Raw genomic sequence first — 72,089 nt, 5'->3', positions numbered from 1 at the left:
GCATGTCAGAGACGGATAATCGAAGAGGCCCACTGGCTAATAACCTCATAGACGCGTGCCCTCCTCATTACAACGACAGAAGAGAAGTAAAATTCTACGCTGGGGAATGATGAGCGGCAACGCAGCCAGCTGTGGAAGACGACGACGAACGCGGGAGCAGTGGCACGAGCGCATGCCGAGCGCGAGCACGAGCCGCTTGCTTACCGTGACTACGACGACGACGACGATGACAGGAGACGCCGACAGCGCGAGCGCATAAGGTGCTTGGCACCTAAAAATAGAGGAGGCGCTGGATTGGCCGAAGGTCTATATGATTTGCTCACGATTGGCAACTGTTCTATAGGACAACACTGCGCTGAAACAACCTAAACGATGCCAGTGGTAGAAAGCGAAATGCAGGGTAGGAAATAAAAGAAAAAAAAAAACTATGTCTTTCCATCCCCTTCACCATCGGAGATGCCATGTACATGAAGCAGTAGGTTGACATCTGTGACCATATGACGTGCTCGAACAACGACTTGGCGCCAACCGCTGTAAAATACTCGTACACACTTATGGCTTTTTACTTGCTTGAAATGTTGAAGTGCCAGAGCACCCTTAAATTCTGTGTATGTTTAGCAGAAAACACCTTTTCAGCACTCTAAAATTTATGAAAGGGTGTGGTAATGCTCTTCTAACAAAACACCCATTTCAGAATTCTTCAGAGATTGTAAAAGTGCAAAAGGGTGTTGCGACATCCAATTCACCTGCAAGGGTGTTATTTTCCTTTGAGTGTTGATTACCTGCTACAAAAGGGAAGCAAGAAAAGAGTTACAATCACTAGACGCACGCAGGACATCATTATACTGAGTGGTTGGCGGCTATAATAGGGCGCTTTTTATCGCGGCGTTGTTAGCTTGACAGAAGGTAGCGGCGATTGTTTGAGTAAATAATGAAAACAATGTAATAATTCAGTTTGCCCCTTTGAATAATGGGAACTCTTTCCTAATCCCTCTCACGCCCGCGTAATCATGCGAGGACATCTTTGTGCCTAAATACTACGTTATTATTGTTACACGATAAATAAAAACGCGTGTGATGCCAGATGGCGACCTTGCCAACGTGCTGTCGATCATAGTGGCGTATACCTTGCATGCTTAACTGAACTTAGCAACTATTTGCTAAGTTCCGTGAAGGTAAAGTGGCAAATTAGCCACTTTACCTTCATTGTGCAGCAGTATAGGCATTCCTACAGCTAGTGCAAGAACAGCTGAAACTTTAGTTGTGCAACAGCTGTGCTAACAGAGTAGACAGAACGAATGTCAAACAAGCATAGCAAGCACCAAGGAAGTAGCAAAACAGGAGTTCGCGCATTTTTTTTAAAGGTGGGGGGTTTCCTTCACGTATAACAGAAATAGTCTGCGCGTTTTGTGCCCAATTGTGGCATACGAGCGCAGTATGCTATCAGTTCAGTGCAGTCAGCGCGTTTCAATACGAAACAGTCGGCGCAAATCGTTTACAGCAAAGCGTCGCCGTGTATGCAATACATAGATCCAAATAAGGATTCTAATGGGCGCCGCCGACCACTTATCCACACACTAACCAGGCGACGGTGCTTGCACCTATAGCTCAAACTCGCGATTTAATAGAAAATCAACCCTAGCTTTATCGCCACATAAACGAAAACGAAGTTTGAAAAACACTTGACGATTGTAAACTGATTTAGCGTTGTTCTCTAGCGTCCTCTAGTGTCTAGAGGCCGACTTGAGCGACAGCCTAAGTAATCGACGAGACTTGACCGACGGCGTCGTCGTCGCCGTGAGGTTCCGTGTAAAGTCCAAGGGCGATAAAGTCGTCTCCGCGCGCCGTATTCTGTACGTGCGAGTGAAAGCTTGCGAGGGTGAGCCGGCGATCGCGGCTCAATTTCGCGCACGCAAGGGCGGGAAGCGGGAAGGAAGCGTACGTATTCCAGTCGAGCGCAAGGTTGGGATAGAAAGGGGGGGGGGGGGTACGTTTTACTCCGCGCACCTGCCGGGCCGCAAGGATTTGGGAGGAGGGTAGAGAGAGGGAGGCCGCGTACTACGCCGCGCGCTTCGCGGGCAGCCGTATCTCGAAAGACATCTGGGGCGGGGCAGAGTCCTCCTACCCTGCGCGCTGTTTTCGCGGCTTAGTTCGCCCTGATGCGATCCGCGGGGCGAAGGTCAATTCGCTCTCTGCTGCTGCCGCGCTTACTCACAACAGCGTTTTGACAGCGAGTTTCCGCAGCCATCGTGTGAGGTGCGTTCATGTTTGCTTGTGCGCGCGCGCGCGATACCATGCTTGTTAATTTAGTTAGTATACCCATGTTTACAAGTTTGTACGGCTGATAAAACTACTATCTGTCCATTAGTTTACTATCGCAATCGATGCTTCGCCTTTCGGGCGAAACTTCGAACTTTTTTTATTTATTTTGTGACCCTCACCGCTAACCTTTGCCCCTGCTTAGGCCATGGAACCACCCTCATGAATGCATACGTTCAGTCTTCTTCCTCAAACGTCACAAAGAGATCGGCTCGTGGTGAAGTCGCGAGACGCAGCCGCGAATCGTTCACGACAAACATCACCTTCTTCTTTATCATTATCATCGTCATCGAGGATGGCACTCGTATCAAGCAGCAAGCTGTGATCACCACCCGAGGGTTCTTAATCGATGGAATGACGCAACGCCCGTCGTTCATCTGACAATGGTACAAGCAATTTCGTGATTTCGATACTCTGCCAGATCAATTGATGCTTACTGTATAGCCTAAACAGTTTAATGCAGCCATCCGTCTTGGGTGTTTCGGTCCTTTAACTGTACCGGTATGCGCCATAGAAGCAGCCGATCGACGTCTTTCATCTAAGCTTTCAGAAAGACTATTAATTGCACTCCGACTCACTCTCTCTCAGATTCAAGAAGCGGTATAGCTTCGTAAGTTGAGCAGTGTGCTTGGTATCAACTATATTGTGTTGTCTCTTAATCATGTACGTTCGTTTTACTGCAAGTATGTTAGCACTGGTCTGATGCACTGCGGTATATAGCCACATATCGAATTTCCACAGGACAGTACATGCAGCCATTGTGGTTACGCAAATATGTTTGATCTAGCTCTTCTTGCAAAACAGTTGGTGAGTCTGTTGCTGTTATCGCAGTATATATAGAGCTGTCTGCATAACCACGTTCAGTGCAGTTGTAGTGACGTGATTGTTTCTAAGCAGCTTCCAACGTAAAAAAAAAAGGACACAGTACGACCTCGCCACTTCAAACAGACGGCTGTTATATACGTAAGTGAACGACTTACGCTCGATTTTTGGTGCCTAGTTATATCGACAAGGTGATCGATGATTAATCAATAACAAACTACTGTTTCATCGCAGTAATGGTAAGTACGGCATTAATCAAAAGCTGAATGCCCATTAATCCGTAATCAATTAATATTTCAGACGCGAACCTTGGTGAGTAGCTTAATTCAGGCAACAAATTCGGTGCATGAGTCATTTTCCTGCAATGCTCCTAAGAAATGTAAGATAAGTGCACACTGACCATATACTGTCTTGTGATGTGCGGAATAGTCCGTTGTTCAAGTTGAAAGGTGGCTCGAACAAAACATTTTGTTTCGTTTTAGTCGAAGTGACACGTGTACAACTCGCGGTGATTCACGCATAGTGTTTGTGCACCCTTCCCACCAATATTTGCTTTCATCGTTCCGTACACACGTGACATGCGCGTTTATAACCCCAACAAGGAAAAAAAAATGACACTCAATCCTTCGTATTTCACGAGCCAAGGTCCAAACCACTTCGGGACAGAAACCCAAGCGGCGCCGTTGCATTCCTGTGACACTCGCGCGCGCTCTCGCCCGTTGGTATTTTGCTAGCTTTTGCGCACATCTCTGCCGCCCGTTTTCGTCGATGTTTTCCACGAAACAACGACTCTTCTTTTTCGGATTCTGCGTTGGACCTATACAATGGTGCGGTAAGTTTACAAGATTTGCATTCTTTTCTTTTAATTTTTCGTCTTCTCCATTCGTGTTCGGTCGACGCGTATTTATATGTAGCTTTCAAAATGAGTACAACATATACGTGTATTCGAAGTTGTAGAAATTAACTCTACCGTAACCCGGCCAGGTTGCTTATAGTGGCTTTGGCGTTTCGCTCCAAAGCACGAGGTCGCGGGATCAAATCGCGGCGGCTGCATTTCGATGCGGGCGAAATACAAAAACAACGTCCGTGTACCGTGCATTGGGCGCACGTTAAAGAAAAAGCTGAGATAGTCAAAATTAATCTAGAGTCCCCCCACTACGGCATGACTCATAATCAGAACTTTGTTAGGCGATCACGCTTAGATACATCGTGAAGGGTGAGAAGCGAAGCTTTCTTAGCGAACCCTCCCTGGACTTTCCTGACCGTGGCTCCCGCTGCTATGTCGCTGAACAAGCAAGTGCCTCACCACGTGTAGCATGTGCACACGTGACCACGTTCGCTCGAGAGCATGTGCGCATGCTCGAGCGTTAGGTCACAGATGCAATAACGAAACGCGCGCAAATCTCGGAGGCCATGCCTCGACAATCATCACCTTCGCCCTCGTGACGCCCCCATGCGTCGCCGTCTCGCAGTATGCAGCAGCATGAACTGCTGCTTGCATTGCGGCTGAGGTTGTAAACAACGTATAGCTCATAAACATTGCATCACGTCAATGTTGCGACCGGTATGGTGCACAATCTAAACCTTGCATGTACAGGTTCCATGTCATCATCACCAACCTGTATTTATGTCCACTGCAGCCTTCTCTCCCTGTGATTGCGCTAGCGGATTCCAACTTGCGCCTGCAAATTTCCTAACTGCAGCAACCCACCTCGTTTTCTGCCGTCCTCGACTGCGCTTCCCTTCTCTTGGTATCCATTCTGTAACCCTAGTGGTCCACCGGTTATCCATCCTACGCATTACATGGCCTGCCCAGCTCCATTTCTCCCTCTTAATGTCAACTAGAATATCAGCTATCCCCGTTTATTCTCTCAACCACACCGCTCTTAACGTTAGGCCTAACATTTTACGTTCCATCGCTCTTTTGTGCGGTCCTTAACATGTTCTCGAGCTTCTCGAGTTTCTGCCCCATATGTTAGCACCGGTAGAATGCAATGGTTGTACACTTTTCTTTTCAACGACAGTAGTAAGCTCCCAGTCAGGATTTGATAATGCCTGCCGTATGCACTACAACTCAATTTTATTTTTCTGTAAATTTCTTTCTCATGATCAGGGTTCCCTGTGAGTAATTGACCTAGATAAACGTACTCCTTTACAGACTCTAGAGGCTGACTGGCGATCCTGAATTGTTGTTCCCTTGTCAGGCTATTGAACATTGTTTGTCTTCTGCATATTATTCTTCAACCCAACTTTTACACTTTCTCGGTTAATGTCCACAATCATTTGCTGTGTTAATGTCCTCAATCATTTGCTGTAATTCGTCTGCATTGTGGCTGAATAGGACAATGTCATCTGCAAACCGAAGGTTGCTGAGATATTCGCCGTTAATCCTCACTCCTAAGCCTTCCCAGTCTAAGAGATTGAATATACTTCTTATAAGCATGCAGTGACTAGCATTGGAGAGATTGTGTCTCCTTGCTGGACCCATTTCTTGATAGGTAACTTTCTGCTTATCTTTTGGAGAGCCAAGGTTGCTATGCAATCCTTGTATATATTTGCCAAAATATTCACGCATGCCTCCTGTACTCCTTGATTACGCAATGCCTCTATGACTGCTGGTATCTCCACTGAATCAAATGTTTTTTTTTATAATCTATGAAAGCCATATAGAGATGTTGATTGTACTCTGCAGATTTCTCTGTCACCTGATTGATGACATGGATATGATCCATCGTAGAATATCCCTTAAGGAAGCCAGCCTGTTCTCTTCGTTGGCTGAAGTGAAGTGTTGCCCTGATTCTATTAGAAATTATCTTGGTGAATATTTTATACAATACTGAAAGTAAGCTAGTGTGTCTATAATTCTTCAGTTCTTTAACGTCTCCCTTCTTATGGATGAGTATAATGTTGGCGTTCTTCCAGCTTTCTGGTACACTTGAAGTCTTCAGGCATTGCGTATAAAGGGCCGCATCTACGTTCCCTGTAGATGATGATAAAGACAATATTGTGTACACATCGCAAACCGTTTTGCGAAAGTTTTGTTTCACATATTAATTGCAACACGTGCGTTTGACCTACATAATTTTGTAACTTGATACCGAAGTCTTGTCTCTGATATGGTGGACCATGACGTCATAGACATCGTCGTAACGTCATGACGCAGAGATAAAGATTCGCTGATAAATAAATAAACGTGCTGCACGAGTTTCTTGTTTTCTTTTTTTTTTCTTTCTGGCCTTGCTAGCGTGTGGCAGCGCTAGCGAGCACAGGAACTAAGCCAGCTAATACATCATGACGTCATGACTTTTCACATCCTGGGTTTGGAAACCGAAATTGTTTCGTAAAGTATTAAAACTATTATCATGGTAAATTATCTAGGATGCTCTGACGCTATAGCTTGCCAGTGTTTCTTGTAAGGTTCGCTGTAAAATAATTTACGCGCTTAAAAGTGAAGGGTGTAAATCGCTCTACAACTCCATCACTTAACACATATTCTGGGACCATGGCCTACGCATTCCTGCATGCGAAAGGCCACAAAAGCTCTTCTTCAGTTCTTGAAGGAGACTGGACTATATGAGCGCTTGTGACAGTGGACCTTCCTCTGCGACTGACTGTGTGAATAACTGCCTCTTTATGTGGTTTTTTTTTTCGTATTCTCGCTCCTTATCTATTCTTCCCCTTTCCCTCTCCCCAAGCGTAGGGTAGCCAACCGGGCACGTCCTTGGTTAACCTCCCTACCTTTCCCTTCTCGTTTCTCTCTCTCTCTCCCATCACTTAACACAATTAGGGTCTCAGGGTGTTTAAGAGAGATTTACCCGGCTATTATTCTTATTTTTTTTTTGGAAGTATGCATGTTATTGTGCGGTGACGTGTGGACCTTCAATTAATGCCACAGATGAGGGACGCGTGGAAAATATATATATGTCTATACTGCTTTATGATATACCGATATAGCGATATAATACAGCTCACGAGGCGGTTACAAAGCATACAGCGTGGTCACGAAACACAGCCCACTTTTCTCCCTCTTCGCAGGACCCTACAAAGGCTGGGATTCAGCGTCTTCGAGCGTCGCCACTTCAGTACCTCCAGCAGCTGTGCAAGTGCCTCGGGTTCAACCACTTTCCAAGACTCGCGCCTCTTGCTTTAAATATTATATCACCATCATTACCGTCGTGATGATGAAACAATACACATTCAACTAAAAAAAAAAGAAGTCAGCGACTGACTGAGCTAGCTACGGTGAAACTAAAAGGAAAACATTAGGCGCGGGATATAGATCGAGAAACTATGTAGTTGAAACGCATGCAGGAAGACGCGGAAGCGAACAGCAGCGCCTGTGTCACAACACGTTGCGATGCTGCGTTTAGTCAAATCAGCAACTGAACACTTATTGCAATGATCGAATGTGCCCCACTGAGCTGACAAGTTCGTCGCGAAAGAACTTTTTTTTTTGACCCTCCTCAGCTATTCTTCAAGCGAGACTTGAGAAATCGTCCTTCTTTTTAAAATTTTTCCTTATTCCCATGGTGTAGACGATTTCCCGCATAAAACGAATCACTGACGCTGGTCTGTTATTCTTTTTTTCTTCTTATTCACAGTCCTTGCAGAAGAGGGAAAGGAGACCCGTTTACCCGGTAAGGTATACAAGTCCGTTTCTATCATACGGTGATCGCCGGTATATGCTTGTCCTTCAACTCAAGTGCTTTCTTTTTTTTCGACGTAGTCTGCTGGCCACATTAGAAAGCTAATATTTCCCTGTAAACACAACGATTTACGGAATACCAGAGAGTAACGAAAGCCTCTGGGCATGCATGCCAATTCGAGCAACTCATGTGAAAGAATACGAATCTCCCACAAGGGAGTTATCACATGCTTCAGAAGTCCTAGGTGAACTGCATGGTTGCCAGCTGCCCGAAATCTGACCAAGACTTTGAAAACACTGCACTATAACCGGTGCGATTGCTGCGCTGTGTATTGCCGCGCCTTTTCAGACGAATTCACAGTATGCGAGTTAAGCAATTCTATATATAGCATCTCTTATATCTTACACACGTTCCTGTATCCTGCACCGGCTCTATTCGCAGATGAAATAACGGAGACGGGGATACCCGGTAACGTATACAAGTCCATTTTTATCATACGGTGATCGCCGGCATGCTTGTCCTTAAATTCCAGAGCTTTCTTTTTTTCGAAGAAGTCTGCTGGTCACATTAGAAAGCTTTAATCTTTCCCTGTAAGCACAACGATTTACGGAATACTACGGAGTAACGAAAGCCTCGGGGCATGCATGCCAATTCGAGCAACTCATGTAAAAGAATACGAATCTCCCACGAGGGAGTTATCACATGCTTCAGAAGTCCTAGGTGAACGGCATGGTTGCCAGCTGCCCGAAATCTAACCAAGACTGCAGACACTTCACTACAACCGGCGCGATTGCTTCACAGTATGTGAGTTAAGCACTTCTATATTCGGCATCTCATATCTGACACACGTTCCTGTCTCCTGCGCCGGCTCTATTCGCAGATGAAATAACGGAGATGGGGATACCCGGTAACGTATACAAGTCCATTTCTATCATACGGTGATCGCCGGCATGCTTGTTGCTTGCTACCGAAACGAAGCGATGGAGTTCGCATTGCCATAGTCATTAGTGAAACTTGTGCTGGAATAATAGCAACGCCGGAAGGCGTCGTGCATATTTGTGCCTGCGTTCTTGCGCTTACCGCCGCGCATAGCACGCGTTGGCCACGTGCCTTCATGGCTACGTAGTCGCCCTCCACGATCGCATCGATAGCGACCGTGGTTTCGTCCGCAGTTGCAGCAAACGGTAGTTTTGTTCTGACTCGGTGCATGTCCTGTTTTTACTTCCTACTGGCTTCGTCTCAGTAGCGCTGCTGCCATACCATGGTATTAGAAGTCCGTGAAATTTCATAGGAATTTTATTCTCATATGACTTTGGGGCGACGTGACGAGTGCTATACACACACGTGTGTTGCATGTGCAGAGATGTGCGATCGTCCGCCACTGGCCCTCTGCCGAGAGACTGGAAGCGATCACGAGATGATGGTGGTGTACGACCCAACCGACGACTCGTGCAACTACTATCAGCCCGGTCGTAGCTGCCTCGCCGGTGATAACCGCTTCCGTGACATGGCGTCCTGCGAGGCAGCCTGCAGTAAGAAGCCGTTTCTTTAGTTCTGGGAACCAATCAGTCAACCACAAAAGTTTACGGACCACGGGATCTCGGAAAGATGTAGAATTTCAGAGCAGCCTGCTACAGTACACACCCAGTAAAGATGTACATCGCAATGTTGTTCGCGTGTATTAGGAGAGGCGGGAAATGCGACTGCGTTTTGAAGACGTGGATATATTCAGCTTTTGTGGTAGACTGTATGCGCCGAGTTGCACGATACCTTCCGAAGTCATCACATGGATGCTAATTGAGTTTAATTTCTTGCGCTATTCGAAGGTCCCAAACATCAAAACCATAGAAACAAATACTCGCAATCCTTCAGTGCGCCCTCAATAATTTACTCATCATAATACCAAAGATACAACTTAGCAAGTATCGAGGAGCGTTTGCGCGCGAAAACGGTCGAAATATGGGAAATTATCTGAAAGTCGTGACGTAACCCCTACCGGCGCTCAGGTTTCGGTGCGAAAGTTAAAAGGAAATTTGGACGATGTTTCCCGATACTAAAGAACGCTTTCCCACTAATAGAGTAAAAATAGAGTGTTGAATATAGTTTGTCAGTTTAAGCATGACTAGTGTTGCCCTATATTATCGAATCATCAGCCTACTTTATCTTGCTCGGGGTTTGCAGTAGCTTTTGTTGAAGAAGTACATTTAAGCCGTACAGCTTGAAAACAATCAAAACGTAGCCTTAAGCAACGAGTAAACATTCGTATATCGCACAAGCATTGCAAAAACAAAATGTGCTAGCTAAGCCTTTTTCGCATAAATCATCACCTATGGAGTTTTCTATAAAAATTACTAGAGGGTACTAGTGTATAAGGGAGTTCCAGTATAGCCTGTTCCAACATAGCCTGCATGTGGATCCAAGCATGGCGCTTAAGTCTGCATGGGAATCGCGGCTAGTAGATGGATTTGCCTAGACTTCGTCCTTCTGGCTTCAAACGGCTTTGTGATTGCGCTTCCAGCAAAATATTGCGCTACAAGGCCGCAATTGTTAGTGATTGTGCTTGTACGCTGTCTCTTTTACCATCTTTTGATTTAGAAAACGTAGAAATTCTTAAAACTTTGTGGAAATGAAGTTAGATGCATCGTACTTAACGAAGCAAAAAATGCGAACATCAGACAGATCCATGAGCCAACCATCATTCCCACGGTGGCTGAACGGTCGAAGCGCCACATTTCCCTCTAGTAATTTTTGTAGGGAACTATGGCATCACCAGCCATCACTAAGATGGCTCCGTACCACAAAGATCAAGCACCCGTAGATGATGTTAATCACTAGAGACCAGATGTTCAGGGCTTCAGGCACTAAACAAATGTTGTTATAGGCGCCTATAGCAGGCACTTAACTTGCGATTACACATAGGTGCCAAATACTGTCCTTTAGGTCCCATGTATACGCTCAATAAGAACTTCATATGTGCATCTATGAATGAATTATGGTTTTCTAGGGAACACAGCCTGCTTCAACCCTTGTTTTGTTAAGTTCATTTTGTCGATAAAACGGAATGAGGCAAGTTGCATAGGATACAAGATTTATGTGAAATTTAGTGAGGCTAGACACCATGAGAAAATTTGGGAGAGCTGCGACAAACAAGCACCATCGCAATATTTCGATATTTCACGTTGCTTATTTTTTCACCCAATATTGGTTTGTATGCAAAAAAAAAAAGGAAATGCTCAACATCCGCAGAAGTTAGGGGCACGTATCTGTACATCAGAACATTCGATGATCCAACGCCGTCTGGCATTACAGAATTTTCACTGGTCGAACCTTTCACAGTTCTTTCTGTACTAGTACCCGGGATTTTCGTTCGAGACCAGATTAAAATACCGAAACCAACTCTATTAGCAATATGCTCATTAGGGATGGTGGCAAAGCTTACCTGAAAGTCCAAAATGAAACCCTGATTCTGGGTCAGAGTTGTGTCCGAGCAATCAAGTTTATCGATGATGTCCACATTGAAGAAAATTCAGTGCCATTCCACTCTGTGAACGTGGATGACCGGCGCAGCTCTGCATGTCATGATTGACCGTTGCTCCGGTGAAACGTTCCAAGTGAGTGGGATCGGGGCCACATGGACAGTTCGCATTTCTTCCCGCCTCGCGGTCCTGGCAGGCAGCAAGTTTACGTCCGCGGCCCGCTCATCGTCGGTGGTCTGCTTGCGCCGCCGCCGCGCCCATTCCCTTTTCTCCGCGACACCCCGGAAATTTCAGTGAGCTCCACGAGGTGGCGCTACGCTTTGGAGCGATGTATTTTTGGAGCGATTTAGCACAAGTATCTGTATCTGAAAAGGTGGACACAGAATGGAGGAAGAGCTAAAAAAAGTTGGCAACCAAGTACAGGATAATTCAAACTGTAAATAGAAAAATAGGAGTTATCAGAAAGAAAGTGAGAGGAATTGAGACAGGTGAATTGGATGCAAAGAATGGAAACAAAAAGGACAATTGATATTTACAAGAATGAGAAGAAAGAAATTACAAGGGAAAACCTGTGCTATAATACAAAAGGCAGTGCCTTGCTATTTGAGGCTTGAGCCAGTTGCCTAAGGACTTGTGCATGCTGCAGCAAAGATCCAGAGACCACTCAGCGCATCCTAATGGAATGTGAAGGGATTTGCCCAATGAGAACAGTAGATAACGGACACCTTCCAGAAGCGCTTGGGTTTAAAGTGGGCGGAAGCATCAACCGGTCACCAGTCGAGATAAGCAAGAGACGTTTATAGAATTGGTGGAAAAAAAGCAGGGAAGAGATTGATACGACCTGATTTGATCTCTTAGTCATAGGTAGGAGTATCAGGTAGATATTGGGAAAAAAAGATCTGTGAAAGGTATAAAAAATGCTAGATAAAAAAAGCATGTATAGCATACCTGATTAAATCACGCAGGTAAGGTGACCATTTGTGACAGCCCTGGTTCAAAGGGAAGGCCTATAAATCATAATAATCATCATGTATGTTTCGCTTTGGCGCGATGCAACGTTCAGTCGGCGCCGCAAAGGGGTGTGACGCTCCGGAGATATGTGCGCTAACGCACAAAGAACCTACACACGATATAGGAGAGTCTGACCTTTTTTTAAAAACGGATACGCCAGTTGCAGTGCGCGTACTAGCGCTGACGCGCTAACGTGGCCGCCAGGGTGAGCTGTCTCATAATCAAGAAGCAAACATAAGTTCCTGCGAAAAGCGCGGTGTGATGCACAAGTTTTTTTTTACGATGGCCAAGTTCAAAAACGCCGCCATCCCCACGTTTTCATATGAGGCTAGAAGGTGGCGCAACGCGTCTGAAATTGCTTTACGATCCCGAAGTTTAAAAACGCCGCCATCCCGTCATTTTCATACGACACCACGAGGTGGCGCGACAGCGTTTGCAGTGTTAAAATCCCTATATAAGAAAAGTACCGCCATCTACTCTTTCCTCCTCTCCTAAAGCGCTTGTTTTTTTCCTTTACTTTTTGCTTGCGAAAGCAAGTCGACGGTGGCGCACCTAGAAAGTCCGCGTTGAAGCTTTCAGGCCGGGCGCGCGCCGCCTCCGCCGCCGACGACTGCGGCTGCGCAGAGGACTTTCAACGAGGCGGAAAAAAACAAAATACAAAGAAGTGAAAGCGCGCGCTATCATCGTCCAATCGGAAATACAGGAGAGAGAGAAGCGGCGTTGATCAGAGGATGGCGGTACTTTTCTTATATGGGGACTTAATGCAGTGTAATTCTTTTACGATCGCGAAGTTTAAAAACGCCGCCCTCCCGACGTTTTTATACGACGCCACAAGGTGGCGTGACGTTGCCTACTTCCGTTGCCGGACGCGATCTCCTGGAACCTATCCTACAAGAGCTTCGCTGCAATATATCATCGTGTAGTGGCATTTCTCACAGCGATTTCTCATCTGGTGCAAAGCTGCTAAGCACTTTGTCTTTACACCGGCGAAGCGTTTGTGGTAATAATCGGCTACTTTCAGTCAAGTTGCTCAACGGGTGATAACATTATAAACAAAAGAAGGCTAGGACAAAACATGGTGAAAGGCATTTATAGGCTCTGAAAATTCAATATAGGAACCAACGTCTAAACAGGCATTTAGGAGCACAAAACGAAGCTCATGCTTAATGTTAAATGGGCACGATGAGGACTTTTTTTGTAAATATGTTTGGTTGCTTGGAAGCAACTTTATTGTTGTAAATATATATGTTGAAAATTTTGTTTTTATGTTGTTCGCCGACAGCAGACGTCCTGCTGCCGTATGAGGGCCTTCAGGCACATTCAAGCTGAATGTTGCAGTTTTTTGCTTGGACGGCCTCCAACAAACTTGTTGGAAAATAAAAATATTCTGTATTCTGTATAAGGCAAAAATAGGGATTTGCATAAAGGTCCGGTTTCTGCTAATCACATTGGATCGCCTCGAATTTCCTCTTGCACAAACGTTGTGGTCAAGTACAGTGATAAGTTTCATTATAAGCTTAGTTGAAAGCAAGCTTTAAGCATCTATTAAGGCCTCCGCGAAATTTAAGGACTTTCAAGGTCTTGAAAATGGCAGTTTCACGCTGAAGGGATTCAAGGACTGCTTCGAAACCCATGTTTGCTATAGGACGAGGACGTCTCCCCGTGATAAGCCTCTTTAAAGTAGCACGTACCTGCAACAGCTGTGTTTACTGTAAGAAAGAAAAACGGGTAACTGTCCGCAGGTGGTCCACAACGCATGCCTGCTTGCTCGGCACCCGTGCACATGCATAACTGCGTTCCAGGCGTCGACACCAACACCTCGGAGTACTACCACTTCGGAGATTGGTGCCTCCCCGTGGACAGGGGTTCGTGCCTCGTCGGTCAGGGCTTCCGCTCCCGAGCAAGAGTGCAAAGAGACGTGCAAAGGTAAATACTCCGCGGATCACAATATTTTCTGCTCCGCCATGTGAACTTTCTCGGTGAGCTGGAGGACACTCTGTTCTTTGCAGTGACAGCTATGAAGAGCTACATGAGCTCGCGAAATGTCCGTATACATCCATCTATTCGTAAGGCGCGCCATAAAACTACATAGTACTTGTCTTTTTATTGCGATAGCAATTATATGGACACTTCAAGCGCATTTCTGCTGTCGGCGTCGGCGTCACCGTCGCCGTGAGGTTCCGTATAAAGTCCAAGGGCGGTAAAATCGTCGCCGCGCGCCGTATGTGCGAGTGAAGTTAAACATATCTCGGATGTAACGGAGAAATAACATAGATGTACTAAGCTCAGACATAGCAAAGCATGCGAAAAGGCTTGTGTATAGCGAAGAATTGCGGAATTGCACAAGATAGTCTCGACAGATTCTGGGCAGTGGCAACATAAGCCCCTAGGACATCCTAAGGATGCGGGAACTCAATTATACAGCTTCGCTGTCCTTGAAATATGAGCTGCTCAGATTGGCATACATTCGGGAAAGTGTTTTGCTTAATCACATAGAAGATATTACACCGCCTCGTCAAGTGGATTACCTAAAGGCAGACATTACTTGCACGACACTTGGTAAGCGCTACACATGGAAACCACAATCCCCCTCTCATACCCAGTGGCGAAGCAGTACGTGCCATACACACAGAAACCACAACCCTTCAGGCCTGCTACAGCTTCACGTACACAGGAGATGTCGCCTGCAACACGTGCACCACCTCTGCATATAAAGTCATCATTGCTATACAACACAAAGCTGTGTAGGCCTTGTGTGTCTGCCCGTGTGTACTACTCGCGACTGCAATAATCACGTCAGCTACGTGTGCAGAGGAGGACACTGGCCCGGCCGAGTGCGACAACATCGACTTGGGCGTGTGCAACCTGTCGGCACACCTTTACCAGGTGGCGTTCTTCCGGGGACACTGCGAGCAGCGGGCCAACATCTGCCCGAAATCAGTAGAGCTCACCAGCCTCGACCACTGCTCCCGCATGTGCCAAAGGTCAGGCACACTTCGTATATATCAGGCCCCGCATCCTTATATACGGTGTAAACAAAACTTCGTTATAACGAACCCATCAGGACAGAAAATGTACCTCGTTATAAGTGGCATTTCGCTGTAGCCGAGAGGCTTTAAAGAGTCGTGGTAAGGTGGGATGCGCACTCCAGCAGACCTCGTCCTCCATGCTTGTGCAGTAAAGAGAACCCCATTATACCGAACTCCTCGGGACAGGAAATTTACTTCATAGTAAGCGGCATTTCGCTGAAGCTGAGAAGCTCTACAGAGCCATGTGATGAAGGCGGGGACGCACCCCTACAGTGCCGGAGCTCATAAAACATATGCTGAAACATGTTTGCCCTCTACGGTGGGGCCATCACAGTGTAGAAATTCTGCTGATGGCCATGAGTAACTGCTCCAGTCTTCTACTGGTTATTCGTCACGTGATGCAGTTTGGCTCAAGGTGCTGCCGTCACATGGTGACCGTCACAGTGCTACTTGGCTGTTCCGGTTGATTCGAAGAATTGCCACAGGTCACTGCTTGTGCCGTAGCATGCAGTACCCTGCGGGTTTCTCGCTTCGAACTTGTTGTAAAGCGGAGTCCGAGTCGTATTCCTGTGCATGCCTCATTTCATTAGTGCATCTTTCTCATCTGTACACCTGCTCATCTCAGACTGCATCATGGCCTCATCTATGTGTTTAAAACTCTCCATATGCGCATGTGTAGCAACACTCAGTGTTGTGCAACTTCTCCTCGCATTTATCTCTAGCATATGTTCCTGTGTGTTAAACTTATGCTCTGGATTTTTCAGCCCTATAACATTGCTTCTTCATATCTCAGGAGAGATTATAATGTTGCTGAAAGATTATACGTATAGACTCATGTAAGGGCCGCGCTATTTTTTTCACAATTTTGACGAAGTTTCGCCCTTACCAGGGACAGAAGTGCCGGCGACGCTTGTGACTTGTGCACTGCCTGGCTCTCGCCATCTAGTAAGTGGCACGCGGAAGTACGCAGCGCGCGAAAATTGGCCGGTATGTGCGCGCGCGGTATCAGGACACCGAACGCAATTGTTTCTCTGTTGGAAATAAATTTTTCCAAACCTTGGGCAACCAAGTTGGGGGTGCGGCCCTTGAACGAGTCTACATGGTAATGTTAGGTTTGATAGGTGTACCATGAAAAACGCTTTTTTTTCTTATGTTTGCAGCTTTGCGAGTAACCCGCACGTGATTCCTTTGTAGCTCATTTCTAATTACTGTATGAATTACAATTTTCTGTTCAACTCAGAAGTTCTTCCACAAATGCGACCAAAAATTATTCAACCTCATGGCATTACATGTACTATAACTACTTTCAATTGCAGTGCATTCATCACGCTCCCAGTGCCCTACCCGCTAAGGCAGTGAAATGCTGCCTCGGTTGCACGAACACGTGCTCGTGCGTTGGTGTGACGCCAAGCGAAGACTGCCAATACAGCATGAATGTCGTCCTTCATAAATACCTTTTTTTTTAAAGCAGAACGCATCGGTGTTTCTACAGAAATCAGTCGCAGTGGAATACCACTTAACGTAGGAATTGTGCACAATCCAAGGAAACAGTCCTTGGAAATCCCTAAAGTACCGCATTTTCCAGAACCTGCGCAATCCGCTATTTTTGTAGCCATAGTGCAAAGGACAGGCTGGGTGAGGACACTTAAAATTTCTGAAAAGTACTTCAAATTCAAGGTCCTTGTGCTTCTAACAATTTTCTGAAAAAGCACCTGCAAATATGCGATATGTTATGGCCGGTCACATACTGAAGGCAAAAAAAAATCTAACAGCAGCATTATAACGTGCCATTTGCATAGCTTTACTTACAAAGCTTACTTTACAAAGCTTTACTTTGATCCTGGCAGCACCTTCATCATTCATAAACAGATAGTATGTAGCACACAAATTCTGTGCTCAACCGATTTCTGCAAAGTCAGTTGCACATGTAAAAAAGAAGAAAAAAAAATTAGATTGAGTGCGAAGCACTGCTAGCTTTCTTTTCAGATCACCTCTCAAATAAAAAAGATTATCCCAATTACAAGCTTGCAGTCTTGCTCCAAGTCTAATAACTCGGTAAAGTGTGTCTGTTGAATCATTTGAGCTGCCAAAATTAGTACCACAGATTTGGCTCTAAAAAACATGCCAGTTTTTCAAAAGCATTATATTTAAACGACTTGCCAATAAGCCTAATGACCTTAAGCGCAATTTAAGAATACTATGTCGCTTATGTCGACTTAAAATCATCCATCAGATGAAGTTTACATAATGTAATTTCAGAGTCTGCTTTCATTGAGGAACATTAAGCTGTCACATGCATGTTTATTCTTTGGATATTCATAAATCTATTTATCATGTTCCCATTCTTGAATTTATTCTGGCTCCTGCAGACTCCTAATTCTTTGTATTGTTACGGGGAGATTCCATATACAATGGATATATTTACAAGGCAAGGCGCACAACGCGATAGCAATGGCAAGGCGAGCGCGTGCACACCAGGTAGCCACACCGTCGTCGTCGTCATCGTCCAAGCACCGACCACAGGATCGCCGCTCGTGACATTACCAGCCGGCGGCAGAAGCACCGTCCCGGTGTAGTTAGGCCCCGGGCCGAGAGTGGTACGGTTTAAGGCGCGAGACATGGACTATATCACTCGCGATTGTTGCAGAGGCTGACTTTGGATTTAGCGGGGCGATCTCATAGGTCACATTAGTGACTTTGCGTATATATGACGCGGTAAGGGCCAGCGTAACGGAAGAGGAGTTTTTCGCATAGGCCAACGCGACGTGACTGGAACCACAACAAGACGAGTGATCCCGGAGGGGAGTTCACCTCCCGGTGTCGGTGGTCATACAGACATATTTGATGGACCTCTGAAGCCGATAAACGATCGCGGACAACGTGGCGGGCGATGTCAGCACGGGTAAGAGCATCACGAGCATAGGCAGAGGATGTGTCTGCGTGGGCATGGAGAATGGTGTCCATGGGCATTGGTGGGTCGTAGCCAAACAGTGGATAAAAAGGTGAGTAGCCAGCTGTGTTGTGACGGGAAGAGTTGTAGGCGAAGGTCACAAAAGGCAAGTTGATGTCCCGGTCTCGGTGGTCCTCCGACACGTACATAGCAAGCATATCTGTGAGAGTACGGTTGAGGCGTTCGGTAAGGCCGTTTGTGTGTGGATAGTACGCAGTGGTGAACTTATGATTGTTCGAGCAGGAACGAAGAATGCCGTCGACTACTTGAGACAGGAAGCAGCTGCTGCGGTCCGTGATTAACTGACGAGCTAGGAGCACCGTTGCAGCATGACATCGTGAAGAATGAAATCGGCTGCATCAGTAGCACAGCTGGTGGGAAGTGCTCGTGTAAAAGCGTACCGCGTTGCGTAGTCAGTGGCGACTGCAACCCATCTATTACCAGTGGTTGACATGGGGAAATGCCCTAGAAGATCGAGCCCCACCCGGAAAAATGGTTGATCAGGGATATCAAGGTGCTGAAGGCTGCCAGCAGGCGGGCAGGGCAGGAGTCTTGCGTCTCTGGCAGAGGTCACAAGCCCCAACGTACTGTCGCACAGAACGGTAGAGACCAGGCCAAAAGAAGCGCCTACGGGTGCGATCATGTGTGCGTGACACGTCTAGGGGAGACCGGGTTGGTAGCAGCATTACCGTTACCGAAGGCGGGTAAAATTCCCATATTTGCGACCTCTTGGGGAACCACGGCCTGAATTAGCGAAATAGTGGCCAGGTTGTTGCCTTGCATACCGTCACGAGGGGTAACTGGCGCCATGGCCTCGAGTTCTCCTCGGATGATCCTGGTGACGTTTTCTGTAGCTTGCGCTTGTCGGAGCGTGGCAAAACCTTCGCATGAGGACGTGGCAGCCGTATTGGGAAGTTGGTCGAAGCGGTGAGTAATGCGCTGACTTTTGGCCTGCTCAATACGGCGACATCCAGCGATGACCGACTCCACTGTGGAGCAGTTCTTACACAGTAGCAGATTAAATGCGTCATCGGCTATGCCTTTCAATACGTGTCCCACTTTGTCCGCTTCAGGCACTGTCCTTATGGCACTGAGACAACACGTCCTGAATATAGGAGATGTACGGCTCTGTGGACGTCTGAGCACGAATTGCGAGTTCTTTCTTGGTCGCTGTTCGGCGACCAAGAACGCCGACGTATCCGGCGTTCGTCGGCGTGCCCCGGCTGCAGCCGGCGTCGAGATGCGACATGCTGCATTTCGCGCCGGCCTCGTCACCCAGAATGGACCGCATCCGCTTCTGTGAAAGAGAACGTCTGTTTGTGAAATTAGTTCGCCGACTGTCTGCTTTTTTGCCGAAGTGAGAAAAGCTATTACGAGAAGTATTCAAAAATGGAGGTATTTAGCTTTTATCAGTACATCATTTTGAAACCGACCAATTTAGAATACCAATTAGAAGTATCCTTGCATACTATACACTCATGCACAACCCGCTATGGTGGCATAGTGGCTATGGCTAGGCATTGCGCTGCTAAGCCCGCGAAGGTCGGTTAATGAATGTACGCGTATTAATTACACGCCGTAATTCACTTACATGTTCTTATGCATAACATTAAAAAATACAATAATGTATGCATCAATTATGTGCAAAAATGGACTTACATGTATTTACTTGCATCAATGTATACACTGATGTCTTTACACATGGAGCTCCAGCAAATAAATATATATGAATTCAGACACTCTCTCAGGTAATCAATTTACATTTATTAATCACATGCATTAATGCTTCTACATGATACTGAGCATACAAAAATGAATGCAAACATACTCAATTAATAAATTGGCATGTATTAATTGCGTGCATTATTGTTTACACTAATTACAGTCATTAATATATTTATGTGCAGTTAAAATAATTTCGCATCACGAATATAATTCACAGAGTCCAATAAAAATGTACTGAAAAATGACATTGGTCCATGACTTGCCTTCATGGTCGACATCAAAAGCTGCGTGGCAGTTCACAACATCGTTAAAATATAAATTTTTCATCTGCGTAACTGGTGGGTAGTGCGTTACGAACAAGACCAAGCACCGTTTCTGTGAACGAAATGCAGACAGTCAGTCATATACTGGTAGTATACTATATTTCTCCGTATGTAACCCGCCCCCGCATATAACCAGCACCCCCAATTAGAACAGCCGGGAAAGAAATAAAAAAAAAGTAGTTAACATCAATTTCACTATAGTAGTGCTTTTTCGTCTATTGTACATTTGTAATGGCCTCATGCTTTGAGGCATTACGAAAGTATACACTACACTTGCGCTTAAAGCCGGTAATTTTCCGTCTTCCTGCTCTGCAGTGGAAAAAGTTCCGCAAGAAGGAATCCTTCACTTGCTTGTTTACAGGAAGCCCTCCTTGTACACAGATTACTAGGTACAGTGGAATCTTGTTGATAAGATCTTAACGGGAACCAAGAAATAAAGCGTATCATCCCAAAATCGTACTATCCAACGTATTATCCAACCAAATCGTATTATCGGGAAAAGAAAAAGAAATATACTATCCCAAAAAACGTATTAAGCAGAATCGTATCAACGAGATTCCGCTGTATTTCCTTTCATACTGGCGAGGAGTTGTACAATCTAAACGAAAAAAGCACGTGTATCCAGCCTGGCAGGCATGATTTATGTTGGCTGTCGAGTAACAAGCATTCCTCCTGCCGGACTGGCAACACCAGCAACAGTGGCAGCAAGACACCGCCCGCTCCGGGCTGAATCGTGCAACCTGCCCGACGAGGTTGGCGACGCGGACAAACTGAGCCCAGTGCCAAGTGTCGTTCACAGCGTCACACTGGACCCTCACTCAGGTAATTCAGTTGACAGGTAAAGAACGTCAGGACAACAAAAAAGTGTTCACCACAAGCTGCGACCAGTTCTGATTGATTTTCGACTCATGTGCCAAAAAAAAAAAATATGAGCAGTTGTACACAGGACTGCACTGCGTTCATGCACTTGCAGACGGTCAGAGGTGCAGATAAGCCTACTATACACATAGCAAGATGGCCGCCTCCATTCCACCTCGTGAAAGCGGATGTACAGCGAAGCTGTTGCCGACGTTACACAAGCGCCACCACCACACGGCGGCTCACGGTCGAGATCAATGTAGCGTCCACGACCTCGTTCGCGCTCTTTCCGTTGGTGCTTCGGCACCGCGGTCCACTTTCGGAGGGTTCATGCGCTTGCGCGTAACCCGCGTCTAACAGCCTTACCCTGTAGATTACGGTCGCAGCACACTGAGTGACCGAAGCACGGACAGAGTGCCCACTCATCAAGGATAAGTACATCGTGTGCACAAGTTCGTCACGCGCGCACGCAGCTGTGCCGGAATGCAACATATATCCTCATTCTAGTACACCCTTCGCCTGGCGCATGTGCGTTATTGAATTAATACAATTTCTCAGTTAAGTGCGTCAAAAATTTTAAAGTATGACTTGCACACAAAATAAATTATGGGGTTTTACGTGCCAAAACCGTGATCTGATTATGAGGCACGCGTAGTGGGGGACTCCGGAAATTTGGACCACCTGGGGTTTCTTTAACGTGCACCTAAATCTTAGTACACGGGTGTTTTCGTATTTCGCCCTCATCGAAATGCGGCCGCCGTGGCCGGAATTCAGTCCCGCGACCTCTTGCTCAGCAGCCCAACACCATAGCCACTGAGCAACCACGGCGGGTGACTTACACATAACCTGCAGACATGATAGCATCGGTTTGTAATTTGAACATACAAGAAAAACATAATTCTGTAACGCGGAAAATCAAAATTACACTAGCTCTGGAGACGAAAAGTTTTCTTTGTGGACGCGACAGTGTACAGGCACGGACGCGGAAAATTTACCTGAGTAATAAATAATAAATAATAAATAAATAATATTAAATAAATCCCCAGCCTGTCGCTCTAACCGGCCTCGCGCAGGGATTTAAAAGGACATAGAGACCAACGTTAAATCAGTTTACAATCGTCAAGTGTTTTTTCAAACTTCGTTTTCATTTATGTTGTTAAACAGCGGGTTTGATCTATAGGCGGCAGCACCGTCGCCACGTTAGTGCGGGTGCGACTGTTTTCACAACAAATACGTGCAGGGGCGGGGCCTCGCCTCGATAACGTATCACCATTTTCTTTTTTTTCCCTCTCTGTTTGTCGGCGCGGTCGGTTGTGCTTCAGCGGAAGCCGCGGTGCCGGAGTGTTGCGGAGCGTAGCGTAGCAACACCCCAAATAAAGAAATACTGCTCCAGTCAGGTAGACGGCTCCCTCCCTGATAGTGAGATTCTATTTGGATCATCACAACAGTGATGCGTTTATTTAGGAATACCATCAAGCCCTTAACAGCAGCCAAAGTTGTGGCTAGTCACCAACAGCCCAACGTGTTCTCCGTTCCAACGCCACCGGCGTTGGAACGCCGCCAAGCATAGAGAGAGAGAGAGAAAAAAAATGGTGATATGTCATCGAGGCGAGGCCCCGTTCCTGCGCGGGTTTAATTGTTGTGAAAACAGTCGCACCCCGTTAGTGTGCGGATCACATACTACAGATCAGAGGTGTGGATAGGTGGTCAGCGGCGCGCATTGGAATCCTTGGATTTGAATATATGTGTTGCATTCACGGCGCCGCTTCGCTGTAAGCGATTTGCGCCGATTGTTTGGTATTGAAACGTGCTGACTGTACTGAACTGATAGCATATTGCGCTTGTTCGCCACATTTATGCACAAAACGCGCAGACGTTTTCTGTTATACGTGAAAAAAGAAAAAAAAAAAAGACTCCCGGTCCGCTACTTGGTGATTTTTGTGCGTGTTTTTCATTTGTGGTGATTTTAAGTTGATATAAGAGACATTGTATATCTACCCTGCACTTGTCATGAAGATTTTTGGCGGAGTCTTGTAAATGCCATACTTATAAAATAATGGCATGTTTTAGATCAAAATGCATGGTATTAATTTTGGCAGCTGAGATGATCCATCAAGCAATGTTTACCGAGTTCTTATACTTGGTGTAGCACTGCGTGGTTGTAAATGGGGATTTTTTTTTAAAGGTTGTCTGAAAACTAAGCTAGCAATGCTTCGCACTCAGTCTAACTTTTACATGTGCGATTGGCTTAACAGATATCGGTCCAGCACAGAATTTCTGCGCTACATTCTGCCTGTTTTTGAATGATGAAGTTGATGCCAGGGCCGAAGTAAATCTTTCTGTGCTATGCAAATGGCATGTTGCGATGCTGCCTTAAGTGTTTTTTGTTTCGTTATGTGGCTGCAATAACATATGGCATATCTGTAGGTACTTTTCCAGAAAATTGTTAGGAAAAAGGATTTTGAATTTAGAATACTTTTCATAAATGTTAAGTGTCCTCCCCCAGCCTGTCCTTGGGAATATGGCTACAAAAAATGCTGATTGCGCAGGTTCTGGCCTGCAGGTTCTGGCCTAGTACTGTAGCTTAGGGATTTCTGAAGGAGTGCTTTCTTGGATTGTGCACAATTGTTAGGCTAGTTGGTGCTCCGGTGCAACTGATTTCTGTAGAAATACCCGATGCGTTTTGTTTGGAAAAAAGAAATCGTATTTATGAAGATGACATTCGTGTCATATAGGCGCTGTTCGGTTGGCGTAGCAGCAACGCACGGGCATGAGTTCATGTAACAGAGTCAGCATTTCACTGCCTTTGGAGGCTGGGCACAGGGGAGGTCTTGAATGCACTGCAATTGAAAATAGCGATGGTACATGTCATGCTATGAGGTTTAATAATTTTCTGTTGCATTTGTACAAGAACTTTTGAGTTGAAAAGAACATTGTAATTCACACAATAAAATAAACGAGTTATAAAGGAATCACGTGCAGCTTACTCGCAAAGCTTCGAATATAGAAAGAAATAGCTTTCATGGTCCGGCTATCGAGCCTAACATTACCGTATAGACTCGTGTTAGGGCCTTACGTGTTTAAGGGCCGCGCTCCCAACTTGGCAGCCCAAAATTTGGAAAAAGAGATTCCAAGGGAGAAACAATTGCGCTCGGTGCCCCGATGCGGCGCGCGCTCGTCAGCGAATTTTTCGCGTGCTGCGTATTTCTCCGTGCGACTGATAGATGGCGACAGCCAGGCAGTGCACAAGATCCGGGGTGCGCACAAGTCTTCGGCTGCGCCGGCACCATTTTGACCAAAAAGTTCAGTCTCATGTACGGGCCACACCTCGTGAAAATTGTGAAAAAGAAAGTGCGGGCCTTCCATGAGTCTATACGGTATTATCTTTCCGCGACATTATAATCTCACCGTAGACAGGAAGAAACAATGTTGTGGTAGTGTTATAAGGCCTAAAAATCGAGACCATACAGTCCTATACACACAGGAACATATGCTCGAGATAAATGCGAAGACAAAGTTCCGCAACACTGAGTGTCCCTACACATACGCATATGGACAGCTTTAAACACACAGACGAGACCACAAGTCTGAGGCAGTCTGAGGCACAGACGAGAAAGATGCACATATGAAACAAGGCACGCACAGAACTACGAGTCAAAAGCGAGCTTCCTCACAGAAAACGAAAAAGAGAGTGTAACACACAATATATAGCACACAAAAACAAATAATGGAAGCGGGCTACGGTTCAATTGTGGTTACTGTCCAGTGTGGCACCTAGTATACATTAAGTATGCCTGCCTCTTCGAATTAGTGTTGGAGTCTGTTCAATGCTTTACGCTGTGTCGTCTTCGATGGCCGAAGACCCAGACATTTCGCGTGTGAGATTTTGCCTCTTATCGCCCGTCATTGCTGATCTACTGTGATTTTGAAAGGAGTACCGATATGACAGTCAATCAGAACTGGCCGCAGCTTGCGGCATACACTTTCTTGTTGTCTTTTTAAAATGTCAACTGAATTACCTAAGTCAGGCTCAAGTGTAACGCTGTGAACGAAACTTGGACTCAGATCAGTAGTGTTAAGAATGGGCCAGTGACCATTTACGACATTGTGAATGTATTGGCGTATTCACATATGTTTATTATACATGGGGGAAATATCGCTATGGGGAGTATTTAGGTGAGATGTATGGGTGTCTAAACTATGCACCTCCACGAAAAGATGTTAGGTGGAGTATTTAGACGGCAGTAGCTGGTCAGCACCCATTAATTTACAGGGCATAAAAGTACAGGCTTCAGTCACACGGACATTGTCATCATTGCTCCTGGGGAACATCGTGATGGTCTTGAGTAATTGTGACACTATTCATTCATTCATTTTTTTATTGTCAGAAACAGCAGCTTGATTCATTTTTCTATTTGTTGTAAGTTCTTCACTATAAGAGCTCTCACAGTACATATAAAATATAAGAATCTGGCTGGGTCATGCTTTTTTTTTGTTTGTTGTGCATAAAATTTATTAATGTTTTTGTATTTTTTGGAAAGAATTAACACTCGCTTTATCAGCATTCTTGTGCATACGTAAATGATGCAGTTTCAATTGTGGTGTCCTTGCAAGGTGGTAAAATAGCCTCCCTTTGAATTGAATTTCAAGTTTGCTTTCATTTCGCAGTCGCATTTTGAAATATTTTTCGAGCCCTTGTACTTGCAGCGCTTTTATCGTGATGTGCAGTCGGCACCAAAACTTTACGGACCATGGGATTTGAGAAAATAATTGATTTTCTTACTAGCTTTGACCACAGCCAGTAAAACCGTACAGACCTTATTCCAACATGCTAATGCAGGTTTGATAGAGGAACGCAAGGCTCCAGAAACATTCAGGTTTTCCTCGGATCTCACTGTCTGTAAGCTTTTGACATTGTGGTGATTTTCAATACCAAATGGCTCAAAATTTCTTCGAGCATTTGATTTGACTGTATTGAATTTTCCCAGATTTATCGCTACCTTATTTTACATTCCTTAATAGCGGTATTATCAGGAGTTGGTTGTGCGTTAACCCCTTGTTATGACGGAATCGTTTCATTCGAAATTTTTCATTGCGCCGACCACAGTATATGCATTCTCAACCAGAATATTAGAAGTATAGTGGAGTCCGACTCCGCTTCACAACAAGTTCGAAACGGGAAATCCGCACGGTACTGCAAGCTACAGCACAAGCAGTGACCTGTTGAGATTCTTCGTATGAACCAGAAGAGGCAAGTAGCACTGTGACGGTCACCACGTGATGGCAGCACCTTGAACCTAACTGTGTTGCGTGACGGATAACCAGTAGAAGATTGAAGCAGCTACTCATTACCGTCGGCATAATTAAGCCAAACACATTTCAGCATATGTTTTGCGAGCTCCCGCACAGTAGGAGTGCGTTTCCCGTCCTACATGGCTCTTTAGAGCTTCTCAGCTTTAGCGAAATACTGCTTACAACGAAGTAAATTTCCTGTCCCGAGGAATTAGTTATAACGTGTTTTTTTTTGTTTTTAAGTGTGGAAGCATGCGGGACGAGATCTGTTGGAGTGCGCATCCTACTTTACCATGGCTCTTAGAGCCTCTCCGCTTTAGCGAAATGCCACATATAACGAGGTACATTTTCTGTCCTGATGAGTTCGTTATAACAACGAGGTTTTCTTTAAGAAGTATAAGCATCTGGGGCGAAATATATACGAAGTATGTCTGACCTTTCGCACATGCGGGAGCAGTGCTTGATGCTGGTGAAACCGACTGATTTCGGGCATATGTTGGCGCGCTGCTCGCAGTGTCCCTGAAAGAACGCCACCTGGTGAATATGTGCCGCCAGGTTGCACACCACCACGTTCGTGTTGTGGCACTCGGCCGGGCCAGTGTTCTCCTCTGCACACGTAGCGATGCGGTTATTGCAGTCACGAGTAGTACATACGTGTGCAGACGCACACAGCATACTCTGCTTTGCGTTGGATAACAAAGATGAATATATATGGAGAGCAGTTATACGTTTTGCTAGTGACATCGCCTGTGTAAGTGAAGCTGGAGCAGGCCGAAGGGTTGTGGTTTCTCTGTGTATGGCACGTACTGCTTCGCCACTGGGTATGAGAGGGGAATTGTGGTTTCCATGTGCGCTGCGTACCAAGTGTCGTGCAAGTAATGTCTGCCTCTTTAGGTAATCCACTTGACCAGGCCAAATGGTTTAATATCTTCTTTGTGAGTAAGAAAAAAGGTGAACTATCGAGTGCGATAGCAAATTAGTGGACAGCTATACGAAGTAAGGATAGTAGTTTTATCGACCCTATAAACTTTGTAAACATAGGCACACTAACTCAATGAACAAGCATAGTGTCACGCGCGCACAAGCAAACATGAACACGTCTCAGTCGATGACCGCGGAAACTCGCTGTCAAAGCGCGCCAGCGAGCGTATTGACCTTCGGGTCCGCCCGTGCCGCAACGCGCCGGAGGGGGGGGGGGGGGGGGGGGAGGAGGCTAAGGAGGCGAGGGGGGCGTTTCACTAGCGATCTGACCTTCCTGTCCGTTATCGCTTCTACGCAAACTGAGCGCCCAGAACACACAGCACGCACAAATTTAGCTACGAGCCGCAGACGCATCTAGACTATGCCCTCAACGGAGATCGCTGTCAAGATACCACATGCACAGTTGCGCCGGAGTGTTATGCCGCCCCCCCCCCCCCCCTTCCCTCCGATGCCTCGCAACGTTGGGTGCCTCGCGCGTGAAGGAAGACGGCGCGCTTCCTTCCCGCTTTCCTCCCCGTCGTGCGGGCGAGATTGAGCTTCGATCGTCGGCTACCCTCCCACGCTTGCACGCTTGGTCATACAGCATACGGCGCGCGGTGACGATGTAATCGCCCTTAAATTTGATACGGAACCTCACTGGCGACGGCGGAAATCTGCCTGCAGTGTCCATATAATTGCTATGACAGTAGAAAGTGTACTAGGTTTGTGGCGCGCCTTACGAGTAGATTGCGTTTACGGGCATGTCGCAAGCTGAATGTAGCTCATCACAGCTGCCACTGCAAAGAACAAAGTGTCCTCCTGCTCGCCGAGAAAATTCGCATGACGGAGAAGAACATACTTGTGATTCGCGTATACGTGTTCACCTTTGCACGCATCTTTGCAATCTTGCTCGGAGCTGAAACCCTGGCCGACGAGGCACGAACCCTTTTCCACAGCGAGGCACCAATCTTCGAAGTGGTAGTACGCCGAGCTTTTGGTGTCAATGCCCGGACTGCAGGTATGCATGTACACGGGTGCCGAGCAAGCGGGCATGCGTTGTGGACCACCTGCACACAGGCCGAAGATTTCCTTTTGACAGAAAATATAGCTGTTATTGGTATGTGTTACGTCGAAGAGGCTCATTAGGAGATCAATGGGAGATGTCTTCGTCCTGTAGTATAACCGCAGGTATCCAAGGGCTTCTTGAAAGGTCCCTTGAGCGTGAAACTGCCATTTTATAGATGTTGAAAGCCCTTAACTCTTTCTTTCAGCTATGCTTGTAATGAATCCTATCAGTGTATTTGACCACAAAGTTTACGCAAGACAGAAAACTAGGCCATCCAATGTGATTAGCAGAGACCGGACCTTTAGGAAAATCCCTATTTTTTGCCTTATACAGAATACAGGATGTTTTTATTTTCCAACAAATTTTGGGGGGTCGTCCAGGTGAAAAGCTTCACCATTAAGCTTGAATGTGCCTGGAGGCCCTCATATGACAGCAGTACATCTGCTGTCAGCCTACAGCATAAAAACAAATCTTTCAACATATATGTTTACAAAAAGTCCTCATCGTGCCCATTTAACATTAAGCATGAACAGCGTCTAGAAATATTTTAGTGGCATTTATATAGAGCTCCTAAATGCTTGTATTGATGTTCGTGCGTATATTGGATTTTGAGAGCCTGAAAACGCCTTTCTCAGTGTTTTGTCCTAGCCCTCTTTTGCTTATAATGCTATCACTCACTGAGGAAGTTGATTGAAGGCCGCCGATTATTACCACAAACGTTTCGTCAGTGTAAACGCAAAACTCTTAACAGTTTTGAATCAGACGATAGCTTCGCTGTGAGAAGCGCTCGGACTGCACTACACGATGATATATCTTCAAGGTGGACATCATCGATAAACTTGATTGCGCGGGCACAACTCTGATCCGGAACGTGGGGCTCATTTTGGACTTTCGGGAAAGTTTCGCCATCATCCCTAATGACTCCGTTGCTATAATCAAGTTAGTTCGAAATTTTAAACTGTCTCGGACAAAAATCCCGGATTGTAGTGACAAAACAAGGGTGTAGTGAGCTGTGCTCCTTAGAAAACTATAATTTATCTGCAGATGCACAACCGAAGTTCTTATTAACTGATCTTATACATAGAGCCTAAAGGACACTATTTATTGCCTATATGTGGCTTAAATGACAATTTGGTACCTGATACAGGCGCCTATAAGAGCCTTTTAACGCGATAGCGTTAAGCGCCCTGCGTGTCGCAGAAAATCCAGTGTCGGTGTCGGCGTCCCGTCAGTGACATTTTGCGTATATATTTAGGCATATGTATATGCCACGCCTTGCTATATGACATGTGGCATATGGGGGTAATACTGCCACACCATTCTATCGATAATGTTGCTCATACTTTGTCTTACATTCTTGACAAAGTTACTCGTCAGAATTTTGAGAATGACATCCCAAAACAAATGTCAGGAAACAAAACACCGACAGCGCATGCCTTTTATGTGAAATCTTCTCACACCGAAACATTAAAAGTGCGAAACATTACCAGAATCCTGAAAATGATGTAATTTTTGGGCACGGCTGTGCACTACGGGCGGGATCGGCCTACGCAGGAGGCCGTACTTCTACCGGAAAGCTCGCCGTCGTGCATAGCGTTCGCCACCAGCGTTTCCCGTAAACTATACGGTTACCTAACATACAGTTGCCGGAAAGCGCGACAAGCAGTCAGGGATCTTTGAATGCTATCGCGTTCATCCTACATTTTTTTTTTTTGATTTCGTGCCTGAAAATCTGGCCTCTAGTGATTAACATCGTCTGTAAGAGCTTCCTCTTTGTTCTACGGAGCCGTCTTGGTGGTGGCTGGTGATTCCATAATTTCCTACAAGAATTACTATACTTGCGGACAACTTTCTGTGGCTATGAAGTGAAGGCTACGGAGGCCAAGCGCCCACAAGTGAGAGCGCTTCTGAAAAGAGTACCGGATTTCAATCCGCGTTTGTTTAGGCTATGAGATTATAGGTCACGAGATGAATGTCATGACAGCGCGTCATGTAGGTCATGAAACAGCCACCTAAAATGACATTGACCCAGCGAAAAAAAGATTAACACTAACCATTAACAATCGGTTCGGACGTGGGTACAAAGTGAAGGAAACACTAAAGGATGATGGTAGAAGTCATAGTCATGACCATGACAGCAAAAATGACAATTACTCAGCGAAAAGAGTTTAGCACTCAACAACGAATGGAATGGGTTCGGATGTGGTACTAAGTGAAGAAAAAGGCTAAAGGTAAAAAGGCTGCGCACATCCACAATCACTGCGAATTGTAGCGTTTGTAACGGAATATTTTGTTGAAGGCGATCAACGTGCTATGTCACTTTTAAAACCGGTTGTAGCGAGAAGGACGAAGTCTGCAAATTCAAGTGCTAATCGTGATTCCCATGCTGACAAGCTCCATCCTTGGAGCCATACAGGACTGTTGGAGCTCCCTTGGACACTAGCGCCCGAATTCGTTCTAGTAAACTTTGTGGGAAACGCTTTGGGTGATGCTTTCTGCGAAAAAGGCTTAGCAAACACATTACGATTTTTCAACGCTTGTACAATATACCAATGTTTACTCGCTTCCCAAGGCTGCGTTTTCATTATTTTAAAGGTGTCAAGCATCATCATCATCATCATCATCATCATCATCATCATCATCATCATCATCGTCATCAGCCTATATTTTATGTCCACTGCAGGACGAAGGCCTCTCCCTGCGAGCTCCAATTACCCCTGTCTTGCGCTAGCGTATTCCAGCATCACGGTACTCCAATTTCTTAAATGATTTGTGATGGCTTTTAAATTCATTAAACATACCTGATATATTTTTTTCTGTGAAAGCTGCTGCAAACCCCGAGCAAGATAAAATAGACTGATGATTTAGTGATGGAGGAGCAACACTACTCATGGTTAGACTGGTAAACTATTACACTTTTTTTTTATTCATTTAGCGGGAAAATGTCTTTTAGTATCGGGAAACGTCGTCCAAAGTTTCCTTTAACTTTCGCACCGAAAGCTAAGCTCTGGTAGGTGTTACGTAACGAATTTCAAGATATTTCCCGATATTTCGACCATTTTCGCGCGAAAACAGTTCTCGATACTTGCTAAGTTGAGTCATTGGTATTGTGCGTAAATTACTGAGGGCGCACTGATGGATTGCAAGTATTTGTTTCTACGGTTTTGAACTTTTGGGACCTTCGAATAGCTGAGGGAATGCAAAATGAATTAACACCCATGTGATGACTTCGGATGGTATCGCGCAACTCAGCATGTACAGTCGACCACAAAGGTTTACGGACCGCGCAATCCGAAGAAAACCTGAATATTTCCGCATGTCCGAAACGCAGCCTGGTATTCGCATTTCCAGCCTCCCTAATACATGCGAACAACATCGTGATGTACGGTTTTACAGGGTGTACTGTCGCTGGCTTCTCGGAAATTCAACGTTTTTCCGAGATCCCGTGGTCCGTAAACCTTTGTGGTTGACCGATTGGTGCCCAGGACTAAAGAAACGGCTTCTTACTGCAGGCGGCCTCGCAGGATGCCATGTCACGGAAGCGGTTGTCACCGGCGAAGCAATTCACACCGGGGTCATAGTAGGTGCACCAATCGTCGGTCGGGTCGTACAACACCGTCTCGTTAACTCTTCCGTTGATCTCTCTGCAGAGGGCCACTGGCGGATGATCGCACATCCCTGCACATACAGTACACGTGCGTGTAGCACTCATCGCGTCCCCCCCCCCCCCCCCCCCCCCCCCCCCGCCATGTGGGAATAAAATTTCTCTAAATTTTTATAGAGTTTAATAATACCATCGTATAAGGCAGCAGCGCTACTGAGACAAAAGCAGGTGGAAGTAGGTACAGGACATACGATGATTCTCAACTGATCTTGTAACGAAAAATAATTCTAGTGTACATACAAATGCAAAGGGCTTTTGTTTTTAAATATTAATTAAAGTTAGCAAATTTCCTATGGCGATGCTTCGTTCTCCCTTCGTCTCATTACAGCACTGCCGCCATACAGTGAACGTTCGCCGACTTGCCTAATGTTTCATTCCGATACTTTAATACTGTTAGGGGCGTTCGAATATCCAGATTTCCGAGTGAAATCGAATAGGAATGTCCGAGGAAAACGACTTCCGAATAACGAATGGAATATACCGATTATTTACAATTTAAAAATTAGATTATGGGGTTTTCCGTGCCAAAACCACGATCTGATTGTGAGGCACGCCGTAGTGGGGGACTCCGGAAATTGGGCCACCTGGGGTTCTTTAACGTGCACCTAAATCTAAGTACACGGGTGTTTTCGCATTTCGCTCCGATCGAAATGCGGCCGCCGTGGCCGGGATTCGATCCCGACCAATTTCTAAACAAAGTTACGCATAAATGTTCCGTGAAGTCTCCTTATAGGAACACTTATTTGGCGATATTCGACACGTCTAATCGATTTATCAACTGAATTTAAGTTCGAAGGAGTAGACTGAATGAGAAACAAATGAAATACGATCTTAAGGTACAGCTACCTCAGGCAATCAGATCAGAGAAGATGGTGAATACGACAATATGGCAGAAACGTACGTCGTGTGATTCTTCCGAAAAGACGCTGGTATACACAACGAAGCATCCGCACCGGTTATAGTGATTTAAGTGTTTGCAGAGTCTTGGTTAGATTTCAGGCAGCGGGAAACCAGTGTCCGAGAACTCCTAATGTCATAACTCCCTTGTGGGAGATTTGTGTTAACATGAGTTGCTCAAATTGGTATGCATGTCTAGAGGATTTCCTTCTTCCGTTGAATTCCTTCAATCGTTATGTGTTTACATGTAAAGATTAAAGCTTTATAAGGTGGCCAGCAGACTGCCTCGAAAAAAAAAAAGCTCTTGAGTTGAAGGACAATTAACATGCCGGCGATCACAGTATGATAAATGGACTTGTAGACTTTACCGGGTATCGCGGTCTCCGTTTCCTCTTCTGCGAAGAAGGCCGGCGCAGGATACAGGAACGTGCGTCAGATATAAGAGAGATCATATATAGAAGTGCTCAAATCGCATACTGTGAATTCGTCTCAAAAGTTGCGGGTATAAACAGCGAAACACCCGCACTGGTTATAGGCTCCGCTCAGTGAAGTTTGCTTAGGGTGCCGCGATGCCAGCGCCGCCGTTCAACGGCGGCGCTGGCATCGAGGCACCCTAAGTTTGCTGCGATTGCTGCGCCATCTTTCGCAGCGCCGCCAACAATAATGAGACGGCCAAATCGCGCGGGGTCGATTCGTAGGCGCGGCGTCGATGGTGCTGTTCGGTCTTTTCTGGCGTTGAGACAATGTCATCCTTCAGCTCGACTAATTCTAATCCATCGACTGAAAGCGTACGGAAGAGGAACAAGTGCCGGTACTGCTGTGTAAAAGACTGCCACAGCCACGAAGGCCAGCAAGGCGTGAAATTGTACCGATTAGGCCCCCCGTGGGCGCAAGAACGGCGGAAAAGATGGATTGTTGCTGTTCGAAGAGTCAAGTAATTGTGAAAACAGCGTTTTCCTAGTGTCATTGTAACTATATGCTTTAAGGTCTAGCCAGGTCTAGCTGCTTGAGGTTCTGCAACTGTATTTGTGTGCTTAGCGCGGTTGGTAGTGTATGGAGCACGTTTTGCACAGCAAGCTTGCGTAGCGCGAAATTTTACGCGTAAATTTGCGCCTCAAATGCTCTTGTAGGGTGCATGCGAATCTTTGTTGATTTGCTTGCATGCGTGTAGTCCGGTAATTAACTGTTCAATTGCGTTTTTCTGTGATACTTTCAGCGAAGTAAGTAAACTCGGTTTGCGTTGAATTTGGGGGTAGTGGTGGTGCGTGTACGTAACATCTAAACTTCAAATGCCTTCACCAAGTGGCGCCTGCCGTGAGACTGCTCGCTCTTGTCAGCGCTTTGTGGCGTGTTTGCCTCGTTTACCGTCTCGTGAAGAAGTCATTCGGTTACTGCATGTGCGCTCTTGCTTGCGGCCATCTGCATAGGGCACTGTGTCGTCAGTATGAACTGCGTAGTATTCGCAACAATGCTCCTCTTGTTTTCTTCAGCGAGAACGACAGCTCGCCGTAGATGCCGAAGCAGACGAGCAGGATCTGCCCCAAACACTTCGTGAACGGTGCAAAAAGCACGATAGCAAGGAAACGTCGTACACTTGTTTCCCTTGCTGCGAGTGACACTTCGCCCTCGAGTCGGTGCCGTCGGTCTCCTTCACGTCGTAAACGTGACCCGCCACATACAGCTTCTCTCCTTTGTCGAGCATAGGCGCATGAAAGTAATTTTCAGTACAGCTTATCGGCTTAAAGCCGCAAAACAACACACGCGATATTTTGAACGTCACGCGCGCGTTGGAACACGTTCAGTAGCTACCGCGGGGGTTGGAGCGGCCGGCTCAGTGTTTCACATTCCTACCACAATTGGCGCTGCACGGCGTTTTGCCGTATTCGGTTGTAGTGCCCTCTGTTCACTGTACGGAGCCTATAGTGAAGTGTTTGCAAAGTCTTGGTTAGATTTCAGTATTTGGGAAACCAGTCCCCTAGGACTTCTGAAGCATGTGATAACCCCCGTGTGGAAGATTCGTGTTCTTTTACATGAGTTGCTCGAATTCACATGCCTGTCTAGAAGCTTTCCTTCCTACGTGGTATTCCGTAAATCGTCATGTGTTTACACGGAAAGATTAAAGCTTTCTAATGTGGCCAGCAGACGGCGACGAAAAAAAAAAGCACTTCAGTAGAACGACTAGCATGCCGGTGATCACCGTATGATAGAAATGAACTTGTATACGTTACCGGGTGTCCCGGTCTCCGTTCCCTCTTCTGGGAGTACTTTGAATAAGAAAAAAAAAGAATAACACACCAGCGTCAATGATTTGCTTTATTTGGGAAATTGCCTGCACCGTGGGAATACAGCAAAATTAAATAGGGAGAGGGAGTTTTCTAGTTTCGCCTATAGAAAAATTGAGAGGGTGGGGGGGAGCACAAAGTTCTTTCGCGACGACCCGTTTTAGCTATCACATCAGTGAAGCCCAGTCACAGCGTAAGCTGGTGGAGTGGCTTAAGAGTAGCAATTTTGGCACCACGCACAACAGGGTCTTCGCGGCAAAGTCTATTCGCTTCGTTTTGACGAGAGCGATCTCAACTCTCCGCCCGGCGTCGACGGCGAGCTGCTGTTTGTAATGCTCTCTGCACAGCAGACTGTTGAGCCCGATGATGCTTGGTTGTAGCCGCGCACGTAGCTTTACGATTCACTTCTCCAGCAGCGGTTCGTACCTTGCGAGGAGACGCCATAACGTGTACCGAAGAGGTACCGAGAATACGTGGCGCACATATCACATCGGGATTGCGTTTATTGCGCGCCATGCAAAGATTAAAGCTTTATAAGGTGGCCAGCAGACTGCCTCGAACAAAAAAAGCTCTTGAGTTGAAGGACAATCAGCATGCCGGCGATCACAGTATGATAAATGAACTTGTAAACGTTACCGGGTATCGCGGTCTCCGCTTCCTCTTCTGCGAAGAAAGCCGGCGCAGGATACAGGAACGTGCGTCAGATATAAGAGAGATCATATATAGAAGTGCTTAAATCGCATACTGCGAATTCGTCTCAAAAGTTGCGGGTATAAAAAGCGAAGCACCCGCACTGGTTATAGTGAAGTGTTTCCGAAGTCTTGGTTAGATTTCGTTATTTGGGAAACCAGTCCCCTAGGACTTCTGAAGCATGTGATAACCCCCGTGTGGAAGATTCGTGTTCTTTTACATGAGTTGCTCGAATTTACATGCATGTCTAGAGGCTTTCCTTCATACGTGGTATTCCGTAAATCGTCATGTGTTTACACGGAAAGATTAAAGCTTTCTAATGTGTCCAGCAGACGGCGACGAAAAAAAAAAGCACTTCAGTAGAACGACTAGCATGCCGGTGATCACCGTATGATAGAAATGAACTTGTATACGTTACCGGGTGTCCCGGTCTCCGTTCCCTCTTCTGGGAGTACATTGAATAAGAAAAAAAAAAGAATAACACACCAGCGTCAATGATTTGCTTTATTTGGGAAATTGCCTGCACCGTGGGAATACAGCAAAAATTAAATATGGAAGGGGGAGTTTTCAAGTTTCGCCTATAGAAAAATTGAGAGGGTGGGGGGGGGGGAGCACAAAGTTCTTTCGCGACGACCCGTTTTAGCTATCACATCAGTGAAGCCCAGTCACAGCGTAAGCTGGTGGAGTGGCTTAAGAGTAGCAATTTTGGCACCACGCACAACAGGGTCTTCGCGGCAAAGTCTCTTCGCTTCGTTTTGACGAGAGCGATCTCAACTCTCCGCCCGGCGTCGACGGCGAGCTGCTGTTTGTAATGCTCTCTGCACAGCAGACTGCTGAGCCCGATGATGCTTGGTTGTAGCCGCGCACGTAGCTTTACGATTCACTTCTCCAGCAGCGGTTCGTACCTTGCGAGGAGACGCCATAACGTGTACCGAAGAGGTACCGAGAATACGTGGCGCACATCTCACATCGGGATTGCGTTTATTGCGCGCCTCGTCTGAATCGCAATCGTTATGTGTTTACATGTAAAGATTAAAGCTTTATAAGGTGGCCAGCAGACTGCCTCGAAAAAAAAAAAGCTCTTGAGTTGAAGGACAATCAGCATGCCGGCGATCACAGTATGATAAATGAACTTGTAAACGTTACCGGGTATCGTGGTCTCCGTTTCCTCTTCTGCGAAGAAAGCCGGCGCAGGATACAGGAACGTGCGTCAGATATAAGAGAGATCATATATAGAAGTGCTTAAATCGCATACTGCGAATTCGTCTCAGAAGTTGCGGGTATAAAAAGCGAAGCACCCGCACTGGTTATAGTGAAGTGTTTCCGAAGTCTTGGTTAGATTTCGTTATTTGGGAAACCAGTCCCCTAGGACTTCTGAAGCATGTGATAACCCCCGTGTGGAAGATTCGTGTTCTTTTACATGAGTTGCTCGAATTGACATGCATGTCTAGAGGCTTTCCTTCATACGTGGTATTCCGTAAATCGTCATTGTTCGAACACAGAAAGATTAGAGCTTTCTAATGTGGGCAGCAGACGGCGACGGCAAAAAAAAAAGAAAGAAAAAGGATTTCAGTTGAACGACTAGCATGCCGGCGATCACCGTACGATAGAAATGAACTTGTATACGTTACCGGGTGTCCCGGTCTCCGTTCCCTCTTCTTCGAGGACTGTGAATAAGAAAAAAAAAAGAATAGCACACCAGCGTCAATGATTTGCTTTATTTGGAAAATTGCCTGCACCATGGGAATAAAGCAAAAATTAAATAGGAAGGGGGAGTTTTCAAGTTTCGCCTGTAGAAAATGGAGTAGGGGGGGGGGGGGGGGGGGCACGAAGTTCTTCCGCGACGACCCGTTTTAGCTATCACATCAGTGGAGCCCAGTCGGTGTATTGCAATAAGTGTTCAGTTGTTGTTTTGGCTAAACGCAACATCGCAAGGTGTCGTTACACAGGCCCTGCTCTTCGCTTCCGCGCCTTCCTGCATGCGTCTAAGTTACATAGTTTTTTGGTCTATATCCCGCGCAAGGTTTTCAATTTAGTTTCACCGTAGCTAGCTCCGTCAGTCGCTGACTTTTTTTTTTGTAATTGAATTGATATTGTTTCATCATCACGACGGTAATGATGATGATATAATATTTAAAGCAAGAGGCGCGAGTCTTGGAAAGTGGTTGACCCCGAGGCACTTGCACAGCTGCTGGAGGTACTGAAGCGGTGACGCTTGAAGACACCGAATCCCAGCCTTTGTCGAGTCCTGCGAAGGGGCAGAAAAGTGGACCGTGTTCAGTGACCAAGGTGTGTGCTTCGTAAACACCTCGTGAACTGTAGTTTTAATTCTGCCTCTTGTGAGCAGTATAGCCACCTTTAAACATCACCGATGACTATATATGACGATCGCTATAATATAAAGGAGTATAGACATATTTTGCACGTGTCCTTTTTTTGTGTGGCGTTAATTGAAGCTCTAAACCTCACTGCACAATCACTTACACCCTTCGTAAAAGAATAGCGGTGTAAAGCCGTTCTTAAATCCAACCCTTTTGTGTAAGGGTGTGAGTTGGAGACCTATTTACACCCTTATTCACTTTTAAGGGCGTAAATTATTTTACAGTGTATATACGTACACGAAACACAATGGCAAACTATAGCGCCGGAGCACCCTAAATAATTTACCATAATAACAATTTTAATAATGTACGAAACCATATCGGTTTCCATACCCGGGATGTGAATGCGTCATGACGTCATGATACAGTGGCTGTCATCGCTACCGCTGCTACACGCGAGCCCGGTGCCACAAAAAAAAAAAAAGAATAATGAAGAGACGCATGCAGCACGTTTATTTGTTTATGAGCAACGCCATCATACCATCCTTATTGCTACGCGATGTCAGGCAGTTTCCGCTGTGCGTCATGATGCTACGATGATGTACATGACGCCATGGCCCACCACTTCCGAGACAGGACTTCGCTATAAAGGTACAGGATGATGTAGGTCCAACGCACTTGTTGCAATCTATGAAACGAAACTTTCGGGAAGCGCTTTTGCGATGAACACAATATTGTCTTTATTGTCATCTATGGAACGTGTGAGCGTCCACCTATAGTGGACGTGTTCATTTTGTCTGCTGCTGAAGTGCTGATTGGCTGGGGACGCCCGTCTCCTTCTCACACGTAGCCCAGCGCAGCCAATCAAAACTTCAGCACCAGACAAAATGAACACGCCCACTTATTGCTATACCCGGTGTCAGCAAATTTTTGCTCGCCGTCATGACATTGATGCGTCATGATTGTGCACCGTACCGGTCACAACATCGATACGATGCAGTGCTTATGCGCTACGCCGTTTAATATCTCAGCCGAAACGCCAACCAGGCACGTAGTTCGTGCGACTGCACACTGCGAGAGAACGATGACGCAGTCACGTCATGAGCATGAATTTGAAGTTTGTCGAGGGAATTAAGAATGGTTGAGGAGAGGCGTATACGTTGGGCTGCTGAGCACGAGGTCGCGGGATCGAATCCCGGCCACGGCGGCCGCATTTCGATGAGGGCAAAATGCGAAAACACCCGTGTACTTAGATTTAAGTGCACGTTAAAGAACCCCAGGTGGTCCAAACTTCCGGAGTCCCCCACTACGGCGTGCCTCATAATCACATCGGGGTTTTGGCACGTAAAACTCCATAATTTAATTTAATTTTGAGGCGTATACGCTGAGAACAGTACGACTGGTAAGGCAGATTTTTTTTAACAGTTACATTCTTGCGCCTGTGGCCTAATGGAAGTTGGCGCACATGGTCTCGCGCGAACGTGGTCACGTTTGCACATGCTACACGAATTGACATACGTGCCTGGTTGGCAAGACAGCAACGGCAGCCACGGTCAGGAAAGTCCAGGGAAGGTTCGCTAAGAAAGCCTTGCTTCGCAGCCTTCATGATTTATCTAAGCGTGGTCGCTTTACGTGCGTGAAACGTACGGTAGAGCTTTTTCCGTTTTCTTTCTTTCTTTTTTTTCAAATTCTAGGATTTTACGTGCTCAGACCACGATCTGATTATGAAGCATGCCGTAGTGGGGGGACTCTGGAATAATTTTGACATGGGTAATTGGAGATCGCAGGAAGTGGCCTTCGTCCTGCAGTGGACATTAATATAGGCTGATGATGAGGACCTCATGCTTAGCAGCGAAACGCCAAAGCCACTAAGCGATTGTCGCGGCGAGTTATGGTAAAGTTAATTTCTACAACTTCAAACATGTATGATGGTTCACCTTTTGAAAGCTACATATATCCAATACGCGTCGACCGAACACTAAGTTGAAAGACGAAAAAGTCACAGGCCTGCGCGGCACACGCAGCAAAGTCACAGCGTAAGCTGGTGGAGTGGCTTAAGAGTAGCAATTTTAGCACCACGCACAACAGGGTCTTCGCGGCAAAGTCTCTTCGCCTCGTTTTGACGAGAGCGATCTCAACTCTCCGCCCGGCGTCGACGGCGAGCTGCAGCTTGTAATGCTCTCTGCATAGCAGTCTGCTGAGCCCGATGATGGTTGGTTGTAGCCGCGCACGTAGCTCTACGATTCGCTTCTTCAGCAGCGGTTCGTACCTTGCGAGGAGAAGCCATAACGCGTACCGAAGAGGTACCGAGAATACGTGGCACACATCTCACATCGGGATCTCGTTTATTGCGCGCCTCGTCTGATTCGCATCTCGTCGTCTCGGCCTGTGCACGCGGCTTTTGCAGGCGCCTTAACTAGATGGCTTCATCATACTGGCGGAAGCTCGGGTCGTCTGCGCCTGCGCGCCTGCCTATAGGGCGCTTTATAGGGCCTTTTTCTGACGCTGTTAGCAAGCGCTTGCGTGGCTCAGCGGTAAAGTATCCGACTCTCACGCAGCGGGCCTGGGCTCGATCCCGGCGGAGACCGGGTACTTTTTTTTGCATTTCGGACGATAGCGGTTACGCGGCGGCGGCGGCGGACAACAACGCGAACCGAAACAGCTATTAGCATGAGTCCATAACAGCTTACGTTGTAAAAAAAATCGGGGTAGCTTGTACTAGTGGCGCAAGGCTAAAAGACACAGCGGAGCTGATCGGTTTCTAGCTGGTCATGGTTATGCGAAGTATATAAGCATTTTCTCGTGGTCCGTGGCATCGTGGAACGCCTCGCGAAGCTCTTGCAGTCCGAGCACACGTAGGGGAAGTGGGGCGAAAGCTATGCACAGTGTACGGGCGGCGCGCAGCAGACAACACGCCGGGATGACGTCACGGCGCATGCGCAGTAGCGCGCAGCTGGTGGGAGCTCGGCCGAGCCGCCGCGAGAGGCGCCTGCTGTAGTCACGGACACCGCGAGCGTTCGGCGCTAATGCGGGGAAACGGAGAAGCGCGGTTGGTGTCGGCAGCACCTTTGCGCGTTGCCTCGTTGGTGCTGCTACAATTTGTTTCTCTCTCTATCTCGCTCTCATTTTCTCTTTCTCTCTCCCGAGCATAGCCCGCCATGGCTGGGTGCCATGGCTACGGCGCGGCTGGCTTTTCATGAAACGCGTACGTTTTACGGCTGGTTTAAACAGCTTCGCTGTTAAAAAAGTACAAATATTGTAACTTACCGCACCATTGTATAGGTCCAACGCAGAATGCGAACAAGAAGAGTCGTTGCTTCGTGAAAAACATCGACGAAAGCGGGCGGCAGAGACGTGCGCAAAAGCTAACAAAATTCGAACGGACCACGGCGCGCGCGAGCGCCACAGGAATGCAACTGTCGTTCGGGCTTCTGCCCCGCAGTGGTTTGGGCCTCGGCTAGTGGAATACGAGTGATTGAACGCCACGTTGTTCAGCCCCTGTAGGTCTTAGAGGCGCATGGCACGTGTGTACGGTACGATGAAAGGACAGATTGGTGGAAAGGGTGCACAAACACAATGCGGGAATCACCGCGAGTTGTACACGTGTCACTTCGACTGAAACGAAATAAAATGTTTTGTTCGAGCCACCTTTCAACTTGAACAACGGACTATTCCGCACATCACGAGCCAGTATATGGTCAGTGTGCGCTTATCTTACATTTCTTAGGAGCATTGTAGGAGAATGACTCATGCACCGAATTTGTTGCCTGAATTAGGTTACTCGCCAAGGTTTGCGTCTGAAATAATAATCATTACCGTATAATGAGCGTTCACCTTTTGATTAATGCCATACTTACCATCACTGAGCTGAAACAGTAGTTTGTTACTGATTAATCATCGATCGAGCTAGGCCACAAAAATCGAACGTAAGTCGTTTACCCATACGTATAGAACAGCCGTCTATCTGAAGTGTCGAGGTCGTACTGTGTCCTTTTTTGTCACATTGGAAGCTGCTTATAAACGACCGCGTCACTACAACTGCACTGAATGAGGTTATGAAGACAGCTATATATATACATACTGCGATAACAGCACCAGACTCGCCAATTTGCATGACGCAGGTCAAACATGCTTGCGTAACCACAATGGCTGCACGTACTGTCCTGTGCAAATTCGATCTGTGGCTAATATATACCGCAGTGCATGAGACCTGTGCTAACGTACTTGCAGTAAAACGAACTTGCATGATTAAGCGACTAAACACAATATAGTTGATTCCAAGCACACTGCTCAACTTACAAAGCCATACCGATTCTTGAATCTGAGAGAGGTGAGTCGGAGAGTGAGAGAGATTGTGGTCGGGAAGAGGAAGGGGCGCTTCACAACAATTAATACACTTTCTCAAAGCTTACATGAAAGACGTCGATCGGCTGCTTCTGTGGCGCATACCGGTACAGTTAAAGGACCGAATCACTCAAGACGGATGGCTGCATTAAACTGTTTAGGCTATACAATAAGCATGAATTGATCTGTCAGAGTATCGAAATCACGAAATTGCTTGTACCTTTGTCAGATGCATGATGGGCGTTGCATCGTACCTATCGATTAAGAACCCTCGGGTGGTGATAACAGCTTGCTGCTTGATGTTGTGCGTGCCATCCTCGATGATGATGATGATAATGATGATGATGATGATGGTGATGAAGATGGTGATGTCTGTCTTGAACGATTGGCGCGTGCGTCTCGCGACTTCACCACGCGCCGATCTCTTTCTGACGTTTGAGGAAGAAGACTGAACGTGTGCATTCATGAGGATGGCTACATGGCCTAAGAAGGGGCAAACGTTAATTGTGAGGGTCGCAAAATAAATAAATAAATAAATAAATAAATAAATAAATAAATAAATAAATAAATAAATAAATAAATAAATAAATAAATAAATAAGGTCTTAGCCTGTCGCTCAAGCCGGCCTTGCGCAGGCATTTGATAGGACACTAGAGAACAACGCTAAATCTGTCTACAATCATCAAGTGTTTTTTTCAAAGTTCGTTTTCGTTAATGTGGCGATAAAGCTAGGGCTGATTTTTCTATTAAACCGCGGGTTTGAGCTATAGGTGGCAGCACCGTCGCCGCGTTAACGTGTGGATCACAGATCAGTGGCGTGGATTTATGCGGTGGGTAGCGCGCGCGCATTGGAATCCTTGATTTGAATGTTTGTATCGCATTCATGACGGCGCTTCGCTGTAAGCGATTTGCGCCGATTGTTTGGTATTCAAATGCGCTGAATGCACTGAAATGATAGCATATTGCGCTCGTATCCCACATTTGTGTACAAAACACACAGAATTTTTCTTATCCTTCCTAGCGTTCACATCTTACTGCTAGCTTCGCTTAAATTGTTTCACCTTCGTGCGGATTTATAGATCAATTGAAAGGCGTGACGTCAGCCTCTCGGAGCAGCTAGATGCGCTACTGCTCGCATAAGGTGCTTTATTATTTCTTGTAGTCATGTTGGCGGCGTAACATTTTCAACTTGCAATCTTGTAGGTCCGCAGTTCGAATCCAGGATGCGCGGATTTTGTTTTTCCTCGCTTGTTTTTTATAAACGTCTCAGAAAAGAATTCGGGATTTCTTGCCTGGACGCCCGGAAGACTAGGATAGCGATATAATTTAAAAAATTAGCAGTGGCTTAGCTGGGCTATGCCAGGATATACGTAGCGTGAGCTAAGTCGGCCACATCGTTCAGAACCGGTAGACCTGGTGGCATGGGCGGGTAACGATACCCATTGGTAACGCTAAATAGTGGAATCGTCTGCTTAACGAGAAAGTTCTTGCACGTTGTACAAACCCGCGCCACGGTTTCACCCCACTCAGGCGGCGCCGCTAAACTCAATGTTTCACGCATGGCATTACTTACCGGCGTCAAGTCTTTCATGTGCCACAGTCTTCCACACACGTCGCACACATATCCAAACGGATTGTTTACGAAGTCCGTCTCGATGGTCCGAGTCGCACTGGCGCTTTCGCTGAGTTTCACAGTATATTCAGTCGATCGGCGAGCCTTGACGTCATCGACGGCGTTTTGTTGCTGCTGCTGAGATTGTCGGGCACGTCGCTCAGCCTCCTGGCGACGCCGCTTTGCGAGACGTTCCTCCCTTTGCTCCGGTGTCTCCGCAGCACGCTTAGCCTTCTTCTGTTCGTTCTTCCTACGCTCAGCCGGTAATTGCCAGGCAGCTACTTCGGGATCCGATGAGTTAAGCTTCTCCGCTCTTCTGCGCCGCTGAGCAGCAATTTCGCTCTCCTTCTCCATGGCTATACCACACTGGCAAACGCCCAGCGCAAACGATCAAACGCCCAGAGCAAACGCCCCGCGCAAACGCCGGGCAAACGCCTGGCGCGCCAACTGTGCCCCGTGTGACGTCACTGCTGCTCGCGCATGCGCAGCACGGCTCTCCAGGAGCCACGCGAAACTGCTTAACCTTGGCCAGTGTAGCTCACGCTACAAAAACATATCTGCTTGCTTCGCTGCAATTAACGTCGAAAGACGACAGTCTTCTGCCACCCCTGATACGTAACACCCTCTCTTCTTCTCCCTCCCATCCATCACGCTCTTGCCCTCCCCTCTCACTTCTCCCATGATGGATGCAATCGAGGTTTGCTGAATTCAATTCAAATTTCAGTGTGGCAACCGACGCCCACGGCTTGCCGCACTGAAGAAACGTTGCTTAAACCTTGTTTGTGTTGACACAGGTTGATGACGGAACTTTAGGATGCTGTTTTGAGCATATACTTTTTATGGTAGCTCAGAGTCTTCACGAAGTTAGAACGTTTCTCTCAAGAATGCCCGATGTTCAGCAAGGCTTTGTGCAATATTGCACAAGGCATGCATCCAATTTGCCTAGTAATTTAATTACTTAAATAATCAATATTTTAAGCTATAATTCATGTAGTTAATAAATCGAAATTTATTCACTGAGAGAAATGTCTGCATTCTTCTTTATTAGCCAAACTGAGAAAACGATCAAAAAGCCTCAAATTCTTAAATTCCGGGATATTTAAGAATCACTAGATACATCGAAGGTGGCCTTTCCTAAATAGTGGCTGCTGTCAGCTTCATGAACACATCTCCTTAAGTGTAGGGAAATCTGTGCTGCTTGACAGATGAGATGACTTCAGTGATAATTTAATACCCCGTTTTCACATGGGTTGTCTTGAGCACTATTGGTGGTGCTCTACATTTACCTTTTTACTGCAACTCAGCAAAAATTGCGAATGTGTCATGAACAAAGTCAAGATTGCTTATGACCATTTCGCTCTGCTTGAGGGGCATTGAAATGTGTGCACGAGCTAAAAATTAAAATAAATTCTGGGGTTTTACGTGCCAAAACCACGATATGACTATGGGGCATGCCATAGAACTTTGACTACGTGGTGTTCTTAACGTGCCCCCATCGAAATGCAGCCATCGCGGCTGGGATTTTAACCAGCGCCCGAGGCTAGCTCAATGCCATATCCATAGCCACTACACCACCATAGTGGATTGTGCATGTGTGTTAAGTATGCAAGGAAACATCAAATTGGTCTTCAGATTGGTCGGTTAGAAGGTAATGTGCTGATAAAAGCTAAATACCTCAATTTTTAATACTTCTCGTAATATTTTTCTCACTTCTGCAAAACAGCAGGCACTCGGCAAGCTAATTTCGTAAATTGGCATTCTCTTTCATAATGACCCACACTGTTCATTGCTTAAAGCATTCCTTGAAAAATGTAGCAATCTATTTGCTTGGGATTGGTTGGTTAGGTTATGAGCTTAAAGAAATTACACTGACTTGAGCAGACGACAGAGTGAACAGACAACCGACACAAGGATTTCTCGTGCTGTTTTAATTTGAACATTGTGATGTCCTGTAACTCGCTCCAGCTCGCTCGATTGTCTGAAATGCTGCTGCGACTTCAGCAGCTGAGAAAGAATTCGTATCGACATAATAAAAAAATCTGCTTCTAAACGAACTAAATTTTAACTTTTTCTTTTAAATGCAACAAAGCAAATTAACTTCAATGCAGTAGATGCTGAGTGAAAAGATTTTTCCCTTCCCATGCATTTAGACAGCACCTTCCAAGGTAAAGCTTTCTCTTAATACCTCATTGTATATTGGCAAGCTGTACTGGCTGCAGTACAAACTTTGTCAATTCTTTATTTTTATATTTTTCAGATGCAGTGACATTTTTGTTTAATCTGAAAGCCTGGCGCTGCTGAGAAAACTTATGGACTCAATGGTGCCAGACTTGCGAAGATTCCAGAGCAAGTCATCATCCGCGCACGTGAGAACGGGACAGAGCTGCAAGAGGTAATGAAGGCCAAGGAAAAACTTCAGCTGCATGATGCACAGTGAAGGTCGTGGATAGTGTTGCGCCTCGGGGTTGAGTTAAGGCCAGGAATCCGTCAGGCATGTGGATGAGTACGTCCGGGAGTAGGAGCGACAGAGAAACGTTTATTTACACAATTGAAACAAGTAGTCAGATTCTAGTCAGAGCTCTCCCAGTCACACTGGAGAAGCCTCTTTTTAAGCAGTTCGTCCTCCCTAGATCCCTACACCAGGGAATTGGATGACCTTGGTACGACAAATCAGAGGAGTCGTATTGTTCACCGAACTCCGCCTGTGATGTCAACCTTCGAAGCAAGGACGAGGCAATCTGGAAACGGGGGGTTCACAATCCTTCCACGAAAGTCGGCGACTTGGTTTCTTGCTCTCCGACGGTCATCTTGCCAGGGTCGGGATAGTGGCGTCGCCAGGTAGGCGGCGGCTGATGAAGGGGGTGGCATCCGGGGAAGCACCCAAAGGATGCGCACTGCCTATTTGGGGCGCTTGTTTGCCCGTCTCGTTCGGTGTCGGGCACTGTCGCCGTCTGGGCGGCGCTGATGAAAGCGGATGCCTCGATGGAAACAGCGAAAGAATACGCCCTGCCGATTTGGGACGCAACAATAGCAAGAACCTTGTGTAGATAAGCTCTTCTGATTGTGAAGTTATTTGAACCGTTGTCCGTCGTGTTTCTAAATGAACGTCCCTGCTCTTGTTTGTCCCACCTATTCTTTTTGCTAGTACTGAGAAGTTGTGAAGGAGTGAGTCTGTGGTTGTAAAAAAAAAAAAAAAAAAAGACTGAGCAGTGTGCATGCTTGGATCACAGTTTAAGTACCTTTGATGGTCTAATAAAACCTTGCTGGAAGCCAATCTGTGTGTTAACTGATTGGTTGACTGATTGTTATGAAATGGCATTGAGGACTGGTTGGTTGGGTGAGGTGATTGTTCGGCTTTATAATTGATTGATGACTGCTTGATTGATTGTTAGGATTTAGCATTGATGACTGATTGGCTGATATGGTGTAACATTGATGATCGAATGGGTGATCGATTGTTAGGGCCATGGAGGACCGATTGTTTTGTTGATTGTTAGGCTATAGCACTGAGGACTCATTGGTTGAGTGGTTGTTAGTGTAAAGCATTGAGAACTGATTGGTTGATAGGTTAAGGTATAGCATTAAGAGGAAGTCTTAGCTCGGGGGTTCTTATCTAATTACATGGGAAAAGAGAAATCGTTTTTCACGGCAACCAGTGCAGCAAATTTGATGAGGTTCGTCGCACTTAATATCAGAAGTTAAAATCTAGTGACCGTTCGTTGCGAATTGATTTAAATCGTAAATGGCTTAATAGAAATTTGGTAAAAACGCAAATTTTCAGAAAAGAAAGCTATGAAGTTTGCAGCTCTAACTCGATCAGCAATAGAAAACGATATCACAATTCTGTAAACTACGCCTAATGGTACATCTAAAGCGGATAAAATTGATTTATAATAGATGCCTTTCAATTAAACCACTAATATGTGAGTCGAGGTTTTGGAAACCCCTTGTAAACGACGCAAGAAATTCACGTGAGATACAAATTAACATATCAAATTTGTCCGCCTTGAATGCTCTAAGGGACCTGCAATATCTGTTCATGGTGCAGAGCTATAGACATGTAAACTTCGTGGTTCAATTTTTTTTCGAATTTGCCATTTTTTGAAAACTTATTTGAACACATTCAGGCCCTAAATAGTAATTGCGCTTGCAACAGTCACTAGACTTTAACCGTCTCTCCCAAATGCAAGAAATTTAATCAAACTCAGCTCAGTGGTTATATCAGAAAAGCGTTTCTGTGTTTTACATGTATGTGACTGGGCGTCATCGGAGTTGGGCACGAGCTAAAGATTCCTCTTAAGGATTGATTGGTTGACTGATTGTTAGGCTTCAGCATTAAGGAGTGGTTTTTGATTGATTGTTAGGGTTAGCATTGAGAATTATTGGTTGATTGACTGTTAGATATAGCACTGAGGACTGATTGGTTGATTGATTGTTAGGGTTTAACATTGAGGACTAAATGATTCGTTAAGATATAGCTTTGAGGACTAATTGGTTGATTACATGTTAGCGTTCAGCATCCCAAAGCTACAATCATGGTACACCAGTATTCTTGGGGTTCGAGAGGTAAAACTTTCTCTAGAAAAAAAAAAAAAACTTCTAATGGGGTCTCTGTTCAACTACATGTAAAATATGGAAATGCGCTCCTTTGCACCCTATTAGGTGAAATATTCAATTCACAGAATTCGGAGACTGCGGGAACCAGATTAAATTGAAGCATGGGAACATTGTAAATAGATTTATGAATATCCCAAAGAATGAACATGGCATGTGACAGCTTGTAGTTCCTCAGTGAAAGCAGACTCTGAGATTATGTAAACTACATCTGATGGATGATTTTAAGTCAACATAAGAGACATAGTATACTTTAATTGCGCTTAAGGTCATTAGGCTTATTGGGAAGTTCTGTAAATATAATACTTTTGAAATGATGGCATGTTTTAGAGCCAAATGCATGGTAATAATTTTGGCAGCTCAAATGATTCAAAAGACATAGCTTACCGAGTTCTTAGACTTGGGGCAGGACTGCAAGCTTGTAAATGGGATATTTTTTTATTTGAAAGGTGATGTGAAAAAAAAAAAAAAGCTAGCGGGGCTTCGCACTCAATCTACTTTCTTTTTCTTCTTTTTTTACATGTGCAACGGACTTCACAGAAATCGGTTCAGCACACAATTCCTGCGCTACATACTGTCTGTTTATGAATGATGAAGGTGTATGCCAGGATCCAACTAAAGATGTCTGTGTTATGCAAATGGCACGTTGTGATGCTGCGGTAAGATTTTTCTTTCCTTCTGTGTGTGGCTGGCCGTAACATACAATGGCCTATCTGCAGGTATTGTTTCAGAAAATTGTTAGATACACATGTTGAATTTGAAATACTTCTCACAAATCCTAAGTGTCCTCACCCAGCCTGTCCCTTGCAATATGGCTACAAAAAGTGCATTGGGCAGGTTCTGGCCTAGTACTGTACTTAACCTGGCCTAGTACTGTAACCTGGCCTGATCTGGCCTAGTACTGTAACGAAGAAGTGTTTTCTTGGATTGTGGCAGTGCGCTTAATTGCTATGCTAATTGGTATTCCGGTGCAACTGATTTCTGCAGAAACACCCGATGCGTGCTGTTTAAAAAAAGGGTATTTATAAAGAAGACATTCACGTCGTATTGGCAGTCTTCGCTCGGCGTCGCACCAACGCAAGGGCATGAGTTCGTGGAACAGAGGCAGCATATCAATGCCGCAAGGGGGTGGGCTCTGGGACCGTGACGGTTGCACTGCAGTTGAAAGTAGCGATGGTAAATGTAATGCCACGAGGCTCAATGATTTTCGGTTGCATTTGCGCAAGAACTTCTGAGTTGAAAATAAAATTTGCAATTCACACAATAATAGAAATGAGCTACAAATGAATGACGTGTGGGTTACTCGCAAAGCTTCGAACTTAAGAAAAATAAAGTTTTGATGGTCCACCTATCAAACCTTACATTACCGTACAGACTCGTGTAAGGACCGCATCCCCAACTTGGCACCCCAAAATTCGGAAAAAAGAATAATTTCCAACAGGGACGCGATTGCGTTCGGTGCCCCGAAACAGCGCTCGCGCATCGGCGAATTTTCGCGCGCTGCGTACTTCCGCGTGCCAGTACTAGACGGTGAGAGCCAGGGTGTGCTGAAGATCCGGGGTGTGCACACAATGGCTCCGAGGTTCAGGTTCAGAGGTTCAGAAGATCCGAGGTTCAGTCCCGTGGTAAGGGCCACACCTCGTCAAAATTGTGAAAAAAAGTGCAGCCCTTGTGGTCTATGCAGTCTATGTGGTATTTTCTTTTCGCAACATTATAATCTCTCAAGAGATAGGAAGAAGCATCTAGAGCATACTGTACTATACACGCACGAACACATAGTAGAGATAAAAACGAGGACAAGTTGCACAACACTGAGCATCCCTACACATACACACATGGAAAGCTTAAAACACATAGATAAGGACACGATGCTGTCTGAGGTGAGCAGGTGCACTGATGAAAAGGATGCACATATGAAATAAGGCACGCACGGAAAAACGAGTCATAAGAAAGCTTCGTAACAGGAAACGAAAAAACAGTGTGGCACACAATATATAGCACACAAACGATGGAAGTGGATTGTGGGTACATTAATTGTGGTTACTATCCAGTGTCCCACCCAGTCTACATTAAGTATGTCTGCCTCTTTGAATAAGTGTTCGAGTGTGTTCAGTGCTTTACGCTGTGTCGTCTTCGACGATCAAAGGCCCAGACATTTCGCGTGTGAGATTTTGCCTCTTATCGCCCCTGATGGCTGAACTGCTGTGATATTGAAAGGAGTACCGATATGACAGTGTATCAGAACTGGCGGCAGCTTGTGGCGTACCACTTTTTGTTATCTTTATTTACTTGTCAACTGAATTACCTGAGTGAGGCTCAAGTGTAACGCTCTGAACGACACTTGGACTCAGATTAGTAGTGTTAAGAATGGGCCAACCAATATTTACGACATTGTGAATATATGGGCGTATTTATATATGTTTTTTATGCATAGGGGAAATATGCGTATTCTATGGGTTGCATTTAGTTTAAAGGTATGGGCATCTAAAGTATGCACCTACATGAATAGAAGTTACGGGGAGTATTTAGACGGCAGTAGCTGGTTGACACCCATTAATCTTAAGAGCACGAAAGTATAGGCTTCAGTCACACGGACATCGTCACTCCCGGGGAACATTGTGATGGTCTTGAGAAGTTGTGACACTATTCATTAATTCATTTTTTATTGTCAGAAACAGGAGCATATTTCGATTTGTTATTTGTTGTAAATTCTACAGTATAAGAGCTCTCACAGTACATATAGAAGAGGAGCACCTGGCTAGGTCATGCTTTTTTTCTTTGTTGTGTAGAAATTTTTTTTTAATTTCTTGTTTTTTTTTGTAGGAGCGCTCCCTTTATCAGCATTCCTGTGTGTACATAAATGACGCAGTCTTTACTGTGGCGTATTAGCAAGGTGGTAGAATAGCGTGCATATGCATTGAATTGCAAGTTTATTTTCATTTCGCAATTGCATTTTGAATCCTCCTTCGAGCTCTTGTGCCTACAGTCCATTTATTGTGATTTACAGTCGGCACCAAAGTTTACAGACGATGGAATCAGAGGAAAAAAAATTGATTTTCGCCCAGCTTGTGACCGCCGCCAGTAAAACTGTACACATGTTATTCTGACATGGTAATTAAGGTTTTAAATATGAACACCGGGAGCTGCATGCCCGGGCTGCAGAAATATTCAGGTTTCCCTCAGATTTCACTGTCCGCAAATTCTTCACAACGTGATGATCTTACATACCAAATGGCACAACATTCATTCAATTATTTGATTAGACTGCGTTGGCTTTTGGCAGATTTATCGTTAACCTAATTTAATATTTTTAAGGCAGGCGCTATCAAGAGTTGGTTGTGAGGGAAACCCTCGTTATGACGAAATCGTTTTATTCGAAATATCGCTTTATTCTACGTTTTTCACAGCCGCGACAACACTATATGCATTTTCAATCAGAACATTGGAAGTAAAGCGGAGCTAGACTCTGCTTTATAACAAGTTCGAAACGGGAATCCCGCACGGTACTGCATGCTACAGCACGAGCCGCGACCTGTCACGCTTCTTCGTATCAACCGGAAGAGGCAAGTGGCACTGTGACGTTCACCGCGTGATGTCAGCACCTTGAGCCTAACTGCATCACGTGACGAATAACCAGTAGAAGACTGAAGCAGCAACTCATGGCCGTCAGCAGAATTTCAATGCGCTGTGATGTCCCCACCATGGAGCGCAAGCATTTTTCAGCATATGTTTTATGAGCTCCCGCACTGAGGAGTGCGTTTCCCGCCTTACATGCTTCTTTAGAGCTTCTCAGCTTTCGCGAAATACCGCTTACAACGAAGTAAATTTCCTGTCTCGAGGAGTTCGTTATTACGGGGTTATAACGTTACAAGCATGCGGGACGATATATCTGCTGGAGTATGCATCCCGCCATAACATGGCTCTTTAGAGCATCTCCGCTTTAGCGAAATACCACATATAACAAGATACACTTTTTCTGTTCTGATGAGTTCGTTATAACGATATTTTTTTTACACTGTTTAAGCATGCGGGGCGAGATAGCTACGAAGTGTGTCTGACCTTTGGCACATCTTGGCGCAGTGCGTGATGCTGGTGAACCCTGCAGATTTCGGGCAGATGTCCGCTCGCTGCTCGCAGTGTCCCCGGAAGAACGCCACCTGGTAAAGCTGTGCCGGCAAGTTGCACATGTCCACATTGTTGTTTTGACACTCGGGCGGGTCGGTTTTCTCCCCTGCACACGTAGTGGCGTGGTTATTGCAGTCGCGAATAGCACACGTGGACCGACACACAAGGCCTACACAGCTTTGTGTTGTAGAACAATGATGGCTATACATGCAGAGGAGGTGCAGGTGTTGCAGGTGACATGTCTTGTGCGCGTGAAGCTGAATCAGGGCGAAGGGTAGTGGTTCCTGTGGGCATGGAACGTACTGTTTGGCCACTCCATGTGAGAGGGGGATTGTGGTTTCCATATGCGGCGCGCACCACTTCTTATGCAAGGAATGTCTGCGTCTATAGGTAATCCACTTGACCAGGCCAAATGCCTTAATATCTTCCTTGTGATTATAAAAAAAAACACTTTCCGGTATGTATCCTAATCCGAGCAGCTCATATAACAAGGACAGCGAAGCTGTATACGTGAGTTCTCGCATTCTTAGGTTGTCCTAATGGCTTGTTTTGCACTGCACAAACCGCCTCGTTTCAGCTAATATAGATATAGAAGGACCTCCATGTTACGAACAGCTAGAACAGCGTTACGAACAACTAGAACAATAACCGTTCTTGATAGTGAAGCACGCAGGCACGCAGGCACGCAGGCACGCAGGCACGCAGGCACAAACGCGCGCGCGCGTACGAATATATGTACGTATACGGACATGTAGCGAGCTGATGTAACTCATCACAGCTGTCACTGCAAAGAACAGAGTATCCTCCAGCTCCCCGAGAAAGTTCGCATGACGGAGCAGAACATACTTGTGATCCGCGGATTGTTCACCTTTGCACGCCTCTTTGCACTCTTTCTTGGAGGTGAAGCCCTTCCCAATGAGGCACGAACCCTTGTCCACGGGTAGGCACCATTCTGAGAAGCGGTAGTACTGCGAGGAGTTGGTGTCGACGCCCGGAACGCAGTTATGCATGTGCACGCGTGCCGAGCAAGCGGGCATGCGTTGTGGACCACCTGCGGACAGTGCCCATATTTTCTTTTTTTTTTTTCACAGGAAATACAGCTGTTACAGGTACGCGTTACTTTAAAGAGTCTTATCACTGGGAGACATCTATGTCCAGTAGATACCGCAGGTTTTGTAGCGGTCCTTGAAACACTTGACCGTGAGACTGCCATTTTCTAGACCTTGAAAGCGCTTAAATTTCACGGAAGGCTTAAAAAACTGCTTAACGCTTGCTCTCAGCTAAGCTAATAATGAATCCTATCAGTGTAATGGACCACAAAGTTTACGCAAGATAAAAGTCTAGCCCATCCAAAGTGATTAGCAGTGACCGGACCTTTCGGCAAATTCCATTTTTTTCCTTAGAGAGCACAGAATGTCTTTCTCTTCCAACACGCTTTTCTTTTTTTTGAGGGGGGGGGGGGGGGGGGGCGGGCGGGTCTTCGAGGTGAAAAGCTGCAACATTGAGCTTGAATGTGTCTGAAGGCCCTCATATGGCGGCCGTACGTCTGCTGTCTGCGTACAACATAACAACAAGTCTTTCAACATATGTATTAAAAAAAAAGCATCCTCATCGTGCCCACATTAGGCATGAACTGCGTCTAGAAATATTTTAGTGGCACCTTTACTGTGCTCCTTAATGCCTATTTTGATGTTGGTGCCTATATTGGATTTTCACAGACTAAAAATGCCTTTCTCCGTGTTTTGTCCTGGCCTTCTTTTGTTTATAATGTCATCACTCGCTGAGGAACTAGACTGAAGGCAGCCTATTATTACCGCAAATGCTTCACCGATATAAAGGCAAAGTGCTTAACAGCTTTGCACCAGACGAGAGCTTCACTGTGAGCTGTTTATAATGTCATCACTCGCTGAGGAACTAGACTGAAGGCAGCCTATTATTACCGCAAATGCTTCACCGATATAAAGGCAAAGTGCTTAACAGCTTTGCACCAGACGAGAGCTTCACTGTGAGCAGCGCTCAAACTGCATGCACTACATGATGATATATCTTCAAGCTGTGCGTCATCGAAAAACTTTATCGCTTGGGTACAACTTTGACTCGGGACTGCGTGAGGCTCATTTTGGACTTTCAGGAAAGCTTCGCCACTATCCCTAATAAACCCGTTGCTAATAGAGTTCGATATTGTAATGTCTCTCAGACAAATATCACGGTTTCCTTGTACTGAAACAACTGTGAGCGATCCCAACCGTTGAAAAGTCTGTGACGCCCGGTGGTGTTGGATCTTCGAATGTTCCGAAGAACAAATACGCGCCTCTAACTTCTGTGGATGTTGAGCTTTTCCTGCTCTGCATCCAAGGCAATATTCGGTGAAGAAAGGTGCAACCTGAAATGTGGAAATATTGCTGTGGTGCTTGTTTGTCACTGCTGTCACAAATTTTCTCACGGTGTATAGTCAGACTAAATTTCACATTAAATTTGACGCCTATACGTAGCTTGCCTCGTTCCGTTTTATCTACAAAATAAAATGAACTTGAGAAAACACGACTTTTAGTACGTGGCTTGTGTTTCTTAGAAAATCATAACTTATCTGCAGATGCACAGCTGAAGTTGTGATTGAGCCTATACATGGGACCTAAATGAAAGTATTTGGCACCTATACAAGTGTTAAATGACTAAGTGCCTGCTATAGACGCATATGACAGCATTTCTCCAGTGCCTGAACATATGGTCTCTAGTGATTAACATAATCTACAAGAGCTTGATCTTTGTGGTACGCAGCCATCTCGGTGACGACTGGTGATGCCATAGTTTCCTAGAAAAATTACTAGAGGGAAATGTCGCGCTGCCATCGTTCATCCACCATGGAAGTGATGGTTGGCTCATGGATCTGTCCGATGTTCGCATTTGTGGCTTAAGGCGTTCTTGTGGCTTCGTTTACTAGGATGCATCGGTCTTTATTTCCTCAAATTTTGAACAATTTCTCCTTTTTTGTTATCGCAAGATTGTAAAAAAGATTGCGTACAAGCACAACCACTGGAAATTCTGGCGTTGTAACGCAATATCTTGTTGGAAGCGTTTTGTCAATTGGAAGCGTTTTGCGAACAAAGCCATTTGAAGCCAGGAGAACGAAGTCTAGGCAAATTGATTTACTAACCGCGATTCCCATGCTGACTGAAGCGCCATGCTTGGAGCCACATGGAGGGTTTGTTGGAGGAGGCTATGTTGGAGCTCCCTTAGACATTACCTCACTCAATTAATTTTTGTGTAAAACTCCATATAGGCTATGCTTTATGCGAAAAAGGCTTAGCAAATACATTTTGTCCTTTCAATGCTTGTGCAACATACAAATGTTGGCTCTTGCTTAAGGCTACGTTTTGATTATTTTCGAGCAATACGGCTTTATACCTTCGAAGAAGGCTTAGCAAGCACATTTTATTTTTTCAATGCCTGCGCAATGTACGAATGTTTATTCGCTGCTTAAGGCTTCGTTTCAATTGTTTAAGTTGTCCGGAGTAAACATAATTTAATTTTGAAGATATTTATCATGGTGTTCAAATTCCTTGAAAATCCTTGATTTTTCTTTTCTACGAAAGCTGCTGCAAGGCTTAAACAATATAAAATAGCCTGATGATTTGATAATGTAGGGCAAGACTAGTCATGTTTAAATTGGTAATCTATTAAACACACTATACATATATTTATTCTTTTAGCGGGAAAATGTACTTTACTGTCCGAAAAAATCATTCAAATTTTCCTTTAGTTTTCGCGCCAGAACATGAGCGCCGGTAGGTGTTACGTCACGTATTTCGAGATATGTTCCCATATTTCGACCGTTTTCGCGCGCAAGCAGTTCTCGATACTTGCTAAGTTGAGCCTTTGGCATGATGTGTCAATTATTTAGGGAGCACTGAAGTCTTGCAAGTATTTGTTTCTACTGTGTCGACGTTTGGGACTTTTGAATAGCGGAAAAAGTTAAAACTCCATTAGCATCTATGTGATGACTTCGGAAGGTATCTCGGAACTCAGAGTTTACTGTCTACCACAAAAGTTTACGGACTGCGGGATCGGAGGAAAAGCTGAATATCTTCACATGTTCAAACGCATTCTGATATTCGCATTTCTCGCTTCTCCTAATACATGCGAACAACATTGTGATGGACGGTTTTGGGTACTGGGTGTACTGTCGCAGGCTCCTCTGAAATTCTACGCTTTCCGAGATCCCGTTGTCCGTAAACGTTTTGTGGTTCACTGTTGGTTCCCAGAACTATAGAAGCGGGCTTCTTACTGCAGGCGGCCTCGCAGGATGTCATGTCACGAAATCGGTTGTCACCGGCGAGGCAGCTGCGACCGGGCTTATAGGAGCGGCAGGTGTTGTCGGTTGGGTCGTACACCACCACCTTCAGGTGAGCGCTTCCATCCGTCGCTCGGCAGAGGGCCACTGGCGGATGATCGCACATCCCTGCACATGCAACGCACGTGTGTGTAGCACTTGTCGCGTCGCCCGTAAGTCATATGAGAATAAAATACTTATACAATTTATTGTGATAGCAATTATATGGACACTCCAAGCGCATTTCTAGCTGTGAGGTTCCGTATAAGGTCCAAGAGCGATAAAATCGGAGCCGTGCGCCGTATTCTGTATGTGCTAGTGAAAGCGTGCGAGCGTGAGCCGGCGATCGCGACTCGATTTTGCGCACGCAAGAGAGCGAAACGGGAATTTATTGCGACAGCAATTATAGGCACACTCCAAGTGCATTTCTGCCGTCGTCGTCACCGTGAGGTTCCGTATAAAGTCCAAGGGCGATAAAATCGGCGCCGTGTGCCGTATGCGCGAGTGAAAGCGTGCGAGGGTGAGCCGGCGATCGCGACTAGATCTCGCGCACGCTATAGAGCGAAGAGGGAAGGAAGTGCGTCGTGTTCCATTCGCGCGCAACTCGCTGGAGGAAGCGTGGGGAGGGGGCGGGGACGCGTTTTAACGCGACAGGGTTAAGGGCCCGGGCCCTGTCGCAGAAAATCCGGCGTCAGATGAACCCATCATTCAATTTCTTCATTCGTTCTTTCTTTTTGTCGCTTTAACCCAAGTCCATACTGAACCAACTGCAGTGTTTGTTATCGGCTATGAGAGGGTATTTAAAAAAATCAATATATAAATTTGCCATTTCATCAGTGCTGTATTGCCCCTAGTAAACCGGAAAGCGACTTGTTTGTTCGGCATGCTTAGAAGTAAAGCCGACTGAGTTGAAGCCTAACTAAATGCACTCAGGCGGAATTGATGCTGCAATCTATATAATTTTTATCATTGTGTAGGAGAGAAATCCAAAACTTGCCCGGAATTTAGAACTCCACACGATATATTCGTATTGCTATGGCAATCAGTTGGCGCAGGTCGGTATAAATTTTCACAATGTGGAATTGACGATGCTCGTTGTCAGGTAGTGGTGAACGAATTGTTCAACGAATAGTGTCCTAATTAGGCGGCCACGCAGCATGAGCATTTGAGACAACGTTTTTAACGTACCGGGCACTGGCTCTGGAGTGGTAGTCGTCGTCGTAGTGGTTGTCGTGGTGGTAGTAGTAGTAGTGGTGGTTGTCGTGGTGGTAGTAGTAGTAGTGGTTGTTGTAGTTGTAGTCGTGGTGGTTGTTGTAGTTGTTGTTGTAGTCGTGGTGGTTGTTGTAGTAGTTGTTGTAGTGGTTGTTGTAGTGGTTGTTGTTGTTGTAGTCGTGGTGGTGGTTGTCATGGTTGTTTTAGTCGTTGAGCTGGTTGTACTTTTGCCGGTGGCCGGAACAGCGATGGTGGGCCTCGTAATTGGTCTTACTGATATCCCTTTGAACGCAACCGTGGTGGCCTCTTCCACTGCGAAAGGCGAATGGAATAGTTTGATTCTCAGCAAAGTTTTATTTTGTTTTTGCTTTTACAATTTGCATGCGCACTGTATTATCGGAGTTCGCACATGCAGTTTCATAATTTTTACCTCACAGTTTGTCTCAAAGCTAACCGCGCACTTCATAGACCGTAATGGAGCGTAAATGACACAATGAAGAATTAATTCACGGGTGGTTCATTTTCAAAGCAAAATAACAACCACGAGCATAGGTGGTTGCCGAGCTTATCCAGTTCTTAGGCGCATGGAGAAATATGAACGTCAGCTTAGCGTCATCCGCCGAGAAGCCTTTCAGTTGCCGACTAAAAAGTTAAAAGAAAAAACCCTTCCGCGGAGAAATTCTTTAGGCAGTGCTAAGAATCTTAGCGAGTGGATGAATTGCTTTGATGTCGTTTGTGCTCGTTCACAAAGCACAATAAAGCCCTTATATTCACCTGGTGTGACTAAGCAGTTCTTTGTCTGTTACTGTTTATAACTAAACTTGGTGTTCCAATGTTTGTTCCGTGTGTTTTCTATCAGTCACTCAGCACACATTGAGAAGCTGTCTGACGTCTTGTGTGCCTTCTGTCACAATGATTCAGTTTTTACAATAATAACTTGACTTGGCCAACTTAATTTTATACCAATTTAAAACGAATTCCGGGCACTTGACTGGCCGAGAAATCATCTAAGACACCAAAAGACAGCGAGCCCACCAGTGTACTCGTCAGTGCAATTCGTTCCGAGGAACACCAAATAAACGCACGACCAAGCTTCGCTTACCCCCATTTCCTCTACAGGGGAGTGGCTGGTTGCCGAAACTGATCTGAGGCGAGGGAAGCCCGGCGGAGTGCGCGCAAACCCCCTTACCTTTCCCTCCCCGCGACACACTAAACGAATCTTATTGGTCGCGCGCGTCAGGTGATCCGGCGCCGGCGCAGCTTTCCCCGCACATGCCCTCCCTCCCTCCCTCCCTCCCTCCCTCCCTCCCTCCCTCCCTCCCTCCCTTCCTAAATTTCCGTCTTTCTTTCTTTCTTGTCGCTGGCTACAAAACCCGCATATCCCTGGATTACAATCGCATATTCAATGCGGGTATACGCCATGAGGGGGGAGGGCATCGCCACGACGCCACGTCACCCTCACTCTCGCTCTCGGAAGCATGTGTTATGCACGCGTTCCTTGTCCTTGCAAGCTCTCGCCTGCGTTCTAACTGAGCCTCCAAGATGCCAAATCAAAACGCGCTCGCTTGCCCGCGAGAAGCTCATAACTCGAAGGACCGCTCAGCGGCGTTCAATTGGACATTAATGCTTTCGCATTCACAACTCATCAGAAGTGCTTAGCTGTCCTCGATTTTTTTTTTTTTTTTTTGCGAAGAGTCGCGAATCAACAGAATACCCCTGGCGCCAGATATGGTTGAACCATTTCGTGCCGAACCGGTAGCCGGTGTCGGTTCGCGTTCGCTTCGGGTTCAGGCACGTCTGAAGAATGTCAGTTCAAGTTCGGGTTGAGCTCCATCCGAAATTCCGATTCGAGAATGGCTTTTGAGTCGGGTTCGGTTAGACACCTTGCTTTCCTGGTTATTGAGAGTAGTGATAGGACAAGTCGAACGTCGTTAGCTACGCTCATTGTAGAAAAAAATGCAGCTGCATCGAAATCCGTACCACGGCGCGTGTGCCATGACACTGGAGCAATGGCAAGCATATATATAGAAACTCCGCTGGATTAGTCGAAATCATGTATACATGATTTCGGAGTTTCTATGATAGTTACGTCCCGCGACAACCAAAATCTGGCAGGCAGAGCGCACTCCCTTTCTTATCCGCGTTGAGTCCCACTGAATCATTGTGAGCAACATTAATGCGTATTGACTAACCGACCCGGTCAAAAACGCTATCACACTTACTCATCTGGGACATCAGGTAGTAAAGCAAGGCGGAAGCCAGAGCCAAAAGCAGGATGCAGCACCAGCAGAGGGCGTAGCGCAGACGGCGTCTCGACGCTTCCTCTTCATCCCTGTACAGACAAGCACCGCTGTACATAATTGGTATTTAAAGTTTAATTGATTGATTTGTTGGCTGATTTATTGATTGATTAGGTTTATTATTTTGGGGAAATTTCACCGACGATTACGATACTCCCTAATGCGAAATTTGAGTGAAGCTCTATATGTGTTTTCATTCGCAATGTATTTATTGGCTGGCGCGGACAATCTCTCTCGTGCAGCACGTTGCAGACGGAGCGAAGCGTTGCTAAACAAGTAACACTCAAGCACAACGATAGCGGCGTGCAGAGTGGGCGATCGTCGAAAATCTGACCTGCGGGTGCGCGCAGTCACTCAATCAATCGCTGGTGCCTGCGTGGCTTCCAGAAAGCACTACACAATTCGCGTCGCGCATACAATCAGATTACAAAAAGCTTTCGTGACAAAAGCCAACGGATAGAACTATCGAAAACATTCGAGAAACTTCTGATACATGCAGATGCGTTGTGAGTAGAGGGATAACGTTTAACATTTGTTAGCCTACGAAACGCCGTGGCCAAGATAAAGAAGTGAACAGACGACGCGCGATACTCTGGCGCCATCTCGTAGCGGTCGTCGGCACTACGCTTTTCTCTTTCATTCTTCGCTGTTGTGCTCGTTCACTCGGTTACGCCGCCGCCGACTCTCGCTGCAGGAACGGCCCATTAAGAGCTGCGCTGTAAAAACGCACTGGGGAATGAGAGATGTTGTGCAGGATAGCTAAACGTTTCAGCTAATGGCGATATAACGTAAACCTATTCCGAAATGGTTCTAATCAATTTCCTTCATTAGCCCTCTCCGATGGGTAAAAACATTTTGTGGGCCATGCCCACTTTGCCTGTTTGTCACGAGACGTCACGAAATCTGCGAAAACTCCCCCTCTCAATATGATGGGCACACACTGATTATGCATGATTGGGACAAACGAAAGAAACACACGTCTTCCTGATTCTACGCCTTTGTGGCCATTAACCTTCCACGATTGGTGAAAATACTTTCAGGCCACGCCTAGTTCGCCTGTCTGTCGCGCCACGTCAGAAAACCGCCGAAACTCATCACGTCAAAGTGACGTGTACACGCTAAAGGTGCATTAATATGCCGAACGAAACTAATTTCCTCGTTCTGAAATGAATAGAAGACTAATCCACTGATTGATCCGGCGTTGTGTACTGGTAGCAGCTGGTTAGAATTGATTTCTTTGCGTATAATTAAACTTTAGTATGGCAGTATAACGTAGCTTTTCCTCAGCTCTCGTTCAGCCCTCTCCTCACCTCTCCTCAGCCTACAAGAAAAGAAAACCGTGTTGCGGTAGGCAATGCAATTTGTTTCGGAACCACACAAAGGTCACTTCCTATAAATGAGGAGAGCGTCTGACTGGGTTCGCGGAACAATCTTGAGATCGAGTCACCGCCCGTGCTTGCGTCTTCCTTACGTAAATGTGACGTCGGGAGATCGGAATGAAGTTAGAATGCAATAACGTTTTGTTATAGCACCCCGAGTTGGAGTTACTTAACGAGTATGTAAGCTAGAGCACTGCACGGGCTCGGGCTTACCCGAAAGCCAGGGCCCGGCCCGGCCCGTGGGCCGGGCCGGGCCGGGTAGAGTTGTTTTTTCACGGGCTCGGGCCGGGCTCGGGCACGGCGTGTGCTTTTTTACCCGGGCCCGGGCCGGGCTCGGGTTTTTTGACGCGGGCCCGGGCCGGGCTCGGGCTTTCTGCGAGTTATTCTCGGGCTTATCAACTCTGAAAAACACGTATTTTTCGGTTTCGGGCCGGGTTCGGGCCGGTTTCGAGTCGGGCTCGGGCCGGGCTCGGGCTTATGGTAAAGGGGTGGCGGGCCGGGCCGGGCGGGTAACGTAGATTATTTCCGGGCCCGGGCCGGGCCCGGGTCTCGCCATAAAAGTTTTGATCGGGCTCGGGCGGGCCGCCCAATGTGAAAACGGGCCCGGGCCGGGCCCGGGCAGCAAAAATCGGCCCGTGCAGTGCTCTAGAAGCATGCAACGAGGGCTAACCACATACGCGAAGAACTTTGCCACGCGTCGTCAAATGGCAGCGAAATAAAACAACCTGCAACACTTTCAAGCCCACATTCGCAGTGCTCACTCGTTCCTTGCACGTGTATTTAAAGCTCCTTTAACCTCGCTACGTACAACTGCACGCCTATAGATGTTCGTCTTGTCGAGGGATGGTGTAGCGGACAACTTGGAAGTGATCTATTCTCAACCGCGCGCCTACGGACCATGACGACTAAACACCGAAGACCTGCAGTCTAGAAATATGTGCTTTGAGGAGACTGGGTGCGTGCCACTGGAGCCAATGAGAATGTGCCCCTTTTAAGCCTGGAAAGCGGTAACGAAAAATGTTAGGCCTAACGTTGAGAGACAGGAAGAGAGCGGTGTCGATCAGAGAGCAAACGGGTATAGCCGATATTATAATGGACATTAAGAGAAAAAAAATGGAGCTGGGCAGGTCATGTAATGTGTAGGATGAATAACTGGTGGACCATTAGAGTTACAGAATGGGTACCAAGAGAAGGGAAGTGCAGTCGAGGACGGCAGAAATTTAGGTGGTTTGATGAAATTAGGAAATTTGCAGGCGCAAGTTGGAATCAGCTAGCGCAAGACAGAGGTAATCGAGGTCGCAGGGAGTAGAGCACTGCACGGGCCCGGCCCGGGCCCGTTTTTACATTGGGCGACCCGCCCGAGCCCAATCAAAACTTTTATGGCGAGACCCGGGCCCGAGCCCGGGCCGATCCAGGAAATAATCTACCTTACCCGCCCGGCCCGGCCCGCCACCCCTTTACCTTAGGCCCGAGCCCGGCCCGAGCCCGGCTCGAAACCGGCCCGAACCCGGCCCGAGACCGAAAAATACATGTTTTTCAGAGTTGAGACGCCCGAGAATAACTCGGTGCACGTTACATGCGCACCACCAGAAAGCCCGAGCCCGACCCGGGCCCGCGTCTGAAAACCCGAGCCCGGTCCGGGCCCGGGTCAAAAAGCACACGCCGTGCCCGAGCCCGGCCCGAGCCCGTGAAAAAACTGCTCTACCCGGCCCGGCCCGGCCCACAAGCCGGGCCGGGCCCGGGCTTTCGGGTAAGCCCGAGCCCGTGCAGTGCTCTAGCAGGGAGATGCCTTCGTCCTGCAGTGGCCATAAAAATAGACTATTGATGATGATGATGATGACGATGATGAAGCCTGGGACTCGCTATGTGCAACTGGGGCGACTGTGTTTGTGCGAATGTATTTGTGCAACAGGACCACTGGGTATGTCTCCACTGGCTGTGCGTGATTATGTGCCAATGTGTACGCGAGTATGTAATGCTCAAGGAACTACTTTGACGCCAAATATTCTATGTGCCAGCTGGCGCGTGTCCCTAGTGCCACTATTACATACTGGGTATTATTGTGGGCCACTGCTGGGTATTGTGTGCCACTATGACCTACCGGTTATGTGCTGTTCTTCGATAAACTTCTTTACCGCCAGCTTGGGTATGTGCCAGTCTTCAATGAACTTCTTTGACGCCAACTTAGGTCAGTGGTTATCACAACAACAAACAAACAACACCTCGTAGTGAACCCGAAGAAGTAACCAAGAGCCAAAAGATAATGATATATCTAAGACAATATACATATACTATAAAGCGAAAAGACAACGATACCCGCGAAAGTATACGGGAAATTATTTGTAGTTTCATTGTAGTTTAACATGATAAGCTAATGGTAAATGAAACTTGACGAAAAAAAAAAGAAAAAAAAAAACTTTCAGACGGTGGCAGCCAAAACCGCAAGCTCTGCACTATACGCGTGCATTGCACTACCAAGTGTGCTACAGCGGCGCCTGCTCCCACGTTCACATTCTTGAGTATTCACGTATGTGTGCAAGATCTAAAACCGGAAAGTGTACGCGATCGAAATGGTAGCTAGCGCCACTTATGGCCATAGTGGTGGATTAGAACAGCCTTTGACCGATAGCGACTTTAGCAGGAGCCTGCCGTCTAATAAACCGTCGTATGCTGCTCGAAGGCATCAATCCTGCTGAAGCCGGGACCCTCGTATAGTATTGATATCTGCGGTGCGCGAAGCATTACGCAGATTTAAATCCAATTCACATCTTTAAGATCTCAACTGTAGTCAGGACGTTTTTTATTTTCTAAATAAAACTGTGCGAACAAGAACGTGCGCTGGACGTTATTGACACGAAGTTTTCATATTTGCTATGAGAGACCGAACTCACCTGCGGCGCCGTAGCATCCGGTAGACTTCGGACCAGCCGCTGTACGTACTGCTGTCGTAGGGTTCCTCCTATAGGATATAAAGTGCGTGGTAATACAGGGTGTTTCAGCGAACACTTTCAAAAAAATTTAAAGGTTGCCTGTGGCAGGTAGCACAATTATGGTTCATGAGCTGGTCTACTCGAAAACGCCAATGCATTTCTCCGCAAAGTTCGGAAATGAATATCTCGAAACTGGTGTCATCCTGAGAATTCGTTTCAAATGTATCCGCCTTGAGAACTCCACGGCTAGAATTTGTAAATTGCAATATGGGCAAGGTAATTAGTTAAATATTTAAATAGTGCATTTTTCTTAAGTAGTCGATTATGCAGTTCAATTTTTTGGTGCTATTAATGTCCGCCTCTTCGAGTAGACCAGCTCATGAAATAGAATTGTGCTATCTGCCCCAGGTAATCTTTAAATATTTTTGAATGTGTTCGCTGGAACACCCGGCATATTCTACTGCGAAAATTTAACGTGGCGCCCTCTTCTACGATTTCTGTCAACGCCTTTCTCATGTCTCCACGATTTGGTTCGGGATGTCGAACTCCTAAATCAGGCTTTTGAATCTTCAACCTGGCAAGCCAAAGCGTTGTGGCGTCAAATTTTACTCCCTGATTCGCAGCACGTGTTGCGTCACGAAAGCATTCACTAGCAGGGTTTTCAATTGGTTCCAAACCAACACCCTAACATAAACTGAAATGATGCGAACAACAGTTTTCAGGAATCGAATTTCGTGATGAACGCAAGATGGAGGATACGGTAGCGGTTTCGTCATGTGTCGCAATGTCTACCTACCTTTAAAAGGTCAGCTATCACGAAATATCACTTAGGCTTATTTAGTTAATGATGAGCGGTAAATCTACTACTGATGAAATCGTGGCACAGCTGAAGGGCTGGTAGTTGTTTAATTGCCTAGGTAACGCATCGTGTTTTTTTTTTAATGCGCTCTTTAGCACATAGCAGCTGATCGCGTGTACTTTGTCGTTAGCGCATATCACACAGAAAATCTCCTCCGAGATTTCCGGCATGCTACTGGTGCCGCCTAATCTCGGAGGTCATACAGGGGAGTGGCACTCGCTGAACACGATCTCAGCTCTACGTCATCTCCGGCCAGTGGTAATGACTTTTCAGCGTCATTGCCAAAAGCGTCTATTGTTCATAGGTTCTCGTGACGCATCCGCGCTCGTAACATTTTCATGGAGGTGTAACGAAGAAGTGATAGAGGCAACTTTTTTTTTTTTCAGCTACACATTTTTTTCATCGTTGTCACCATATTACTGTGCACTTCAGTACGAACTCCGTTTATTTTTCTTACTCTCAGGTAGAATATCGGCGACGCCGATTTGTTCTCTTATCCTCACTGCTGGCTTACTTGCATCCTAAGGTTCTATTACTCGTTGCAAGGTCAGTGTGTTTTTATTTTCAGAGACTTTTTAGTGTCGAAGTTTGTTGCCCATGTGGTTGTGCCGCTAATAGCGGCTGTCTTATGCGGTCCAAACTTGTGTTGCATTTGGCCTGGACAAGGTGAATCTGTTGCTTCTAGTACCAAATAATCGGCCTCTTTACCGTCATATCGACACGGCTTGGTGAGGTAACCGTGGCCACTACGGAGGTACCCGTGACCCCTACGTCATCACTGGCATGTGATGACGTCCTCGTGCTCTCGCGGTCTGCGATCTTGGTCCATGCATTGGCAGCGGCGACAACCACCGGAACGGCGGGCTCACCCATTCCGCGTCGACAAGCGGCCACCTAAAGAGACGCATCGTTCACTTTTAAAGGGAAAACATTAGGTGTATATGAACATAAACATATATGTTATAATATATAACATATATGTTTATATATATATATATATAACGTACTACTCGCTACGAGCTCACCTGTAACCAAACGTGTTTTTTTTTTCTTTCTTTACAGAGAACCGTGGAATTGGCGCGGACATATTTTGTAGCAAACAGCACTGTGGAGGAGTACTGGTGCGTGTTATCAAGGTTTCAAGCATTACCGCATGCTTAAGAGGAGATGCGAGTCGATGGCCGAAATTTTTTTCAAATCTTTATTCTTTCAGGTATGGCATTGCAAACTTGTACATATATGTACTTTTTATGTGCTTATTTCAAATATGACGCCCATTTTTGTTTATCTTTCTTGGTTCCAATTTTATGCAATTAAGTGTCCTTTAAATATTTTCTGCACAGATTCCCAAAATATCTTATGCTCAGATTTTTCTGAACAGGACATTAATGGCTTCTGTCTGCCCGAGGAATGCCGTAAGGCCAACCTCATTGCTCTGCCTTAGCTAGAACATGAGTTGGGAGGTTTTGAAGTTGAAAAACTCGAAGGAGTGTCTTTCTGGCGCTTGAAGTCTCGCAACTCGTGTTCTAGGTAAGGCAGAGGAATAAGGTTGGTCTTACGGCATTCCTTGAATCATGCAGATGCCATTGATACCGTGTTAAGCGATACCCAAAGGACAAATAATTTGCAAACCTACGCAATAAATTATTTCACGGAAGCTCACATAAAATTAGAATCCGAAGAGATAACCAAAAATGGACTGCATATTCAAAAAATAACTTAAACGCGTATCATTACATTTATGCACAATTTTCAGCACCATATCTTGATTATTTTTTTTCTGTAACACACTTCTATCCTAAAGGCATGCAGTTAAAAGAAGTAACGTATCAGGACACGTATTCGGGCGGTCGTTGCGTCAAATGTATCTGTGCTCCTGCTCCCGCTTACTGTCGGCCGGGTGCACATATGCAGAGAAGCCCGTAAATCGCGAGCTGCTTTTGGTAAACGCATGCAACGCACTGCCACGACACACTTTTGAGAAGACAGTGGCCCGCCATCATAACATGAAGTAGGTTTTGCACACGCTACTCTTATTGCGTTGCATTTGTACTTTCGTATTATACGCGGGAACATTCCGACAGCAATCACGTTTAAATGGATTCAGCGCGTAAACAGTTTCTTGTGGAGCTCTTAGGCACGTGTATTATGCACTAGAATTCATCTCATGCTGTTCAGAATAGAAAAAATGCTATTTCGAACGAATATCTCTGAATGTGTCTTTCAACAAGTTGCCGGTGACGGATTGTACCTAAACATTGCCTGCCGCTCACGCTTTGAAAAATACACCTTTGTTATGCTGGTCATAGCTACGAGGTTCCTACCAGTGTGTTTTTATCTCTAAAAGCACGCAGGAGCGGACTGTTTCAAAACGAAAAAAACGAAAAAAAAAAAAAAGAACGTGGCGCAACTTCGACTGATTTCAGAAGCCGTCCAATAAAGTTTACTTTCGTGCGTTCATCGGGCGGATAACTTCTCAGGTATTTCTGAGCGAACAGACATTGAATCGGCAAGTATACAGCCGAAGAACTCAAGAAAAAAAAAAGGGGGGGGGGGGGGGGATTGGTATTCCAATGAGTGTAAGCACTGTTCGCTTCACTTTGTTAAATGCTTGTAGCCTCTGCACTAACCAGCGGGATGAGCCACTGCGTTTTTTGCTTGCTTAGGGAGGTATGAGCCATTGCTGCTGATTACAATTTCTGCTCACGGACGGACACGAAAAAATTGACAGTCACTTTAGCATCCGCCAAAGAGGGTGAAGGCGATAGCCTGCGCGCTCAAGAGACATTCATTAAATTGCTTGACATTCTCATTAGAATGCGTTGTTACTTGTTTTCTCCCACCAATAGTCGTGGGTTCGAGGGCCTTAGTTAACTCTCTATTAATTAACTGCGTCCTAGTTAACTTCGCCATAACACCGAAGGTCATTAGTTCGACTCCCATCGAAGGCTGTGGGTTAGCGTGCCCGAATGACCTTTATTTAATTACTATGTTTTTTTTTTGGCATGATGAGCGGCATCGGAGCCAGCTGTGGAAGAAGACGACGACGAATGCGCGACCTGTGGCACGAGCGCGTCTCTGCGCGAGGTGAGCTCGCATGACTTTTCTGTATAGCGCGCCGCGTTTTCCAAGGCCGCCGTCTGACGTAGCGTTTAGGGCTTTCGCCGTAATAACAGATCAGGATAAAGTTAACTTTGTTAGCCATAATCACATGCAAACAAGAAGAGACACCATTGAATCGATTTGCTTACTTACAGCTGGTAGCTACGCAACAGTGGTGCCAGTACCACGTTCTTTCGCAGAAATCAATGCTGAATTAAGCATTTTATGTGTACATATGGCTTTCGTATATAGCTGGGGGTCTCGAATTTCAGAGCGCAGATCGCGGGTATGCTCGTTAGACCGGAAGAGAAGTTAAGGCCAAGTTATTCCACAGACTGCAAGAGTCGCGATGAACGTTGTTAGTTAAAATACCGATGCTCTTGACGTGTGTCTCTGCAATGCTGATTGCGCTCCACTCTGCGTAGGAAGGTCAAATTAGCCTTCGAATGAAAACCCTGCTGAGAGCCAGAGTAGCTTTGGTGGTTGAGTAGCATCGCCTTAACCTGGCACCGTTATTTATGTCGGCTCCAAGGGCATGCTATCTTGGATTCAGGTGCCTTATCACTATCATTTCTGTCGTACGTGCCATAGAGATTCCTACAAAAGTAAGCAAGTGTTAAACTTTTGTAAAACGGGAAGGCGAAAGCCTGCCTCGGGAGCGTACATGCAACGCTGTGAAAGGCTATCAGCGCCGCTGTAAAAAATCATCAGCCCTTTTAAGGCCCTGTCGAGAAAAGGGGGGTAAGCGAAGCTTGTCGTGTGTGTATCTGACCTTCGTCAGGGTAACGTAAAGTTCACGACATGTCAGGGTAATAAAACATAAACAGACTGCACGAGTCGCAATGAACGTTGTTAGCTAAAATACCGATGCTTTTGACGTGTCTCTCTGCAATCCTGATTGCACTCCGCGCAAACATCGAGGGAAGGAAACGTACAACGCAACGGAAGGGCTGGCGATTTTCTTTATTTCTCTCTCTCTATCGTTCTCTCTTTCTTTCGTTCTCTCTCTTTCTCTCTCTCCATCGTTCTCTCTATATTTCGTTCTCTCTCTTTCTCTATCTCTCTCTCTCTTTGTTTCTCTCTCTGTCTCCTTCTCTTTCTCTCTCTCTCTTTTGTCCTTGGTATGTGCCATTGAACTTGGACCCTTTCTGCACTATCACCAGGATCGGCCCACTTTTCAGCGTGACACCACCACCACCGAAACTTGTTTCGCTTAAAACGCTGCTGACCCTACACATTTCCGTTCACAGGGCCAGCGCGCACTGATGGCGGGAAACAATGGCGCAGATGGTGCGTCGAAGTGCGAGCTCGGGCTGGCTCGTGGCTCCACGCCCAAACGCCTCGAGCTACGTCAACGCAAGAAGCACCCAGCGGCGGCTGCGATATCTAGCTGCGAAGCACATGGCCTCCAAAACTGCAACTGACCCTAACGTTCCCATTATGCCCTTAACGCCACATGTGGCGCCCACTTTTCTAAAGTCAGCCATTGCAAGAACGGTGCGCGCCAGCCTATCATGAAGTCATGACGCACTCACTTCGCGAGTACCGAAAACGAAACTATACAGTTCGTATAATCAGGTATTTTATTGAACTACATAGGTTGCTGTGACGCCTACCAGCGCTTCTTGTAGGACCGCAAGGGTTTCGACCTTCACTTATCGCGAAAAAATTACAAATACAAAATGTCAGGTCAAAACTTCTTAGGAAGTAAAATATTGAGGATACAGCAAGTTTTATTCAGGCGAACTTGTTTTAGGAATATTTAGCGAAAGTCGAGGAAATTGTTTTTTAGATTTCCAACTATGCTTTTGGGACACATACAACAAAGGTGCAAGCTGTATTCGTAAATCGTTCTATAATAATAACATAGGATAAGTTAGTCTTTCAGTGTACGGAAAAATTTTGCGTTGTTTAGTTGCAGAGTGATGCATATGCTATTAATTTTTTTCTCCCTTAACACGCTATACGTAAGCATTATGAAATTGCGACGTCTCATTTCATATATAATGTGCATAGTTTTCGCGATAGTTGAATTTTCTCATTATGTCAACTTCGGAATCAAATTAAAAAGATCAAGTACAGCTAACACATTTGTGTTAATTTTTATACTACACTTTTGAAACACACAGCTGTAATAAATTTAACTTTAATACATTCTCCAAAAAACGTTTTTCTCTTTTTATGAGTATTGAGTTAGGTTGATCTGATAATCATTTCTCTAATAAAGGCAATTTTCACTTCAGCATTTATTGTCTTGAGGAGAACTACCCAGAGAATCGCACGCGTTGATAGACACACTCAGTGGCTAGTTGTGCAAAACTACCTGCGTAGCTTAAAAGCTGAACCTCATGATTTCGTTCCTTCTCAGGGCTAATGTATATCAAGCTGCCCTTTGATTCGAGTCTGAGAACCAAGGCGATAGGAGACGGCTGAACGCCAGGACACTTTAACAAACACACTGACCTTTCCTTTCTTATTTTTATTTTTGCAGCGGTAATTGGATCACTCATCCAGTAAGCCGTGTCCGCTTAGAGCGACGCCTGTTGCGCAATTTTTCTCAAAAAAGGCACACCGCCTTATTTCGTAAACGCGCGAAAGTTAGATCAAAGTTGATAATTATTCACCTTTACCGTCACTATAACTTGTATTGCAAACGTAAATGTGGCGGCTTGACCCTGGTCGCTCTTAAAACACATACGACCACAGAAAGATAACAACGCCTCTTTTGACATTTTGACACGTTCACGTTTCAATTTACATTGATAAAACATTTGGAAGAGATGGAATTGACACTTGATGCTCGCATTGTAATTTAGTAAAATTTTACCGCATCACTCACCTTGCAGAAAGATATATCAAATATTTCTTTATGATGTCCGATTGTCTGGCTTTTCGCCATAATGTGTGATTTTTTTACTTTACTGCATCACTCCTATAGTGTTGGACTTCAC

The 72,089-nt window shown here is 45.9% G+C and overlaps 2 protein-coding genes across 2 annotated transcripts; both read right to left on the bottom strand.

Annotated features, from left to right (window-relative positions):
• Window positions 1-23,899: 23,899 nt before the first annotated feature.
• LOC125947278 (uncharacterized) lies at window positions 23,900-35,297 on the bottom strand. Its single transcript, XM_049671696.1, has 6 exons — window positions 35,267-35,297; window positions 33,407-33,433; window positions 31,985-32,155; window positions 28,296-28,478; window positions 26,888-27,059; window positions 23,900-23,999 (listed from the first exon to the last, which is right to left on the bottom strand). The coding sequence occupies exons 3-6, from the start codon at window positions 32,151-32,153 to the stop codon at window positions 23,957-23,959; spliced, it is 567 nt and encodes a 188-aa protein (XP_049527653.1). The 5' UTR covers window positions 32,154-32,155; window positions 33,407-33,433; window positions 35,267-35,297; the 3' UTR covers window positions 23,900-23,956.
• Window positions 35,298-49,949: 14,652 nt separating this feature from the next.
• LOC125946821 (integumentary mucin C.1-like) lies at window positions 49,950-66,909 on the bottom strand. Its single transcript, XM_049670905.1, has 8 exons — window positions 66,745-66,909; window positions 65,139-65,206; window positions 60,791-60,900; window positions 58,545-58,880; window positions 57,312-57,485; window positions 53,895-54,077; window positions 52,961-53,132; window positions 49,950-50,056 (listed from the first exon to the last, which is right to left on the bottom strand). Exons 1-8 carry the CDS (start codon window positions 66,907-66,909, stop codon window positions 50,014-50,016), a joined length of 1,251 nt encoding a protein of 416 aa, XP_049526862.1. The 3' UTR covers window positions 49,950-50,013.
• Between the last annotated feature and the right edge of the window lie 5,180 nt (window positions 66,910-72,089).

This window comes from Dermacentor silvarum, chromosome 7 (assembly GCF_013339745.2).
Source record: "Dermacentor silvarum isolate Dsil-2018 chromosome 7, BIME_Dsil_1.4, whole genome shotgun sequence".
Taxonomy (NCBI): domain Eukaryota; kingdom Metazoa; phylum Arthropoda; class Arachnida; order Ixodida; family Ixodidae; genus Dermacentor; species Dermacentor silvarum.
Note: the sequence above shows the minus strand (reverse complement) of the source record. Positions and strands in the feature narration are given on the sequence as shown.

Bases quoted from the DNA above. Each gene is read 5' to 3' on its own strand.
- LOC125947278 (XM_049671696.1), bottom strand. From the start codon at position 32,153: ATGTGCGATCATCCGCCAGTGGCCCTCTGCAGAGAGATCAACGGAAGA. The intron at 27,060-28,295 runs GTGAACACGTAT...CTACGTGTGCAG, and splicing joins TTGCAAAGATGCGTGCAAAG to AGGAGAACACTGGCCCGGCC. The intron at 24,000-26,887 runs GTCAGACATACT...TTTCAATTGCAG, and splicing joins TGCTCCCGCATGTGCGAAAG to TGCATTCAAGACCTCCCCTG.
- LOC125946821 (XM_049670905.1), bottom strand. From the start codon at position 66,909: ATGGGTGAGCCCGCCGTTCCGGTGGTTGTCGCCGCTGCCAATGCATGG. The intron at 60,901-65,138 runs GTGAGTTCGGTC...TTGTCTGTACAG, and splicing joins CGGATGCTACGGCGCCGCAG to GGATGAAGAGGAAGCGTCGA. The intron at 58,881-60,790 runs GTAAGTGTGATA...CGCCTTTCGCAG, and splicing joins CTACCTGATGTCCCAGATGA to TGGAAGAGGCCACCACGGTT.